This window comes from Homo sapiens, chromosome 3, assembly GCF_000001405.40.
Source record: "Homo sapiens chromosome 3, GRCh38.p14 Primary Assembly".
Classification (NCBI taxonomy): Eukaryota; Metazoa; Chordata; class Mammalia; order Primates; family Hominidae; genus Homo; species Homo sapiens.
In genome coordinates, this window is record NC_000003.12 from 193,837,641 (window position 1) to 193,909,337 (window position 71,697).

At 45.1% G+C, this 71,697-nt stretch overlaps 2 long non-coding RNA genes across 2 annotated transcripts, besides 4 other annotated features; one reads left to right on the top strand and one right to left on the bottom strand.

Moving 5' to 3' along the window:
• Positions 1-3,187: 3,187 nt before the first annotated feature.
• Positions 3,188-6,369, bottom strand: LINC02038 (long intergenic non-protein coding RNA 2038). The gene is made up of 3 exons (NR_146718.1): positions 6,012-6,369; positions 5,438-5,585; positions 3,188-5,115 (listed from the first exon to the last, which is right to left on the bottom strand). It is a non-coding gene; the product is annotated as a long intergenic non-protein coding RNA 2038 (long non-coding RNA).
• Positions 4,880-5,063: a silencer, noted in NCBI's record as "fragment chr3:193560309-193560492 (GRCh37/hg19 assembly coordinates)". NCBI's record gives its function as "represses an EF-1alpha promoter that drives an FKBP-Casp9 reporter gene in an ReSE screen in phorbol 12-myristate 13-acetate-treated (for megakaryocytic differentiation) K562 erythroleukemia cells {active_cell/tissue: K562(+PMA)}" and the evidence as "EXISTENCE:reporter gene assay evidence [ECO:0000049][PMID:32094911]".
• Positions 31,830-32,559: an enhancer, noted in NCBI's record as "H3K27ac-H3K4me1 hESC enhancer chr3:193587259-193587988 (GRCh37/hg19 assembly coordinates)". NCBI's record gives its function as "activates a minimal SCP1, AML or CMV promoter by ChIP-STARR-seq in naive H9 embryonic stem cells {active_cell/tissue: H9 hESC(naive)}" and the evidence as "EXISTENCE:reporter gene assay evidence [ECO:0000049][PMID:30033119]".
• Positions 32,000-32,294: a silencer, noted in NCBI's record as "tiled region #3366; K562 Repressive non-DNase unmatched - State 8:EnhW". NCBI's record gives its function as "represses a minimal TATA promoter and a strong SV40 promoter by Sharpr-MPRA in K562 cells {active_cell/tissue: K562}" and the evidence as "EXISTENCE:reporter gene assay evidence [ECO:0000049][PMID:27701403]".
• Positions 37,143-44,100, top strand: LOC105374286 (uncharacterized). Its single transcript, XR_001741076.2, has 5 exons — positions 37,143-37,230; positions 39,279-39,450; positions 41,469-41,612; positions 43,251-43,395; positions 43,888-44,100. It is a non-coding gene; the product is annotated as an uncharacterized LOC105374286 (long non-coding RNA).
• Positions 45,193-46,392: an enhancer, noted in NCBI's record as "CDK7 strongly-dependent group 2 enhancer chr3:193600622-193601821 (GRCh37/hg19 assembly coordinates)". NCBI's record gives its function as "activates an origin of replication core promoter dependent on BRD2, BRD4, P300/CBP, MED14 and CDK7 cofactors, with strong dependence on CDK7, by STARR-seq in HCT116 cells {active_cell/tissue: HCT116}" and the evidence as "EXISTENCE:reporter gene assay evidence [ECO:0000049][PMID:35650434]".

Below are 71,697 nucleotides of genomic sequence, written 5' to 3' on the forward strand. Positions count from 1 at the left end.
ATTTCTTCTGAAGCAGGGAAGTCTCCAGGAGTTGCCCGCTTATCTACAGATACCTAAAGGGCTATTGTATGGAAGGGAAACAGGATGCTTCTGTGTGGCTTCAGAAGGCAATACTGGACCCACAAGGAGAGCTTTAGGGAGAACTATTTCAACTCAACACAAGACAGAAGCTTCAGAGCTAGTCCTCAGGAACATGGTGCTGAGGGATGAAGTGAGCTTGCTCCTGTCACTGTGGGGGCGGGGTGGGGCGGTGGCAGTGGAGGCTGGACCTTTTTGTCAAGGATGCTGTGTAGAAAAGGTCTGTTTTGACACATAGACCAATAGAACAGAGTAGAGATCTCAGATATAAGACCACACATCTACAACCATCTCATCTTTGGCAAACCTGACAAAGACAAACAATGGGGAAAGGATTCTCTATTTCATAAATGGTGCTGGGAAAACTGGCCAGCCATATTCAGTAAACTGAAACTGGACCCCTTCCTTATACCTTATACAAAAATTAACTCAAGATGGATTAAAGACTTAAATGTAAAACCCAAAACCATAAAAACCCTAGAAGAAAATCCAGGCAGTACCATTCAGGACATAGGCATGGGCAAAGATTTTATGATGAAATTGCCAAAAGCAATTGCAAAAAAAGCAAAAATTGACAAATGGCATCTAATTAAACTAAAGCGCTTCTGTACAGCAAAAGAAACTATCATCAAGAGTGAACAGGAAACCTACAGAATGAAAGAAAATTTTTGCAATCTACCCATCTGACAAAGGTGTAATATCCAGAATCTACAAGGAACTTAAACAAATTTACAAGAAAAAACAACCCCATCAAAAGGTGGGCCAAGGACATGAACAGAGACTTCTCAAAATAAAACATTTATGTAGCCAACAAGCATATGAAAAAAAGCTCAACATCAGTGATCATTAGAGAAATGCAAATCAAAACCACAATGAGGTACCATCTCACGCCAGTCAGTATGGCAACTGTTAAAAAGTCAAGAAACAACAGATGCTGGCAAGGCTGTGGAGAAATAGGAACGCTTTTACACTGTTGGTGGGAATGTAAATCAGTTCAACCATTGTGGAAGACAGTGTGATGATTCCTCAAGGATCTAGAACCAGAAATATCATTTGACCCAGCAATTCCATTACTGGGTATATACCCAAAGTAATATAAATCATTCTATTATAAAGATACATGCGCACATATGTTTATTGCCATACTATTTGTAATAGCAAAGACATGGAATCAACCCAAATGCCCAACAATGATAGACTGGATAAAGAAAATGTGGTACATATACCATGAAATACTATGTAGCCATAAAAAGGAATGAGGCCATGTCCTTTGCAGGGACATGAAGCTGGAAGCGATCATTCGCAGCAAACTAACACAGGAACAGAAAACCAAACACTGCATGTTCTCACTCATAAGTGGGAGCTGAACAATGAGAACACATGGACAGAGGGAAGGGAACAACACACACCAGGGCCTGTGGGGAGTAGGGAGGGAAAACATCAGGATAAATAGTTACTGCATGCGGGGCTTCATGCCTAGGTGATGGGTTGGTAGGTGCGGCAAACCACCATGGCACACGTTTACCTGTGTAACAAACCTGCACGTTCTGCACATGTGTCCCAGAACTTAAAATAAAATAAAATTTTAAAAAAGAAAGAATGTTTCCTTGATGAAGATATCTCTGCTTTTAAGATGTATCTGCATTTTTAATTACACTTCAGTACAATTGACGTGCCATTTAAGTAATTAATCTTCCACTAGAGGAAAGGAAAGGGAAGAGAAGGGAAGGGAACCATCTAGTCTTTTACTTATTAATTTTTATATTAGTAATTTTTATGATTATGAGAAGAATCTATAAACCATGTGAAGTGGAGAAAATTTGGTTACTAGAGAAAAACATGAAGTGGAAAATAAATACCACCTATAACCCACCACACATTTTGGCAAATGTGTTTCCAGTCCAGTCTTTTTATATCAATTAGATATGTACTTTTTTTATTGAAATATAATTCACATACCACACAATTCACTGGTTTCAATTGTACCACTCAGTGGCTTTTACTATATTCACAGAGCTGTGCCACCAACCATTGCCACAGTACAATTTCAAACATCTTCCCCAGCCTCTCAGAGAAACCTCCATCCCTTTTAGCTGTCACCCTTTCAGCTGTCACCCCTTAACTTCCCTCATCTCCTCCATCTCCAGCCCTGGGAAACCAAGAATCTACTTTGTGCTTGTATGGATTTGCCTATTCTGGACATTTCATATAAATCGAATCATATAATATGTGGGGGTTTTTTTGGTAACCAGCTTCTTTCACTTAGTATAATATTTTCAAGGTTTATTTGTGTTGTAACGTGAGTGCGCACCTCCTTCGTATGGCTGAGTAATAGTCTGGTGTTTGGGTATAACACAATTTTTAATCCATTCATCACTTGATAGACATTTGGGACATTTGGGTTGTTTGCGCTTTTTGGCTATTATGAATAATGTTACTATGAACTTTTGGCACAAATTTTTGCATGGGTGTATGTTTTCATTTCTCTTGGTTATATACCTAGAAATGGAATAGAATGGGCTTATGTGGTAACTCTATGTTTAACCTTTTGAGGAATTGCCAGACTGTTTTCCAGAGTCTCTCCACTATTTTACATTTCCACCAGCAGCGTATGAGAATTCTGATTTCTCCACACCCTCACCAACAATTTTTATTATTTGTCTTTTTTATGACAGCCATCTAGTGTTATATAATTTCATTGTGGTTTTTATTTGCATTTCCCTGATAGCTAATGACTCATCTTTTTATGTGTTTATTGATCATTGTATATAGTCTTATGGAGAAATAGCTTTCAGATCTTTTGCCTTTATTTAAAAAAAAAAGAGAGAACAAGTGTCTCTCTGTTGCTCAGGCTGGAGAGCAATGGTACAATCATAGCTCACTGTAACCTCAAACACCTAGGCTCAAGCCATCCTCCTACCTTAGCCTTCAGGGTAACTGGAACTATAGGCATGCAACAACATTCCTGCCCAAAAAGAAATTGATGAGGACTCCTGGGCTTAAGCAGTTCTCCCGCCTCAGCCTCCCAAAGGGCTGGGATTACAGGTGTGAGCCACTGCACCTAGTCTTTTGACCGTTTTCAGATTGTGTTCATTGTCTTTTTAGTATTGAGTTTTAAGAGTTATTTATATATTCTAGATACAAACCCCTTATCAGATATATGGTTTGCAAAATTTTTCTCCCATTCTTTTGGCTGTCTTTTATACTTTCTTGGTGGTGTTCTTAGAAATACAAATATTTTTAGTATCAATGAAATCCAACTTAACTATTTTTTCTTTTGTTGCTCATGCTTTTGGAGTCATATCTAAGAAACCATTGCCTAATGCTAGGTCATTAAGATTTATCCCATCTTTTCTTTTAGGGGTTTTCATAATTTTAGCTTTACATTTGAGTCTTTGATCCATTTTAAGTTAATTTTTGTGAATGGTGTGAGGAATGGGAAAATTTATCCCATGCCTCTCTCCTAGCTTCTGGCAGTTCTTGGCTTTTCTTATAGATAAATCTTTCCAATCTCTGCCTCTGGCTTCACATGGCTCTCTCCTGTGTATGTCTCTGTGTCTTCTCTTTTTCTGTCTCTTTATCAGGATTTAAGGCCCACTCTAAATTCAGGATGATCTCATCTCAAGATCTTTAACTTAATGACATCTGCCAAGACCCAATTTCCAAATAAAGTCACATCCACAGGTGCTAGGGGTTGGTATTTGGAGTATCTTTGGGAGGCACCACTCACACCTGTCCCGTGGTCTTCCTCTGAGGATGGGTGAGGAGAAGATCAGTTACTTACTCACTCATCTGCTCACTCCTCCAACAGCTATGCCAAAGGTCATAGGAGGATCCAGGGATATGATAATAAATTGGAGAGGATCCTTGCCCTGGAGAATATCACTATTTGGAAGGGCTTTGGGATATGAATAACAGAAACACAAGGAAAGGGATGGTGAGAGCCATAAGATTCGGAAGCTGAAGGACTAATGGAAGCAGCCCAGAGAGGGAAGGGCTTTCAAAGCAGAGGCTGACATTGTCAGCAAAGGCAGAGGCTAGAGAGCAAAAATAGGTCAGGAATCCTTGCAACTGAGTTTGGCAGTAATGGCGGGTGTGGGCGAGAGAGAGAGACAAAGATAGAGAAGCAGTCACCCAGAAAACTCAGGCTCCAACTGCCATAGTTTCTTTTAGGATATGTGAGGGTGGGCTGGGGTTTGCAGGACCACTTATTCATACCTTCGGGACCCTCCAAAACTGGCCTGGTAGTCTAGAACTCCAGGTAGGGATCACCCTGAACTGAACCTGCAGCTAGAAGATGTGGGCTGACCATGAATTCCATATACCTTCACAGGTGAAGTTGTATGAGCCCAGAACCAGCTGAGTTCCCCAATCCAGGCTCATGCTAAAGCCAGTTCTGATCATCTCACTTCCTCATTTGGCAAGAAAACGCCTCTGTCGCAAACCAATTGCTGAGCTTCATGTCTTTCATGCAAATTTTGCTATAAAATCCTGTCACAACAAACAGAACTGAGCTGCTCCTCGGAGCTCCATGAACGTAGATGGCAGGACTGTCTTACTTTTTGAGGTAGCAGTCACGACAGTTGTCATGGGGTAATATTATTGCTCCAGAGCCCTGTGGCCAGGGTCCTGCTGAGGGCTCCACACAGAGGGGACAGGGTGGCATGTAGACAGAAGGCTCTCACTGACTGGACCTTGGGACCCTTGAGATTCTGAGCCCAAGAGGTGTCACCCCACCCCATTGGACCTTATCGACGGCCTCTCCCCTGAAGAGCAAAGGCTGAGGGCAAAAAGGAAAACAGATTAACAGCGCAAAAGCTCCCTGGGTCTTCAGCCAGGAGCGGCAAGTTCCTTACAAATTTACACACATGTGGCAGAAGCGTAACAATAAGCAGAGTCGTGCTGGGCTAGCTGCGCCGCTTCTGCCGTGGAAGAACAGGTTCGGCAGCCAATCTCCTGGGAGGAGCCCTCTTTGGTGGAAATTTGGACACACAGGAAGAGCACACACTGGTGGGGCCTTGTTCCCTGCAGCACCATCTGGGTGAAAAGGAGGCCAGCATACGCAGTTTGGAAGCAAGAAGTCACAGCATGAAATATGCAGGACTTCCCTCTCCTAAGGCACAGTTTTCCCAGGTTCAAAATAAGCAGCGTGATGTCCTCTGCCCACCCACCCCCTCCTTTTCTTGTAGTGTCCCTTATCTCACTTAACAAAGTGTGGGCTCTCACCAAACCAGAGAGCCTTCCTGAAACAGGCAGAGAGAGCACTGCTCCCCACCCCTCACATCCTCCCTACCCTTTCCCCCGACCCCCCTCGCCAAGCCACAGAGGGAGGGCAGTTCCCAGGGTAAGCCTCGTGTACCAAAAACGGTCTGTGCTCTGCGTGTGCGAGGATTGAGAGCCACAGTGGACTAAAGCCAGGAGACTTGGTGTCGAGTTCTAGCTCTGCCACCAACATGTTCAGCGGCTTGGAGCATGTCACTTGGTGTCACCACGCCTCCGTTTTCTCTCTGTAAAACAATCCAGGTAGTACGGTATTTCAGTGTTGCAAAGATCCTTAGAGATTTAGTCCAGGAGTTGGCAAAATACAGTCCACTGGCCAATCTTGTTCACCACTTGTCTTTGTAAATAAAGTTTTATTGGAATACAACCACGCCCCTCCATTTACAACCCATCTGTGGCTGCTTTCATGCTACAGTGGTGGCTTTGGATAGTTGAGAGAGATACTGACCATGTGGTCTACAAGCCTAAAATATTATATTTGTCTCTTTACATAAAAAGTTTGCCAGCCCCTGCTCTAGGCCAACATCATCATGTTAACAACACAGAAAGAGAGGCATGGGCAGATTAAGGAATTTGCCAAACTCATAGAGCAAGTCAGGGCAGAGGCTGGGACAGCCTGGCGCTCCTGATTTACATTGGCCCAGAGTTCTTACCTGGTCTAAAGCTCTCCGTCTGATTCTAGGTAGAAGCTGTGCTGGGGAGAAGCCTTGTGGGGATAGAGGAGCCGGTTCCATGAAAGAAGTCTATGCAGTTGGGGCAGAACCCTGAGACTTCTGCAGCAGGGACAGTTCTGTTGCATTCTGTATGGGTCAGCGTGAGGCTACCACACCTCAGGGCTGCTGAGCTTAAGAGAGGAGCCAAATGGCTCTCTTGATAGGAAATGGGGCTTCAGGTTGAAATCAGATGAGAGCTGGCCTCTGAGGACATTTTAACCACAGGTCACAGCTCTTGGTAAACTTTAGTTGGCTTTTGAACCACGGGGAGACATTTTTTCTTGCCTCTTTACTTACTGGCTATTTCCTCCTTCTAGCATTCATTAATCTGACTGGTTAACCATTGAACCCAACTCAGTCTCCTCTTGTTTCAAATCTTGTTCTCCCTGTTGGCTTCAGAAAAAGAGTTCACACTAAACAAACCTACTTTTTTTCTCTTTCTTTTCACAGCCAGAGCCAAGTGATAAAGGAGGTGGGGTCAGGGGTGCTATGTTTACTCTAAAAGACACACCCAAACCTGAGCTCTGGGAGTGGGGAGGGCCCTTCTAATGCAGGCCAGCCATTTTCAGAAAGAAATGTATCAGCTGCAACAGACACAAGGCAAAAGCAGCTTAATTAATTGGCCTATGGGCACAATTTAGAGAAGAGATTTATACAAGCCTTAATTTTTCTGATTTCTCCATCATTGTGTAAAGTATCATATTTCCTGCTTCTTAACACAATTGCTATTTGCTTTAAATCCACCAGTTAAATGGAGAGTGGCTTATAAAAGGAGAATTATAAGAATGGAGGAGGGAACAGAGCCGAGGCTGTGGGAAGGAAAAAGAGAAAGGGGCTGGGGCAATGTAAGGGAAGAGCCTTCTGAACAGAAGGGCCTCAGAGCCTGACATCAGCCCTGTCACCACTTTCCTGTGAATTGTTAGGGTCTGCTGGAATGTAAGCTCCATGAGGACAGGATTTTATTTGTTCACTGCTGTATCCCCAGCACCTAGAATAGTGTCTGACATGGAGTAGGTGCTCAGATGTGTATTTGCTGAATGAACGAACACAGTCTTTCAGCAGGGAATTGAGGCCCCACAGTGGTTCATGTGTTGTCTTTGTCCAAACGGATTCAGAAGCTCCTCTTGAATTGGCACAGAAGTCACCATAAAACTTCATGAAGGACAAGAAGGACTCTCTCTCTCCTGAACCATGAAGATAGCTGCAGAAAAATCTCACCCCCAAGGGTAGTATTTCCACTAAACACCCAGGGAGATCCAGGCAGTGCCCAACACAGCCCTGTCATTGTGAGTTTCTCCTTGTCATTCAAAGGGACCATATGTACACAATGTACACAATGGGAATTTATACCTTATTCTAATAATGCCTACTAGTTAGTGAACACTATTTTGTGTCAGGCATTTCACAAATATTTTCTCATTTAGTCTTCATGGTAACATTGCTAGGTAGCTATTATTACCCCCATTTTACAGATGAGAAAATGAAAGGTTACTGATATGGTTTGGCTGTGTCCCCACCCAAATCTCATCTTGAATTATGGTTCCCATAATCCCCACACGTGGTGGGAGGGACCCAGTAGGCGGTAATTTATTCATGGGCGTGGTTACCTCCATGCTGTTCTCGTGATACTGAATGAGTTCTCATGAGATCTGATGGTGTTATAAGGGGCTTTTCCCCTTTTGGTAGGCATTTCTCCTTCCTGCCACCATGTGAAGGATGTGTTTGCTTTCCCTTCTGCCATGATTGTAAGTTTCCTGAGGCTTCCCCAGCCATGCTGAGCTGTAAGTCAATTAAACCTCTTTCCTGTATAACATACTCAGTCTTGGGTATGTCTTTATTAGCAGTGTGAGAACAGACTAATACAGTTACTGAATTTGCTTATGGTCACACAGAGTTCTGATCTGTCTTAGGCTTGTCTGACCCTATAGACAGTGCTCCTTCCCCCAACCACACATTCTGCCTCTGTCTCTGTAACCTTGGGCAAGTCACTTCTCTTGGGCTTCAATGTTTGTGTTCTCAAATGTGGGAAGCTGAGCGATGTTATTTAGAAAGTTTTCCACCTGTGGGTCTGTGAACAGATGACTTCATTCCTTTGCAGGCTACAGCTTCATTTTGCTTTTGGAAGTTGAAATAGCAACACCCTTTACTGAGAGTAGCTGAAAATCTTTTCTGTTCCCTCAGTTTGGTGATACTTTGAGGCACTCTGCTAAGTCCTGGCTTTGCTTCCTTTTATATAGTAAAGAGTAGCCCAGTTTTTAATCTTAGCCCCAGCCTCAGCTGGGCTCCCACCACCATCCTTGCTGCCCTGGCTGTAGGTCTTTGCAATGGTCCCAAATTCTTTTCCATTTGTTCAGTGCAATAGTAAAAGTAAGCAGACCCCTTCCAGGAAGCTGTGCACAGGGCAGCATGCTGACGCGGCTTCCCTGTGCTCTGAGAGCAGGTTTCCTCAGACAGCCTCTCAGGCACCGGCGAACATGTTTCCTTCTAAAGCTGAGGTGGTGAGGGGAGAAGATGGAAGAGAGGTAGCTTTTGGAAGGTGAAAAGGAAGAACCCTGGGAAGACAGCAGTGTTCAAGGTGGGGCCAGGAGTCTTAACTCACTTGTTGCCCAACTGAGGAGCGAGGGGAAGTTCAGATTCTTAGCACTAGAAGGGACCCTGGTGATAATTAAACACATAGTTTCAGGTTTTCCTAGCTGCAGAATCCAGTGTGTAAAACAGAAAAGTTCCATTCTGGTTAAATTCAGAGGAGTGGGGTGGCAGTTGTCTTCTCCCTTCTCCTCCAACCTGTCCTGGCCACCTAACAGTGGTCTCCAGGACTTCCACAGAGCACAGTTGGAAATGATTCTAATCTAACCACAACTCCAATTTTCCACCCAGAGTCCTATAAAGGGAACCATTTACCAAGCCCAGTCACTGGTGGCAGCCTTGGAGCTCACATTCAGAACACAGCCACTGACTTGGTAAGCCAATAAGGTGGTTAGGAAAAGGGTCAAATGTGGTGCTGGCCCAGGAAGGATAATGAAAAAGCACATGCAGTTACGTCAACATCAGTCATTTTGCTTGGGTAGCCTTGAGAGCAGGCCATACTGAGAGCAAGGCAAGCTGTGATGCCACTGCTTTGCCAGCTTTTGAACCTCTGGATCCATTCAATTACCGTGACTTCCTACTCTCCCCATGCCTCACACATTCACCTTATTGTATCTGCCAAGAAGCCTCATCCAGTGCTTCTGTTTCTTGGTTTCCCCATTTTCTCTAAGTCTATAGTTCTCTCCTAGTTCACTTCTTTTCATATCACCCTAAACTCTGGGATCCATCTCCAACCAATCTCTAACCAATATCCCCCAACTCCATCACCTTCAGACAGTGACTGTCTATATGCTGATGACTCAAGCCCTGCCCTTTCTCCTAAGTTTCTTTTTTCTTTTTTTCTTTTCTTTTTTTTTTTTTTTTTGAGACAGGGTCTTGCTCTGTCACTCAGGCTGGAGAGCAGTGGCATGATCATAGCTCACTGCAGCCTCAACCTCCGGGACTCAAGCAATCCTCTTGCCTCAGCCTCCAGAGTAGCTGGGATCACAGGCACACACCATCATACCCAGCTAAATTTTGAATTGTTTTATAGGGACAGGGTCTCATCATGTTGCCCAAGCTGGTCTCAACCTCCTGAGCTTAGGCAGTCCTCCCACCTCAGTCTCCCAAAGTGCTGGGATTACAGGCGGGAGCCACCGCACCTGGCCCTTCTCTCCTACGTTTCTAATCTAATTCATAACCAAAGGCTGAGTGGGACTGGCCAATAGGTGAAAACAACAGGCCAGCATTCTCCAAGTCCAAAGAGAGAGGCCACTAATCAAGCACAGCATGTGTTTCTCAAGCCTGACTGCATATCAGAATCACCTGGAAAATTTTTACACCACTAAGAGGGCTGAGCTCCTTCCCAGAGCAATAAAACCAGAGTCCATAGGGGTGGAGACCAAGCACTGGTACTTTTAAAACAAACTTTCCATTTTAATTATAATATGCATCAGATAATTACATTAAAGCCTTGGCAAACTTTTACAACGTGAATATCCGTATGTAACTACCACCTAGATCGAGACAAAAAAAAAAAAAGCTCTACCAGCAGGCCAAAGCCCCCCTCAAGTTCCTTCAGGTCTTCTCCTTCCTCCCCAGGATAGTAACACTCTCCTGATTTCTAACACCACACATTTGTTTTGCCTCTTTTTGATATTTATAGAAATGCAGCCGTAGAGTATGTACTCTTTGTGTCTGACTTCCTTGATTCACTATTTTATTTTTAAGATTCATTCATGGGCCTGGCGCAGTGGCTCATGCCTGCAATCCCAGCACTTTGGGAGGCTGAGGCAGGCGGATCACCCGAGGTCAGGAGTTCAAGACCAGCCTGATCAACGTGGCAAAACCCCATCTCTACTAGAAATACAAAAATTGGCTGGGCATGGTGGCGTGTGCCTGTAATCCCAGCTACTCGGAAGGCGGAGGCAGGAGAATTGCTTGAACCCAAGAGGTGGAGGTTGGGCCAAGATTGTGTCACTGCATTCCAGCCTGGGCAATAGAGCAAGACTCTGTCAAAAAAAAAAAAAAAGTTCATTCATGTTGTTCTGGGTCGCTGTTGTTCATTTCTTTTCATTGCTGTATAGTATTACATTGTCTGCCCGCTATGGTATGAATGTTTGTGTCCCACCCAAATTTCATATATTGAAATCTAATCTCCAATAGTATTAAGTGGTGGGGGCTTTAGGAAGTGAATGGGTTACAAAGGCTCTCCCCCCATAAATGGAATTAGTACCCTCATAAAAGAGGCTTGAAAAAATCCTGTTTGTCCCTTTTGCCATGTGAGGACACAGCAAAAGGGTGCCATCTATGATGAACAGGGCCTTACCAGACATCAAATCTGTTGACGTTTGCATCTTAGACTACCTAGCCTCTAGAACCATGAGCCATAAATTCTGTTGTTTGTAAATTACCCAGTTGAGGTATTCAGCAGCCTGAACAGGTTAAGACACTAATTACGCATACACAGCATATAACTATTCTATTGATACACATGGATTGTTCCCTTTTTTTACATCTTACAAATAATGTGTGTATTTTTGTTTTGTTTTTGTTTTTGTTTTGGACATAGGATCTCTCTGTTGCCCATACTGGAGTGCTGTGACACAATCATAGCTCATTTCAGCCTTGAACTTCTGGGCTCAAGGGATCCTATCACCTCAGCCTCCCAAGTAGCTAGGACTACAGGTGCACGCCACCACACCCAGCTAATTAAAAAAAAAAACTGTGTGTGTGTCAAGATGGGAGTCTCACTATGATGCCCAGGCTGGTCTCAAACTCCTGGCCTCAAGCAATACTCCCGCCTTGGCCTCCCAAGATGCTGGGATTACAGGCATGAACTAGGGCACTTGGCCAAACAGTGTGGTCTTGAACATGCCTATACATGTTTTTTGACACAGGCACGTATGTGTTTCTGTTTACTCTATAAACCTAGGAGTGGAATTGCTAAGATAAGCAAATGTTTAGTTTTAATGGATAACACCAGTTTCTAAAGTAGTTGTACCATGCTGGAGTTTTGCAAAAGCTTCCCAGGTGATTTTAATGAGTGTCAAGAGTTGAGAATCCTGCCCAAGACTTACTAAGGGGTGGCAAAACCAGCCCATTTTTAACCCTCACTTTGAAACCCTTCCCACTATTATCAAAAGATTGGGGACGGGAACAAGGGAGGGCATCACTGGGAGAGGTTTGTTCTCTGCCTTGTTGGGAATAAGCGAACCGGGATTTCTGTCTCTCTGCACATTGATCTCCCTTCCTCGGAACACCCCTCTTCCACTGTGTCTATGGGTGAATTCTCAGGCATTTTTCAAGGTGGAACTCAGTGTCACCCTTTCAGAAAGTCCTTCCCTACCTTATAGGCAGAATCGCCTCACCCCTGGTAAAGCGACCAGTCCACTGTGAGGCTTGTTATCCCCGTGTATTCCATCTCATGGGGTCTTCACCTTATGTGTGCGTCCTCGTTTAGACCACAGCTACCTGAACATAAGCAGGGCCGTGTCCTATGTGTCTTTTATTCTTCAAGCCTAGCATAGTCCCTCTATAAAAAGTGCTCAATAAATGCTTATTGTGATAGAAAATTCATAATGTGACTAAAATATGAATTAATAAATGCTTAAGACTACCAGCTATGAAGAAAGGATTGAGTCTTGTTCTGATTAGGTAGTATACAACAGACCATTCCAAATGCAGTGGCTTTATACAACAATGGACTATCATCCTCCCCAGCCTGTGGGTTGACTGGGTTCAGTTCCTATGTGGTTCCTGCCTGGAGTCTGGTTACAGTCAGCTGGAGGCCCAGGAAGGGATCATCTAAAGACTCAACTGGGATGGGCGTGAAAAATGGCCTCTTCCCCCACATGCGTGGGCCACAGTCGCAATGGCTGGAAGAACTGAGGCCTGAATAGGTGGCCATCCACATGTGACTCATTTAGGAGTCCTCACACCATGACAGTCTCAGGGTAGCCATACTTCTTACATGACAGTGGTTTTCCTCAAACAAGCATTCCTGAAGACCCAGGCCACACTGCAAGGCTTCCTATGACCCACTCAGAAGTCACACGGCATCACTTCTGCAGCATGCTGGTGGTCAAAAGCAAGTCACAGAGCAGGGCAGGTTCAGGAGGAGGAGACTTCACAAGGACATGGACCCATGTCCAATCAGAAACCTACATCAGGAAAGAAAAGTGAAACTTCATTACCCTAAGCATCACTGAAAGCAACACAGGGCAAAAATAAAAACTTCATGTAAAATATATATGTTTAAATAAAATACCTTAAGATATTTTAATAGGGCTTAGGGCCTCAGCTGTATATCGTATTGCACATATTATCAGGATAAACCTATAACACTTTGGGGCAAACAAACATTTGTGAGTCTCTGCAGAAGACAAGAAACTCAGAGTTTTAGAGAATGGCCAAAATCACCCCAGGGAACCTATAGGAAGCATTGCTTGTTGGTGGGGCAGCACTTTCAGCATTTGATGTAGAGCCTTATGCAGGTTTTCCTTCAGATCCCGCTTCTTAACATGTGGGCAGCTACCTGGACTGAATGAAAGGTGCTGGGAGTTAAAGACAGGCCAGGAAAACAACAACTCACAGGTAAGAATGTTCAACACATTTGTTTGTAGCAAACAAGAAAGAACCTCGGTGTCCAACAGTAGAGGACTTGTTACAAGCTGTTATGTTCTTACACAGTGGAAAATTATGCATTTGATACTGCTTAATGAATTTTAATGGCAAAGTGTACAACAAACCATCAGGTGAAAAAGGAGTCAATATACAAAAGTTTGCATGAAATATTCCAATTATGTTCAAATATGTACATGCACAGAGAAAAGGCTAAAAGGTTATATATCTTAATTTCAACAGTAGATATGTCCACATAGCAGAATTATTAAAATGTTTTAACATGTTTTACTTTGTGCTTTTTGTATTATACAAGTTCCACACAGTGAGCACATATAATTTTCATAATCAGAAAATAAAATTAAGAGTGAGATGAAACTCCAGTGGGAAGTTGGGGCTGCGTCATGGCCCCAAGGCCCCCCCAAAAGCCTTTTATCCTGGAGCTGCTAGGGATCAATATATTATCTCTTGTAGATGTGAGGCCTTATCAGCTACTACCTTAGATCAATACTGTGTGCTCTCATGTAAGTTTCTTAACTTCTCCATTCTCTGGTTATCTACTCCATCAAACAGGGGAGTTGGACAGTAGGATTAAATCTTTAGAACTTCAGAATTTACAAGCACTTTCTCTTATCCTATTCCTCTTCACAATAGCCGGATGGCAGAATCAAGGCAAGCCTTATCACTGTTTGGCCTATGGGAAAACAGGCTCAGCAAAGTCAGGTCAGTAGCCCAGGGTCACACAGATGTTAGGCAGCGGTGAGCATTCAAAACCAGGTCTTTGGGCTTTACTCCAGCAGATCTGACTGGTAAATCAGGATTCCTTTCCTAGATCAACTGTAAACTCCCATCCTGTCATAAAACTCCGGCCAAAATTTCTGCCTTCTGAGATCACATATCCTAGGACTAATGTCTTTCTTGTTTCTGTATTCCAAGGATCTTAAAGGCAGCTCTAACATCTCCTTTGAGTTATCTCCAGTTCTGTCTGCTCCTGCTCAAATGACATTGTATGGGGTCCACACACCATTTTAGAATCCCAGAATCAGAATTGGAAAATATATTTAAAGGTCATCTGTCCTAAGAAGTCCCTGTCAGTCTTTTACAGAAAGCCTCTCATCTGAAAAAGTCCCTCGACAATGCTCCCAAGGGGGTCCTTGGGCCCAGGGCCAGGGCGATGAAGTGCCCTTTCCTCTACCGAGTGGGGAGACATACACAGGTGACCTTAATTCAAAGAGGGAATGTTTGGGGCTGCAAAGTTTGAGGCCGAGTGACTCAGGCCTTTTCACAGGGACATCGTGCACAATGGAAAGATCTGAAAGTTCCAAAGGGAAAGAAAACCAGAAAGGCCAAGACAACTCACACACACAGAAAGCCAGCTTAGAACAAATCCAGAGGGCCAAGAAGAAACCTGTGGAAAAAAATCTCTCTCCTAAGAGGGCTCTATTGTGTGTACTCTGGGTCAAAAGAGCCTCGCTCTGCAGAGCGGCTCTCCCACCTGCTGGGATTCTCCAGAGGAATCCTTTTTCTTCCGTCTGAGTTCAGCAAACTTCCTGCTTCCTCTACCCAGCGCAGCGAGCCCCTCTCTGTACTGATCAGCAAGGGTGACAGGGCTTGGCAGCCATGGTGGCAGCTTGCTGGGGCACTGGCACAAAGTGACTTCGTAAATACCGCAGCTTTGATAATTTCTTGCTTCACTGGTCTCTTGGGATTCTTTCCATCTGCGTTAAGAAAACAAAAAGTTGGACCTCCCTCTGCCCACAAAGTTAGATGCTTTTATTTTGTGTAGGACTTAAAGAAATAGATATCTATTTCTATACCACTTCATTGAGTAATATATACTTTTTAATGGGGGGGTTGGCAAACATTTTTAAGTGCCCCCTCTCCGAACCTCAATGAAAGCTTTGTTAATATAGACATTTACAAAGTAAAACTTTATTCAGTTTGAAATGGAAACACTTGGTTAGAATCCCAAATGACTTGTATGCATGAAAACTGTTATGCAGAAAAAATTCCTACAATGGTTTTTTTTCCTCCAAATGAAATTCTTTTGTGTTAATAAATATTTCTTCATTTATGTCCAATCTTAGGGTGCTCACAAAGAGATCTCCTTAGGTTACATCCCTTTGTTTCTGAGATTTAATGAAAGAATTTTATGTAAGTTAAAGAAAGGAATTCTTGTTAGATTTATATATCAAAGTAAACCACAGACCTCAGTTATTTCGCCCAACTTGGCCACCCCACCCCATCTGATGTCAGAGTCTTTCTCTAATACTGTCTTGAGTCAACTGTGTGCCAGGATAGTGCCTGCTGGAAACTGGATGGAATTCTCATTTAATTATCACAACAGCCCTATGAGAGATGTGAACTCTCTGTTTTCAAATCATGAAACTAAGTCAAGAGAGCTCAAGAAATTTGTCCGCTATCACAAAGCTAAATAGGACTGTGGGACAGAAAGACTCCTAAGCCCAAGGACTTTTTAAATATTAGAACTTCTCCTTCCTATGGTCATCTAGTCACTGCTCAAACCCTCCCTACACACTGCTTTCCAGTTGGAGGCAGTTTTTGTTGTTTTATAGTGTTCTTCCCTGTCCTGAGCCTTCTTGTAAAGTCCACCTGTAAGTTCAACCACAAGCATGATTTTATACCTCAGGCAGGAACCAGATCTAGAGGGCATTCTAGGAGGAGTAGGCTAATAACCACATACTAGGAATGTGTTGTTTGCAAGCTGCAGGTCAGAAGAAGTTGAGGCTGGCATACAAGGAAGTATCATTCTAGGGCTGTGTCAGGCCAAGCCCACAGCTTCTGTGCTGTGGATAAGGATAAGGGACGCTGAGTTTTAGGAAGTATAAGGGCTGGCTGATACACGAGGGGAAAGCAGACAGTGAACCTCAACCCCCACACCACAGGCCCAGTTCACAGGAAGACAGCTCAGGAAGGAGACACAGGTTCTGATAAGATATAAGCTCCAGATCCCACCCTGCATTTGTCTGCAAGCCATTTCCTGGTTCATGGATGGCAGTGACCTGGAAATATGGACCACAGAGGTCATGATTCTAGAAATGCTGCCCTGCCTCACTAAATTCCCCAGCCAGCTACACCCTCTGCCTTCACAGCCCTTCGTATAGACTCCTTTACCACATAGTCTCATCATGAGTTGTTTTAATTAGTAGTCTCTCCTTTAGCCTATGCCCTTGTAGTTCAGGGGTTGGTAAACTATTACCCATGGGCAAAATCTATCCCACTGCCTGTTTTTGTAAATAAAGTTTTATTGGAACACAGCCATGCACATTCATTTTTATATTGGCTATGACTGCATTCTCTACAGCTTCAGAGTTGGGTAGTTGTAATAGGAACCACAAAGCCTAAACTACTTGTCACTTGTCCTTTTATAGAAAAAGTTTACCAACCCCTGTTCTTGAGAGCAAGGACAAAGTTCTATTTATCTTATATTCCCATTAGGGTCTTGTATCTCCAACATTATAGCCATACTTTTAAAATCTGTAAAATGACAGTGATATCTCTGTCACAGAGATATAGTGAAATATAAAGGAGATATTAATATATTTGGAGACAGGATATGCAAAATGCCTAGCACAGTTCCTGGCATAGGACAAATACTCAATAAGTATTTAGTGAATGAAGCAGAAGGTCAATCCACTCCAAATGAAATGATGCATGTGAGAGCACTTTGCAAACCACAAAGCTCTGTGATGCCATGGTGGGTTACTATCATCACTGTCAAATACAGAAATGTTCTGGAGCAAAGCCGGCTCTCCCCTCTGGCTTTCTTGATCCTGATCTTTTGGGTACAATCTCACATACAGTCTTAATTTAAGCGAATTCATAACCCAATTTTTACATGGATCCTATCCATCCCTCTCTCTTACCCTCTCCCTCTAGGTACTGGTTCTTAGGTTAAATCTTGAGTTCCTTACGTAAGAGTACCAAACAGTGACGGCTCTGGTGGTTCCGTACTGAGTCAGCCTACCTAAGCCCAAAGGACATTTCCCAGATTTTTCCTTCTTTCTATGGCCCTCGTTATGGTTGGCCATAAGAGAAATTGGCATGAGATTTGGAAAGCAGACCAACCATCACAACACTTGAAGGTTGGTGCAGGGCTACAGGTGCCATCACAGCTCATGAACACAAACAGACACCAGCATTTACCTACTTGCTTACCTCCTTAGCATGGAGCAGCGGCCAGTTCTGCAGCTCCCCTCAGCTCCTGCTGAGTTTTGGCTCAGGTGTGTGTGCACCCCTATGGTAAAGGGCACATACCTCTTCTATAGGGTTAGTTGTGGTGAAAGACAGGGAAAGGTTCCAGGTTGCCCTTGATCTCTCCTGTATCAGGTCCAGCTTATCTTCCTGCATCCTTCTCCCACTATTGTGAGAAGTCTAATTGCTATGGGAAATTATTTCATATCACTAAGAGTGACTCTGCCTCCCTGATGAAACCATGAGCAAGAAAACCTAAAGGATGAGTTCTCTGAATTGGTTCTGGAGTTGGCTCTCTGATCTGATTATATTTAAAAGCGTTAATGACTCTGATGCCAGTAGTAAAGGGGACCTGGTGGTAACAAAAGAGTTAATTACATTATCACCTATAAATACCTGTAATTAAGTGCCTATAGAAGGCAGGGCTTTGGATAACCAAGTAGTTGCTTCTGTACAATATTTCAGCAAAAATAAGGAAGATACAGATGTTGATAGGTAGCTTCTAGGTTACTGAAGAACTTGGAGAAAAAAAAAATTATGACTAAGTTCCCAATACAAAGACTAACTAAGGGAAATCTTTAGTTCCTGTGGCTATAGGGCAAATATTTCTGAAAATCAAACCCAAGGTCTAATTTTGGGAAGAATTATGCAAACTGAAATCACAACCTCACAGAGTATCTTATGGTAAAATTAGCACATTGATTAGGAAGAAGTGTGGTTCTGAGCATTGGGGTAGACATATGGGCAGATTCAGATGAAGCTGGGAGCTAGAACTTGAATTTTGCTGAGCCTTTTTTGCCAGTAGTAGAAGCACTCCCTTCCTAGCTAATGAGCTCACCTTGCCTAAAGAAACTGCAATGGCCTTTCACCGAGCCTGGACCAGAACAAATGACCAGAGGTGCCTTGCAAGAAACTACTGATTCTCCTTAAGACCTACCTACTCTCAATTCTTCTCATTGCTTCTAGACCTATAACTAGACTCAAGTTTCAGCAGGCTCCAGGGGTTAAAGTTTAAAGTGTGATCCATGTGAAACTGTCATATACATCAAAAGAATTATAAGCTTTTTCCATTCATAGTCACAGAAACCTGAGAAACATGTTTAGAAATGGATCTTAATGATGTTGAATCAGGGAAAGAGGAAGATAATGCTGGACCAGGCCAAAGATTTCAATACAGGTACACTGGAAAGAGATTCTGGATTCAGTGTATTACATTGAGTAACTTAGAGTGATTCTAACAGTTTGGTTCATTGACTAAAACCTAGACAAAATGGTGGCTTATACCTAGGGCAATTGAAATACTAGAACTTTCTTGATATGGAGAAAGGTACCCAAATGCTTAGGGGGACCAAAATGCTGGGGTAGATTTATTATGTGAGGCCTGCTTGCCTATCACTTTCTAATTATGTCCCCAGGAGGGGCCAGAAGACACTCCCTTCATGAAGGTATTGAGATATGGTACACAGACCAAAAGAGAAGCCCCAGTATCTGTAAAGAGCCTATGGTACGTAGTAACTATAACCAGGAATGACACGGAAACTGCTGCCACTTAAGTGCACTCCACAAATTCACGGGGATGATGGGATGCCCAGGTATCAGAAGCCAACTGGAAGACACTCAATCACCAGACATGAGGTAGTTACTGTAATGAACAGCAGAGCCAAAACATTAACTGGAATGGTTTGATCTGCAGAAGGTTGATCATGGTGTCCCTGAAACTGAAATAGATGTGTGGCCTACTCAAGTCTTACTTGATTTACGTAAGTTGAAAAGGTCTGGGTCTGGTGAAAGAGGTGATGATCACAATAGAGAATCATGACATCCCTAATTAATTCTGAGACTTCAGCCAGTTCTTATTCAAATGAAAGGGGAGTGGATCCCTTCAGGAAGGAATCTACTACTTGGCCCAAAACTTATACAGTAAATCTTTTTTCCAGCATTTCCCAAAGGAAGTTGAGGACATCTATCAGTATGGATATGTATTTGGAAAGAGAAAATTACTATGCCTTTTAGCAATTACTAGGTGTTGGCTCTAAGCTGACACTAATTTCAAGAGACTGAAAATGCCAGAATGGCCCACAGTTAGAATAGGGGTTTATGGAGATCAGGTGATCAGTGTAGGTTTTGACTTGGGTCCATCTCACAGCGGACTTGGTGTGTCCCTGAGTGTCTTGTAGTTATTTTCCAAGTTCCAGAATTGGTCATCTTAGGAACAGATATACCAAACGACTAGCAGAAGTGCCATACAGGTTTCCTTCTCCATGGGGTATGGTGAGAAAAACCAAGTGAAAGCCAGTAGAATCTCCTCTACCTACAAAAGCATAAACTAAAGAAATATCATCTTCCTGGGGGTATTGCAGAAATTGGTGCCACCATCAAGGCTTGAAAGATATAAGGATGGTATATCAAGGCTTGAAAGATAAGGATGGTGAATCCCATTCAAATTGCTTATTTGGCCCATGCCAAGACACGTAGATCTTGGAGAATAACAGTGGCTTATCATAAACTTGATTGAATGGTGACTGTAATTGCAGCTGCTTTCCCAGGTGTTATTATTTTTTTTCTGAAGAAACTAGTACAACCTCTAATAGCTCTTAATCTGACCAGTGCTTTGTTGCCACCCCCTATACCTTGATAAAGACCCACCAGAAATAGTTTGCTTTCAGGGACAGCATTACACCTTCACTGTTCTACGTCAGGTCTGTATTAACTCCCAGTCTACTGTCAAAATCTAATCCCAGGGATCCTGATAGCCTCTCCATCCCACAGAGTATCACATAGGCCTATGCCACTGATGATAGTATGATAATTGGTCCTGGTGGGCAGGAAATAGCAAATAATCTGGATACTTTGGTAAGAATAATGCAAGCAGACAGGGGAAAATGAATCCCACAAAAATTCGAGGGCCGGCCATTTTGGTGAAATGTCTATGAGTCCAGTGGTCAGAGGATGTTGATATATTCTGTCCAACATGAAGGAGAAGTTGCAGCATCTGGCCTTTCTTACCACTAAGTAAATGGCAGAATGCCTAGTGAACCTCTGGAAGCAACTTCATTTGCTCATGCTACTTCAACTCATTTATTGAGTAACCTGAAAGGCTGCCAGTTTTGAGTGCAGTCCAGAAAATGAGAAGACTTTGCAACAGATTCAGCCTACTAGGCAAGCTCCACTGCCACCTAAATGATTCAGCACATCTAATTTTGCTAAAAGGATCTGTGGCAGATAAGGAAGCTGTATAGAACTGTGCACAGGTCCCTCGAGGGGTAAGTCTCAACACAGACCTTTAGGGTTTGGACAAAACTATGCCATGCTTTGCAGATAATTATTATCCCTTTAAGAAAAGCTCCTGACTTGCTACTGGGTCTGATAAGAGATTGAATGCCTTGGTCAGGCACGGTGGCTCACACCTGTAATCCCAGCACTTTGGGAGGCTGAGGCAGATGGATCGCCTGAGATCAGGAGTTCAAGACCAGCCTGGCCAACATGGTGAAAACCCATCTCTACTAAAAATACAAAAAAAATTAGCCAGACGTGATGACAGGCGCCTGTAATCCCAGCTACTCAGGAGGCTGAGGCAGGAGAATCACTTGAACCCGGGAGGCAGAGGTTGCAGTGAGCCAAAGTCATGCCATTGCACTCCAGCCTGGGCAACAAGAGTGAAACTCTGTCTTTAAATAATAAAAAAAAAATAAAAAGATTGAATGCTTCACCATGCCACCAAGTTACCATGTGACCTGAGCTGATCATCATGAATTGAGTCTTGTCCCTGTGAGTTCCGGCCTGTCCAGTGCTCTTTTGTTTCCACTTTTCTTTCTGCTGCCTTTCCTGCAGACCTACAGGAACTTCAGGCCACTATCAAATGCAAAGCCTTACGCAGACTTCTTTACCTGCCTCCCTTTGTGGGGCCTGGTGGGTGACTTTTCTCTGAGTCTTCAACTGTTCCCATCCAGGTCTTCACTCCCCCGGCTTCCATCACAACTGTGATGGCCACGTGCCTATCACGAATCCTTTATTCTACATCACTCATAGTGGTTCTGCTTTCCTCATCAAACCCAAATTGGTACAACTGCATATTATGTACATGATTACATTAAATTTTTATAACAACTCTGCCTGGTAGATTTAATCCCCTAGTTTTATAGATACAGAAGCTGAGAACTGAGGCAGTTTGCCCAGGGTCTTGTATTTAATCTGTGGGAACAGGAATCAGATCCCACCCATGTCCATCTGACTGCAGAACAGCCCCGCATTGTTTGTGGGGAGCATAAGGTGCTCGCCAACCTGCATCCGGCCCCACCCCTAGGCTGAGTCATCAGTGCATAGGTTGTTTCCATGCACTTCTTGGTCAACCCAGCCAGTGAGACACTGGGACCTGCCCACTCAAGTGCTCTCCTTTCTTTGTGTCCTATTTGGTTTATTAAATTTTAAAACACATTTAAGTTATGAAATATTTCAAATATACAGAAAAGTCCAGAAAGTAATATAGCAGACATTCTTTTCTTTTTCTTTTTTTTTTTTTTTTTTTGAGATGGAGTCTCACTCTGTCGCCCAGGCTGGAGGGCAGTGGCGCGATCTCGGCTCACTGCAAGCTCTGCCTCCCGGGTTCGCGCCATTCTCCTGCCTCAGCCTCCTGAGTAGCTGGGACTACAGGCACCCACCACTGCGCCCAGCTAATTTTTTGTATTTTTATTAGAGACAGGGTTTCGCCTTGATCTCGATCTCCTGAGCTCGTGATCCACCCGCCTCAGCCTCCCAAAGTGCTGGGATTACAGGCGTTAGCCACCTCGCCTGGCCTATAGCAGACATTCTTATAGTCAACATTCAAAATTCCTATATTTGCTTCCACTTAATTTTGTTTTCGAAAAAGAAAAAAATATGAAAACAAAGATACGTTTGTTTGAGCATTGTTTGCCAATAGCCACCAATATAAATGAATAAATAAATGTGATGTTCAAATGCAAATAAATACCATATAATAATTAATAAAGTAGATCCATATTTTGAGAGGAAAGGGCAAATTGCAAGTGAATAAGAACAATAGAAATCATAGTATTCATGTACATTTAAAAAACCAACAGACCCATACTAGTACATGGCTGCAAAATCTTAAACTCTTTTTCAGAGCTGTTCCCTTAGGGTTTCTACCCTCATTCAAAGCATCCTTCATTCTCTCCATCTCTGCCTCCCTTTCCATCTTAAGGACTTTCCTGAAATGCCATTTTATCTCCTTCCACTTCCACCTCTTGGCACCAGCAGCCCAACCAGTATGCGTCTGCTTCTGTAACACCATTCAGGAATTTATGATGATGTTTTGCATGGTAAAGCTTCATTATGGGCCTTCCTCTGAAAAAGCAATTCATTGTACTTATTTACAAATATTATAGCACTTCAGATCTGAAATGGATCCAATAGCACACCAACATCTGATTATATGTCTAGGATGCCCCTCAAGCCTCCTTTAGTGATAAACCATAACAAAAAGTTCAGTGATACCAGGTTTTGGTGAGTATAGAGAAAGGTAGGAATTTTAGGGCCCTACTGGTGGGAGTAGGGACTGGCATAACCATCGTGGAAGACTGCTTAATGGTTTCTGCTAAGGATGGAGATATGCCAACCTCTTATAACCTAGTTATTCCACTTCCGGGAAAATCCTAACAGAAATGTGTGCAGCATGGATAGGAATGTTCCCAGCAGCACCATTCAAAATAGTCCCAAACTAGGAACAACACAGATGCCCTTTGAAAGTCAAATGGATAAGTAAATGGTGGTGTGTTCTTACGTTGTGGTGGTGAAAATATGCCAACGGCAGTCTCACACAAGCAGGGATGGTGTGGCCCCTAATTTTGAGAGAGGGAAGCCAGACCCAAAAGAGTACATGCATACGATTCCATCTCCATCTCCGCCTCCCTTTCCATCTTAAGGACTTTTCTGAAATGCCATTTTATCTCCTTCCACTTCCACCTCTTGGCACCAGCAGCCCAACCAGTATGCGTCTGCTTCTGTAACACCATTCAGGAATTTATGATGATGTTTTGCATGGTAAAACATCATATGGAGATCAAAGACAATCAGAATCACACTGTGTTGTTTAGAGACCAGCAGTGCATACTTAGCTGGTGGGAGGAGAGAACAGTAGAGAGGTGGTTGCCATAAAAGTCAAGATAAAAGTTATTTTTGGTGGGAAGGGCTATGACAGGAAGGGGAGTGAAATGCTGCCAATGCCTTGTTACTTGTCCTGGGTGGTGGCTGTGCAGGTGTTTGTTTTATAACAGTTTGTTTTGCTGTAATTTATGTTTTATAAACATTTCTGTATGTATTCTGTATTTGAAAATAATAATAATTTTTGAAACCACCACAGATCACAGCACTTATAAGTTCACAGTGAGAGTGCAAAGGATACTTTGCAAAGTTCTTTCAAGAAATCTTAAATTCTCAAGTGCCACGCGGGCAGTGATTTCCCCCGTGAAATTTCTATATGCTGTCCAAGAAACATCTTTTTAGACATCTTCACTTTCAAAAGAGGCATTTTTTTTTCAAAGAAGATTTTATCACTTATCAGAATATGTTGCCTGATAGAGAGTCTAAATGGGCAGCATGAACCCTGTTCTCCCGAGTAAAGTGATGCACCAGGGGCCCCCTCTTCACAGTGTACCCTGTTTCAATTCCAAGTCCCAGACCCTTGAGAACCTCTGGAATAACTGATACCAAAAAATGCTAGTCCTCTGAATACAGTGATAGCTAACAGTTTCACCCTGCAATTTGTTCATTCCCCTTTATGGAGGAGAAAATGGAGGCACAGGGTAGTTAAGGAACTACTGTCACCATCTAGGAAACAAACAGAGGCCCTCTGGCTCTGGAGCCTGCATGAGTAACCACCCAACCATCCTACCTCCCCCACTATTGTCTAAATTAGATATCAGCACATGTTGGGGAAAATGTTTAAATTCTCCTTCTCCCCATGGTCAAAAATATCATTTTTTTCTCTTCCAAGATGTCTCTCGATTCTGTCCTTTATTTTCATTTCCCCGGCTTAACATTGGCCAACTCCATCCCTCACCTGGTTTATTGCACGTTCTCTCTATATCCAACTCCTCTCTCCCCAGCCATAAATCCTTTGATGGTTCCCTACTGTCTGCCTGGTCTAGTCCTGACCCTCACCACGACCAAAGCGCTTCATGGCCTGGCCTTTGCCTTTTCTTCAAGTTTCATCTCCTACTCACCTCTTTGCATATCTACCTGCTAACAATCCCAGACTATGTACCATACCCTCATGTACCAAGGACGTTCTAACTACAGTTAGAAGTTCCTCTGCTGGCCGTTCCTCCTGTCCTCTCCTTCCTCTCTCTAATTCTATTTATCCTTCAAGACCAGTGCAAATACCACCTTTTCTGGGGAGCATTCTCTGAAGCCATCCAGCCTAAACCTCTCTCCTCAATCTTGCTGTATCTCTTGTCGCTTTTATACGAGTCTGCTCAGGCTGATATTTGCCCAACTGCCCTCCCACTAGTCTAAACTCTTGAGGGTAAGGGCTGTGTCTTAGCTACATTTTGATCCCAAAGTCTGTCATAAAACAGCATGAGCTATTCAGTTCATATTAAATGAATCTGTATCACCCAGTTAAGTTTCTGTCCAAGGGTGAGGATTTACATGTCACTATGATATTCTTTTGTCCTAACATTCTGGCCTGGTTCCTCCTGGAGAAAGATGGCTAAAGCAGAAGTCAGGGGGACAGAGTTGTTTCCTGGCCAACGGGAGACAGCTGATACTGGGAACAGCATAGAGGACCACTCACTTTGGGTATAAGTCTGGCTGGAAAATCCACCTGAAACAGATTTTCCCTGCCTCAGTCTGGGACTCCAAAGACTGGTTCGCCAAGGTGAATCAGGACAAGAAGTGGAAAATTCCTCCTTCACATTTCACTGGGAAACTTGAACCAGAAATCAATGTGTCAGGCCCAGCCTGTCTCGTTTTTCCAGACAAGACTCCCTGATTCTCCAGTCTGCCCTGAGAGGTGCTGCAGCAGAAACAGCGCAAAGCTGCTGAAGACTTTCATGTGGCTTCTCCTGTTAGAAAATCACAGCCCCCCCACCTCTAGAAGCCTGTGGAACACAGCATCATGGAGAATCTGGCTTTTCTTCCAGGCAGGGCATGGGAACTATTTTTCAAGGGAAAGGACGTGCATAATTGCTGGGGAAATATACACATTTAATTTCTCTGGAGCCCTTGAAGCTTTCTTCCTTAAATAAATCATTCTGCAGGATCCTGTGACCTGAGACCTGGAAGTGGTTTTGTTTTGACCTGGAGCCACGGCCTCCAGAGAGAGGAAGTCTGTCCCATTTGGATGCCTATGTGAACGCACACGACGTGGCTTTACTCTCCCCCAAAATGGGCAGACGAGGTGGAGTTGCTAGAGTCTATCATGTAGGTCCTTTTCAAGAGCTGAGCAGGTACATGACCACCTGTCTGCCTTATACATTAAAAAGAATAGGAAACCATTATCTTGAGACAGGTGATGAGGGCTGCAAGCTTGGGTAAGGGGATTTTTGGAAGCTTTTGAGAAGCTGTATGTTGGAGCTGACAGAGAAAGCAGAAACCGTCTTTGACAAACCCCTTTATTTACAGAGCAGGACACCAAGGTCCAGAGAGGGAAATCCTGTCACCAGTGTCCCCAAGGACTGCCTGTATGAAGTCGCCTTGGAACTGGTCACAAAAACCACTTCTGGGCCTCATCGCAGATGCAGGATCTCTGAGGATTTCCCTAGGAACCAGAGTTTGACGCACTTCCCAAGTAGTTCTGATGTACTCTGAAGCTTTGGAAGCTGTGCTAAGTTCTCTGGACTTTCTGCTTGGACGCAGGTTGGGTCCAGCCTTCACACAGGCCTCGGCTGTTTCTTCATCTGCCTCTCTCTGCCTGCCCCTCCAATTACCATCAGTCCCTCCTGAGCTTCCTCACTTCCAGGTCACCTCTCCCTGCTGGCCTCCCTTCCAGGCCACCCATCTAAGGCTCCTGCATTCTAAGCTGCCAACATCAGGAGAGGGAACAGCACGCTCTGTTCAGGAATGTCGAGCTGGACAGGGCCCAGGAGAGGATCCAGTGCTGCCCCTCCTCCCTGCTCCCCATCCATATAGGTTTCTTTCTCTGTTCCCCCTTGTGTATTAAATGCTGACATTGCTCATGGAAGCAATAGCATCTGCTGTTTCCGGAAGCTGGAAGCACTGTGTGGTCTCAAGAGGGTCCTGGAAGATGCTAAGGGCTTTGGAATTTAGGGACTCGCTCAAGGCTTATTATAAACTGAGTCCTTGGATGATTGAAAAAGAGTAACCATTTTGCCAAATGTCTGTGCTATGGTTTAGAGCTTTGCTAAGTTCATACAATGTTATAATCGGTTCCTCCCATACGACCACCTACAGCCATCAGCCATTAATTTATGTGCATGTCTTTTTGAAATTCCTTTGTGAGTGATACTTACTTGAAGCCAGGGTGGTTAGTCTTAAAGCAAGCAGAGAAGAGGGATGGAAGCCCGTGGCTGTGGAATCTGGTCAACACGAGGCCACATTCCTGCCTCACCTGGTATAGTTGCTGGGCCTGGGGACCTGTCCGACTCCTCCCTACAGCTCCTGTTTTCTCACCTGAAAAGTGATTGTAATTTCTACTTCACAGATGTTCTACCATCTAGAAGCACTGTGCCTGAGGCCAGCACATAGATAGAGAGTGTTTCTTTTCTGTTCCTTACCTTTTTAAGCTGCTATTTGAGACAATTTGCTGCAGACTCTCTAGGCCCAGTTCCCTGTGCTCTAACACTCTTCCTCGTAGTAAGAGGACTCTTCTGGAAAGAACTCTTAAGTTGTTAAAGATAGAAAAGTAATCTCATGAGGATGCAAAGGCATAAGATACAATGTACTTTGGGGACGTGAGGGGAGCGGGGAAGGAGGACGAGGGATAAAAGACTACTCATTGGGTACAGTGTACACTGCTTGGGTGATGGGTGCACCAAAATCTCGGTAATCACCACTAAAGAACTTATCCATGTAATCAAATAACCACGTGCTCCCCAAAAACTATTGAAATAAATGAAAATAAAAAATAAAAATATCTGCAGTGGCTCACGCCTGTAATCCTAGCACTTTGGGAGGCCAAGGTGAGTGGATCTCTTGAGCCCAGGAGTTCCAGACCAGCCTAGGCAACATGGCAAGACCTCATCTCTACAAAAATAATAAAGTAAATAAAATAAAAAGAAGGAAATGGAACTATATGTACTGGTAGAGAAAGATGTCCAAGATGTCCAAAAAAAGCAAGTTGGAGAGCAACAAATAATATAATCCTATTTTCTAAAATAAATATTTTGCTGGGGTAAAAAAAAAGAAAAGTAAATTCTGAGTCACTACCATTGAAATGACTGTATCTCAGATGAGTACTTGAGATTCAGTCTGTCATGGTGGCCACCTTAAGAGGAACTGGAACCAAATTACCTAAGTTAGACTAGACAACAGCTAAGGCTCTTCTCCTTCTTATGATTCTATGATAACAAATTTGGCTTGACCTTTAAGGCCCTTCATAATCCCAGTCAAGCCCGTCTTACAGACTCATCTAACATTATTCCTCTAAACTCCATATTCCTTCCACGCTGTGCAGTTTACAGTGTCCCACCCATATCATGCCCCATCCTGCAACCAGACTTCTGATTCTTATACTTTCCACTCTTCCTCCCCTTTCCAATATTAGATTCCACCCATTCTTGAAGGCCCTCTTCCCTCAAGCCCCTCCTGCTTCCACAGTGGCAGTACACACTCCAGCCTTCCATCTGCGTTTCTCTTGCAGTGCTCCTAGCAAACTACCTTGTATTCTGGGTATATGGAAACATGTCTTATCAGACCACATCTTACTGGACTCTCTGAGGACAGCTCCTGGGTCTCAGTTTTTCTCAGAATGCCTCTAGCACCTGGCACACAAAAATTGTGCATGAAATGTTTATTGAATTGAGCCAAGGAATTCCAAGAATTAATTCACATAGACTCAGTAGACTCAGTGTTTGGTTTGAGCATTTTTCTTATTCAGGGCATGCTGGCAACAAGGATCAGGTACCCTCTGGAACAATTTCAAATGAAAAGAGGGATTATTAAAAGGATACAGGGGTCTGTTGTTGACCTCCAAGGACAGGAAGTGAGAAAGGATGAATCACAAAAGAACAAAAAAGATCTCCTCTCTGTGTCCTTCAAGGGGCTACGGGGGTTCTTGTCACCCCTAACTCTTTCTGCGTGTCAACTCTCTTCTCCTCTTGGCAGACTGGACCTCTCTGGAAGGCCCTTCGTTTTCTCTCTCCCACAGTTCAGGCTTGCCTGTGGCTCCTGCTGTGTTCTGCATGGTACTAGCTCCTGTCCTGCTGTCTCAGGACCTTTCAGTTCAAGCATCCTCCTAACCTGAGTCTCTGTGTCTCTTACCTCAAATTCTCTCTCTCAAAAAAAAAAAAAGGTGGGGGGGATTGGCTGGGCCAGAATTTGGCCCAAAGCCACCACTGGTCTGTGGTGACCAGGAGCAATACCATATGATTTCCCAGGCCCCACCCTTTCAGCAAGAGGCTGGAATTTGGGGGGAGGGTCGTGATGTTTCCTACTAACTGGCCATTAGCTGGATCATCATTTCCAAAGGAATCTAATACAATAATGTCCACAAAAAGCAGTGAAGGATACAGAGACCACAAAATAGATCCACAACGTGGGACAGAGTGTCATTGGCCTCCCAACAGTTTCACAGGAGCCCCTTGGATGCTGCAGAGCATGGGTCTCTGGGGACTGGAGGAGCTGAGGGCCACTCCCAGGTTGGCTCAATCTCCCTGAGAACCTTTTCTTTGCATTTTTGTTTTCTTCCCAGGAGCAGGCAAGTCTGACTAGATGGATATTTCTGGTCTTCTCTCAGTAGCCAACAAAGGCAATGCCAGGGTTGACAGGAAGAGAGCTGGGGAGAAGGAAGAAGTGGAGAGGGACGGTGTGAATGCAAGCAGCCAGGTGTGCACCCACCAGGTCATGCGGGGAACACTGGAAGAGGGCACTAAAGTCAGTTCCAGCAGGGTTGGGTGAGACCTCAGGGTGATGCATGGGCACTGTTTTTGCTCTCCCTACTGGACCATTCAGCCTGAGACATGCTGTAGTCTCTCCATTAAAAGAGTCCTCCACTGGCTCCTTACATCCTCTCTGTCCTAGTCGGTTTGGCTACTATAACAAACTATCATAGATTGGATGGTTTATACACAACAGAAACTTGTTTCTCACAGTTTGGGAGGCCAGAAGTCTGAGAACAGGATGCTAGTCTGGTCAGGTTCATTGAGGGCCTCCTTCCAGGTGCAGGCTGCAGACCTCTCATTGCAGCCATACATGGTAGAAAGACCGCCAGAGAGCTCTCTGGGGTCTCATGTGTGAGGGCACTCATCCCATTCATGAGGGATTTACCCTCAGGACCTAATGACCTCCCAAGGCCCCCTCACCTAATACCACCACAGTGGGATTTGGAGTTCAGTGTACAGATTTGGGAGGCACACAACATTCAGTTCATAGCACTCTCTAACTACTACCCCAGTTTCCTTTTTCAGCCAATAATGATGCCCAAAGTCACATGCCCTCTGGGAGCATTACCCACAGGAACATGTGGGATTGGTTCATTGCCACAGAGATTTGGTGGGGCCCAAAGGAACTTCTAGAAACTTCAAGTTTACACATCACTACATCTGCTTTTGTTGTCTCTGTGGACTCCCAGTCGCTTCACAGGAGGCCGCTGGATGCTGCTGAACATGCATCTCGGGGGCCTGGGGGAGCTGAGTGCCACTCCCAGGTTGGCTCAGACTCGGCCCTAAGCACCGCGTAGTGATGTGCTTCCCCTGCCACCCCCCACCTCACCGCACTCTCCTCGCTATGTTCTCTCCATCTCCAGGAGACACTTCCCCTTCAAGGCCCCATTTAAAATTCTCCTTTTCTGTGAAGACTTTGCTGATCTCACAGCCAGACAAGCCTCTCCTTCCACTGGACTCAACATCCTTTTGCCCGTATCAAGAAGGTAGCAATTGTCATGCTCCACATGGGTCTCCCTGACAAGCCCGGGCACTGCCTGGTGGCAAGAACCGCACCTCATTCATCTTTATGGTGCCCAACACCCGCTAGACTCTCAGGATTGTTGGATAAAGGAAGACTTCTTTGCCAGACATTGAGCAAGACTCAGTTTTTGTAAGGTGTATATGCTCATCTCTAAAATAGGGGCAGACAGGCCTACTCAAATCCAGTGAGTCCAGCAATGGGGGGAATGCCTTGCAAATCCTAGAGAACTGCAAGGATGTGTGAGGATTCTTCTCCATGCCATCACATACTTCTCAGGGCCAGCCTGGTGACCTGGCCCAAGAGAAGCAGGTATAAGATCATTCCGGCCATGCATGTTTTCATTTCCATGAGATGAAGAACTGTGTGTCAGTTTTGACTCTTACATACTGATGCCAGATGCACTCTTGCGTGTGTGGATCTCTCCCCAGTCCAGGGCAGTAACCTCACAATGGTACCTACAGATGCACAGGAGTTGCCTAAACATTGCAAAAGGAAGGACAGAATTAGAGCAGTTAGTTTTCTTAGGCTTCCTGTAGAGCTTGTCTCAATACCCACCCAGAGGGCACTGGAGGGTGAAGAAATTTCCTTTCTCAAGCCCTTCATTCACTCACTCATTCCCTCTCAGCTTCAGCGCACTCCCTGGTGGAAACAAACAGGTAACGGGGTGGTAAGCCCTATGACAGACCTTTGCAAATGTCCTCAGAGGCGTGCAGAGGAGGAACACTTACGCCAGACTCCGGGGAGAAGCTGCCTGCGGGAGCTCTCACCTGAGGAGGACACAGGAAGGGTTTTCCTTGCAGCAGGAACAGCTTACGCAAAACCTGGATGTGAGCAAGAACATGATGTGCTCCCAGAAGAATAAACTGTTCAGAGCGGCTGGCGTGTAAAGGGTAAAGGCTGAGTGAGCAGAAATGCCACCAGAGCAGGGGGTGAGAGCCAGACCAGGGGCCCTTAGGAGCCAGGCCGAGGGTCCTCTCTGAAGGATGCCTGAAATGCCTCCGCTGCAGCTTGCTAGAGGCCTTCTAATTAACCTGCGAAGAACCGTCTGCAGGCCCCCAGTCCGGTGTTCACTCGTTCATTCATTCGCTCTTCACTGGGTGCCCTGGCACTCCAAGCCTCCAGCGCACACCCAGCCCTAACCTTGACCAGGGTGCTGAGCACGAGGAGCCCCACCCTGAGCCAGGCCTGGAGAGGCGCCTTTAAGCGCAGGTCCTGCGGCTGCTGACAGGTCATCAGAGCTGGGACCAAAGACCCGCCGGGAGGCTGGCAGCCTAGGTCGCTTCCCAAGCTCTCCGGGCCCTTCCCTTCGGCGGCTAATTTCCACTTTTCATAAGGATGTGTTCATTCAGGGGACTAGGAGCAGAGGCGCGCCCGATGGGGGACACGTGCCCCCTCGACGGCACGCGCTTTGATGCTCGCGGGGGCCAGAGGCGAGGCGGCCAGCATCTCGCGTTCCTGCGCCGGACGCTGTCTTTGGGAAGCTCCAGGCGTAGGTTCGCATTGCGTGCGGGAAGCCCCCTGCCCACATGAAAGGCTCGCTGTCGGGCTGTGGGTCCCGGCTCCCGCCCCCAGCCCTGCAGACACACTCCGCTCCCAGCGAGGAGCCCCGGAGCCGCACAAAGGAAATGGCAAGAGACTGAGTCACCACCATCCAGAGAGGCTCGCCCGCGGCCCGGGCCGCGGCCACAACAGGACCTTTGTGCTGCGCTCCAGGAAGACGAGGAGGGCCGGCTGGAGGGAGGCAGACAGTTCAGGGCGCTGAGTAATGCCGGGGTGAGGGGAGGAATCTCCCCCGGAAGAGAGACCGGCCCCTCGGCCCCCGCCACTCCTCAAAGCCACGGTGCAGCGCGGGGACTCGCAGGCTGCTTAGAGACGGCCTCCCTGCCTCCACCGTGTCGCAGCGCTGGCCCCCTGAGGGGTGCCTCCTCCTTTGCGGGCATCTGTTTCCTCTCCGTGGTGTGAGGGGCTGGAGGCCTGGGACGTGTCTGTTTCAACTCTTTTCCTGCCATAGTCCCTGACAGCATGCAGCAGGTGCTAAATGTTTGTGCATGGATGTTGGCGGGATGGATGGACAGATGGAAGGATTCATCCCACAAACGCTGCATGTGAAGAGCTGACCAGTGCTCTCGTTTCACAGATGGGGAAATGGAGGCCGAGACGTGGGAATGCTTTATGCCAGGTCCCGCATGAACAGTGGTAGATCTAGAACTCAGGTGCTACGCTGTCGGCCTGCTGTTGGTCTGCGGAGCTACTATATAGCTGTTGCGTGACTCAGGGAACACCTGGGGCGTGACTGACAGGTGGAGAAGGGTCAAGGTGGTTGGAGCCCAAGCGTGGATAAGACAGCCCCGGAGGGAGAGGCCAGCCTGGGACAGGGCTTACTGGAGAGTGAGGGAGAGAGGCCAGCGCAACAGCAGCCTGGGCCCCGGGCCTCAGGATGATGACAATCTCTTGGTCAAGATAGGTCATACAGATTACAGAAACTGGGAAAGAACCAGCATTTGTTGAGCACTGAGTGAGTGTATGCAAGGCACAGATATTTAATACTTTACCCAACCCTGAGGGAGGTGTTGTTCCAGATAGAGAAGGTGATTGGGAGACAGGTGCCTTCTGGAATAATCTGTTGCTGGCTCTGGCAGGGCCTTAGAGTGGTGGTAACTCTGTGGGGCCGCCTTGTGACAAACACGGGTTCTCAGCCTGCAGCCCAGAAACTCCCTGTTGTTGATGTACTCAGAGGACGTCAGCATCTCAGGGCTACTCAAGTCAACTCACACTCAGAAAGTCTGAGGTCAGCTACCGGGATACTGGGGTGAAGGATGATCTGTGCTCTTCCACATGTGAGAAGCTGAAGCCCATGAGCCAGCCAGGTTGCCTGGGGCCACGGCAGCAGAGCCAGAGCTTTAGAGCCGCACCTGGGAGCTCTGACCATCTGTGAACCTCACCGGCGGGAGTCAGGGGGACAGGCTGCCACACACTACACAGCTGAGCTCCTGAGGATGGGCACACCCAGGACAGTGTGCACAGACGGCCCCTCCTCTCCTAACGCCTATGCTGACCATAGTCACCATGCACCTTTGTTAGAACAATCTTTCAGCTCAAACCAAAGCAACACACTAGCTGTTCAGACAAGCCAATACAGCCACTCTCTGACACTACACCCAGGACGTTCTGATGAGAGGCAAATGGCTCAGAAGTCCTCAGCCTCCTCTTGACCAGAGCATGGTTTAGGGCAAATGCTGTCTATATGTGACAGGGACCATTCCCTACCTCTGGTGTTTTCTAATTCCTTAACAGAAGCTAATCTTAATTTTAAGAATGCCATCCCAGAAATCTTTAATAGATGAGCTATTAAATCTCATCTTTAACTTTGGAGAATTTAGAAAGATTCTGGGATGAAGTTTAATAGTTCATCTCAAAGGTCACATGGCTAAAAAGTGGTGGCCTAGGACTCCAGCCCATTACATCCCACTACGCCTCCCCTTAAGACTATTCACAACAGGCGGGGTGCAGTGGCTCACTCCTGTAATCCCAGCACTTTGGGAGGCCGAGGCGGGTGGATCACCTGAGGTCAGGAGTTTGAGACCAGCCTGGCCAACATGGTGAAACCCCATCTCTACTAAAAATACAAAATTAGCCGGGCGTGGTGTGCATGCCTGTAATCCTAGCTACTCGGGAGGCTGAGGCAGGAGAATCACTTGAACCCAGGAGGCGGAGGTTGCAGTGAGCCGAGATTGCGACATTGCACTCCAGCCTGGGCGACAAGAGTGAAACTCCACTCAAAAAAAAAAAAAAAGTATATATATATATACCAGTCACAACAACAGCAATGATAAAGGCTAATGATTGCTGAGGGTTTGCTATGTGCAAGCGCGTTTTTTCACGTAATCCTCACAGTAGCACCATGAGACTGTTCTCAGCCTCATTTTAAAGATGAGAGTTGAAGCACAGAGCGGTAAAGAAACTTGCCCAAGCTAAGGTCACACAGCTACGAAGTGCAAAGGCTGGATTTCAAACCAGTCTGTCTGCCTCTACCCAAGCTCTTAGCCACCCCACTCTACAGCAAAGCAAAGCAAGATGTCTGCAATAACTAACCCCCATAGCACCCTTGAGTCCTGCTGTCCTGGAGAAAAGCTATCTGCAGCTCTGAGTGGGAGAGTAGGGAGCCACCCCATCATGGGGTTACCAAAGTCCAGAGTCCTGCCCCTGGCATTGTCAGTTTAGAGATTAGGTTTCTATCAGCCTCCCAGAGAGGAACAGGTTCAGGCAGTCTGACTTATGGTGACTCAGCCCACAAGGGAATGCGCCAAACCCAGTGAATTGATTCACCTGTGAGATACACTGGCCAGAAAAAAGATTGTGGTTTAGCGCCCTGGCTTCAGGGTCAAACACAGCTGGGTTTGAAACTCCATCCACCACTTCCTAGCCCCATGACTTTACACATGTTACTCACTCTTTGGACATGAAACTCAATCTCAGTTTCAGCCTCTGGAAATGGGGAAAAATGCCAATCTTGTGCAGTGGCTGTGGCTTAAACCAGATGTGTGTAAAATAGTACAATAGGAGCTCAATAAATGTCAGTACTTAAAATTTTCATTATTTGTATTGTTCCAAAAACCAGGCTTATTGGGAGGCCTACATGGGCAGATCATGAGGTCAGGAGATCGAGACCATCCTGGCCAACATGGTGAAACCCCGTCTCTACTAAAAATACAAAAATTAGCTGGGCATGGTGGTGTACGCCTGTAGTCCCAGCTACGTGGGAGGCTAAGGCAGGAGAATTGCTTGAACCCAGGAGGCAGAGGTTACAGTGAGCCGAGATCACACCACTGTACTCTAGCTTGGGCAACAGAGCAAGACTCCATCTCAAAACAAACAAACAAAAAACAAGCTTGGCCACCTGATAAGATCCTCCCTGCACAGTGGGTAGGTCCCACCATAAACAAAACAAAACAAAACAAATTCCAGCTCAAAAGGCTGCTAAGAAAGCCCAGATTGGAGGAAGGGGACTTATCCCTCAGCTTCTGATAGCTGAGTGAGCTGTCCACCACCCTTCCCTCACCTCCAACCCCAGGGTATTCCTATTTGAACCTAGGGTGCTGTTTTGGACCAGGAACCCTGGCTTCTCCTGGACGGAGCTGCTCATAATAACAGTCTCCTTTACCAGTACCTCCTTCTCACTGGAAGTCCTGACCTGCCACCTCAGCTTTGCAGCGCCTGGTGGGTAAACTCTTGTCCCCTCTCCGTGGCTCTGGTCAAAGGTACCTTCATTTGTGAGGTCTTCTCAGAACCCTCAGGCACAGTTAAATTGATCACACACTGACCACATGGAGTACACTCCCAGCACTGAGACACGACAGTGAAAAACACAGAGGCGGTTCCTCTCTGTCTCGAGCCTGAAGCCTAGTGGGACAAGGAACAAGCAAAGAAAGAAACAAAATTTTTAGAGCTTCTGGTAATTGCAAAGAAGGAACTAGCCAGTGTGATGTGATAGAGAATAACTCTGGGGCAGGGCAGTGCAGTGGTCAGGCAAGGGGAGGTGGCATTTATTCTGAGACCTAAAGAGCAAGCAGCAGCCAGTCTTGCCCTAAGCTGGGAACACAGATTTCTGGAATAAGGAATAGCTTTTCCCTGCTGGGGAAAGAAAGAACTTGGCATGTTCCTCATGATCAGAAGACCAGGCCGGAGCAGAGGGAGTGGGCAGGATAGGGGAGGAAGAGGCATGGCAGTCAGAGGGAGGCACAGGCCTTGATCCTCTGTGAACCCAGCTGCTTGTGTGGTAGTGAGAATATGACTCGTTACCATTTACTGAACACCTACTATGTGCCAGGCACTTTCTATAAACTCTGTCATGTAATCCTCATTCTCCCAGCCACCCCTACCCATACACAGTGTCTCTCTTCATGCTCTTGTCTTGCCTATTGTCGCTCTCTGCAGGTTTGTTTCCCTGCCCACCCCACCCCATTAGACTGTAAGCTCCTCTGTAAGACATTCAGTCCCCCCGCATGTAGCACCAAAACACAGGGCTGTCATGCCTGCGGAGTTTTAGTCCTCACTTGGTCTTGAGCAATTACAATTTGGGGGATCAGTGACAGAAATTGATGCTTTCAGATAAAGTTCCTAGAAACATACTAGGCACCTGGATGTGATGGTTTAAGAAATAACTCAGTTGCACTGGTAGCACACTCAGAAGTATTATTTAGGCCAGCTCGTTCTTTGGAACTATGCACAGGGGCTAATCTCACCCCTTTGTGTGTTAGTGTCTACTGCAGGGGGTGACAGGCCCAAACTTGCCCCCAGATAGAAAGATGTGCTCTAGACAGGCCATAGGGACCATGCTGCAGGAAGCAGGAATGAGCCCATTCCATTCAATACACTGTCACTGGACACCTACTATGTGCGTGACTGTGTGGCAGATGTTCTACTGGACATAAAAACGAATTCAGTGTCCCATGCTCTTTAGTTGGAATATTGCAGGGTTGAGCAGGTGCAATGTTGTAATAGAGGTAGCAGGCCTGAGCGTGTGCAATGTTGTAATAGAGGTAGCAGGGCTGAGCGTGTGCAATGTTGTAATAGAGGTACAAGCAACACAGGGATAGGGAGAAGGTGATCCACATTGCAGGGGCCTAATTACAGGGGGCCCTGAATGCCAAGCCAAGACTTGGAAAATTAGAAGGTAAGTAATGGAAGAAGCGAGAATCACAAACGTGGCTTTCGTTTTTGTTTTTTTAAGTACTCTTTTCTTAAAGAAGGAAATTGTAAATGTTCTGTTTTGAAAGGACTATTCAGGGATAAAGTACAGAAAACAACTGACAAGGGGTTCAGAATAATAAGAAAGGAGCATGGCCAGGGGAAAGCATTTGGGGCCAGGAGTGGGAGACGATGTGGTGATAGGGGCTTGGGGTGGCTCACCCCATCTGTAGTGTGAACAAACCTGAGGCTAAGAAAGGGAGGGGTCACAGAAACCTACTGAGGTGCTGAGGTATAGGTGGGAGGCGGGGCAGGGCTGGGACTCTTACTGTGGACGTGTCAATCAAAGCTGACCAGCCCAAGACTCTAGAAGCCAGAAACAATGGAGCTACCACTATGAAAGGAAAAATACTAGCCTTAAGTTGGAATTGGGTTCCAGTCCAATTCCTTGCCATTGATTTACTATGTAACTTGGATCAAGTCACTTCACTCTGTGAACCTATTTCCTCCACTGAACAATGGTGATTGCAGCCTCCAGATCTCATGTTGTGATAGATAACAAAGGCATGTGAAGGCCCCTTTCATTGAATCTGAGAATCCGAGGCCTTTCTCCAGGTGTTCAGTTGGAATCAGTCTCTACTTCCTTCTCACATGTACCCATCCCTGTGTCCCTGCATGAGCTTAGGCAAAGGACAGGCTTTCAACTCCGTGATTCCTAAAAGTCCCCCTTGCTCTAAACTTGTAGGTTTCTATGACAAAGTTGGATTTTGTTGGATCAAGTTAACTCAGGTCTACAGAGCACCCAAATGAATCCGTTTCATAAGGAAAATCATAGATCTATAAATAATAGGGCAGTGTTGCATATTTACACATACCATATTGGGTCTGGGTAGATGGTGCAATCTATTTTGGTCCGATTTTCAAGTTACAATGTTACTTATTGCTTAATGGCAGACAGTAATGTAAAGGGAATTATGTTACTATAGCCATTAAAAGTGGGCTATTTATAGCTTCCCTTCTGCAGGTCTTCTCACCATTCTCAACTTGAAATTTCCTTCACTGAATTTATCACAGCCAACTGAGATGGTTTATTTTGAAAGTGGAACACAGAGAAAAGAGAGAGCACCACCCAGAAAAAGGGGCAGGATCAAAGAGGCCACCAGACAATTTTCCAGGCTTGTTTGAAAGCCAACAGCAGCCCCTTGAAGGAACTCTCGCCTCAGGATGACAAAATAAATAGTGACCTTGCATCAGGGCTCGCTGGGTTGGCCTGGCACTTTCTGTGCAGGGAACCTTGGTTTCCAAATGAGTGAACTATGTTTGCCTTCCACCGCAGGGACTGGAATGAGTTAGATTCAGAGGTTCTCCTGCTTTTTAAATCATCAAATCAGAGTTCAGGGATCTAAAATTGATACAAGATGATCTCAATGTCAAGGGTACAGTTAATTTTTACAACAAATGCTTCTACCTGGAGAATCTATAACATGCTTCTGTTGGACTGGAAGGCAATTTTAGAATAGAATGCCTAGGTTTATAAAGGTGCCTTAGTCCATTCAGGCTGCTTTAACAAAATACTACAAGCGAGGTGGCTTATGAACAACAGGAATTTATTTCTCACAGTGCTGGAGGCTGGGAAGTTCAAGATCAAGGAGCCAGCAAACTTGGTGTCTGGTGAGGACCCACTCTCTGGTACAGAGGTGGTACCTTCTAGCTGTGTCTTCACATGGTGGAAGAGACCAGGCAGCTCTCTGGTGTCTCCTTAATAAGGGCATTGATCCTATCCCAAAGGTGGTGATCTAATCACCTCCCAAGGGCCCCACCTCCTAATATCATATTGCTGATTGAATTTCAATACAGAATTTGAGGTGGGGGGGCACAAAGCAAAATGCCATCCTCACATTAATAGAGAGGAAGAAAGGCAGGCCTAAGGACCTAGAGGGGAAAGGTTACATCTCAGGAAGAGAAAGCGAGAGAGAGGAACTCCCAGGGAAAATTGTTGGATCTCTTTGAATGAAGTGTGGTCTTAATCCACAGGTCTACAAGGACTCCAGAACTCTCCAGGAGTGATGAAAGATGGTGTCTTAGCCTGGGTTTCTGCAACAAGCAGAGCCTAGCACAACATGGTGGTTTACTTTGAAAAGTGATCCCAAGAAACAGGAGTGAGAGGCTCGGAAGAGTCAAACGGAAAGAGGACAAGCCAACCAAGGTAAATTATTGAGCTGGTCAGGCCAGTGAGAAACTGGAGCTCGATACCGCTGGGGACCCCTAGCAAGCTGTGAGGGATGACCCCATGGATCACAGGTCATCCCGGGGGTTGTTAACCCTCTCCCACAGCCAGGTTTCCAAACATATCACAATGACAAAATGAGTGTCCTCAGCATCTCACATCATGGTGGCAGAGGAGCCCCTGAGCAGAAAGTGGGAGGAGTGAGAAGCTGGGATCTGTTGCAGCTGATGCCAGGACATGGCTGGGGAGAAGGTGGGCAGGAGGATGAAAGGCAGGCTGCAAGGTACCCCATTAGTAAGTGAGAGACATTAGCACTCAGCCTCACGCAAGGGTAAACTCACCCAGTCCAGCCTGGACTCCCAGCTCAGAGACGAAGAGCTAGTCTAATCTTATTACTTAATATTGTTAGAAGATTCTGGAAAGACAGTTTTCTTAGAAAGGAGGAGAGCATGGGCAGAAAGAAAGAAAAAAAAGAAAAGATGGAAAAAGGAAGGAAGGAAGGAAAATTGCTAGAACCTCGGGCAGATGCTTTTTTCTAGCTAGCTTTTTTCTTCTTTAAAAAAAAAAAAACACGGAGTTTTCTTTTTGTAGTATTGAAAAATGAATTTATGGCCGGGAATGGTGGCTCACACCTGTAATCCCAGCACTTTGGGAGGCCGAGGCAGGCGGATCACAAAGTCAGGAGATCAAGACCAACTTGGCTAACATGGTGAAACCCTGTCTCTACTAAAAATATAAAAAATTAGCTGGGCGTGGTGGCAGGCGCCTGTAGTCCCAACTACTCTGAAGGCTGAGGCAGGAGAATGGCGTGAACCCAGGAGGCGGAGCTTGCAGTGAGCCGAGATGGCACCACTGCACTCCAGCCTGGGCGACAGAGCGAGACTCCGTCTCAAAAAAAAAAAAAAAAAGGGTGAATTTATGCCTGTAATAAATTATTTAAACACTTAAGACAGAATATAGAATGAATAAATTTCTCTCCTATCCCAGATCCCAGTCTCTCTCCCCAGAGGTAATTACTGCTACGAGTTTCTTGTGTATTCTTCCAGAAATATTTTTATGCATATTAACACATGTGCATATTTCCTTTTAAAATTACAACAAAAATAAACAAATTGTAGACCTTTTTCATTTCCTGCCCCCTCCCCCTGCTTTGAGGATTGCTTCATATAACCTTATGTAAATCTACCTCATTGAAAAAATTCCTTTATAATACTCTGTTAGAAGGACTTGCCTAATTTATTTAACGAGTTTCCTTTTGATGGATAGGTAGGGTATTTTTTTCCCTTTTATTTTCATTGCTAACAATGATGTGTTGAATATTCTTGTTTGCTCTTTTCTGTACAAATCTCTAAGAGTATTTGTAGAATACATTTCTAGGAGTGAAACTGTGAAAAAAAACTATGTACAGGTAAGCTTTTAGGAAAGATTGCCAAGTTACTCTTCAAGGGTTCTCGCAGATTTATGCTTCTACCCCAGGGAGGAGAGCGCCTGCTGGTGTCCTCCGCTTCTTCACATTGTGTGACCTTTATGAATCTAGTAGGTAAAAAATGAACCTTAGGCCGGGCATGGTGACTCACACCTGTAATCCCAGCACTCTGGGAGGTCAAGGAGGGAGGATTGCTTGAGGCTGGGAATTTGAGACCAGCCTGGGCAACACAGTAAAACCCATCTCTACAAAAAAAAAAAAAAAATTAGTCGGGTTTGGTGGCATGTGCCTATAGTCCTAGCCACTCAGGAGGCTGAGGCAGGAGGATACCTTGAGCCCAGAAGCTTGAGGCTGCCGTGAGCCATGATCATGCCACTGCACCCCAGCCTGGCAACGGAGCAAAACTCTGTCTCAACGAAAAAAGTGAACGTTATTATTTTAATGTATGTCTACTTAATTATGAGTGATTGTCAACATTTTATCATGTATTTATAAACCAGCTATTTTTCACTTTCTGAGACTGCCTGTCTCAGAGCCAAGATAACAGATAAACACAACGTTCTGTGTATAGGCTGTGCCTGGGTGCATCACGATTCACCTAAAAATCACCACTGAAATCCGCAGCAGGCAATTGTGCCAGACAACAGGTGATGACGGGGGCAAACACGACTCAGCTTCTGCCTGCAGCATCTACAGTCATGGAAGGAGACCTCCGGTAACCCAGTGATTGAAATAACGCATTTAAGTGCCACAAGGGGAACTAAGAGTGCCACCCAGCAGGGGCGAGTCACCTGACCCGGGGTGTCCAGGAGACAGCATGGAGGAAGCCATCTGCCCACTGAGACTAGGAGGGGGATCTCAAAGTTACAAAGCAAAGGGGCTGGGGCAGAGACCATTCACAGTAGCAGGAGGAAGACTGCTGAGGGGACAGACAGAGGGTGAGTGTGGGGTAGGGGTGAGGCAGAGGAATGAGGAGAAGAGGGGAGTGGTGAGCCATCCAGTTTGCCAAGGACTAAGGAGAATTCAGGACTTCAGTGCTAAAATCAGGGAAGTCCCTTGCTAACCTGGAAAAGCGAGTCCCACATAGAGCTGCTTATCAACCCTGCTGAGGATTTCAGACTTTATCTTAAAGGGCATAGTGACCTATCAGAGTTTTCAGTAGGGAAGTGATGCATACAGAGTTACATTTTCCAAAGGTCAGCGTGGTAGAGTCTGACATGGACGGGGCAAGGGGGCAGCGTGGCAAGGCTGGAGGTGGAGAGACCAGCTGGGTGGCAGTTTGCAGTAATACCAGCGAGAGAGGATGGTGCCTGGAACAGTGATATTGGCAATGGAGACAAAGATCAGCTGGATTTAGGGGCTGACTGCTGTGAGTGCTGCTGTTCTCTGAGGGGAGTGGGAGGACCCTTTCAGGGGAGGAGTGGTGTCAGAGGAGGGAGTTGATAAGTTGAGAACCCACCCTGTGGACAGGGAGGACCTGAGAGATAGCCAAGTCATTATGTGCAAGAGGCCGTTTGATATCTGGATCTGCAGTTCAGAAGAGAAGATCTGGTGGAGATAAAATCTGGGGCAATGTCACCTTTAAAATGCTAACTGAGGCCCCATTGATGCAGATAAGAACACCCAAAAGTGTCCAGGAAAGTCTGATTCAGGGCTGCAAAGATAATGTCATTAATTAAAAATAAAAACTGCATTTACAAAAGTTCAAAATAGTTTGGTTTAGAATAACAACTTAAAAATTATTTAGTAGGTGGTCTTTTATGAACGTGTATTTTAACAGACACGTAACTGCTGTAGTGTGTGTGGGGGAAGGGGTCAAAGATTGATCAGAGGGTCTCCGAGGCACCTTCAGACCACACGCTCTGGGCAGGAAGTTTGTCCTTTCTGTCTGCTCAGGCCCACAGTGTCAGGAGGGAAATTCTGAGGCCTGAGGCCTCAGAACACAGCTCACACACTGTCCTCAGCTGCCCAGGCCAGGAGGCTATTTGCCCAAGGTCACTCGACTGGTCCAACAGGAGAACTCGGATTGTAGAACCATAGTCACTTGAGGTCAGAAGTTCAAGACCAGCCTGGCCAACATCTCCACTAAAATACAACATGTCTCTACTAAAAATACAAAAAAAGTAGCCAGACATGGTGGCAGGCGCCTGTAATCCCAGCAACTCGGGAGGCTGAGGCAAGAGAATTGCTTGAACCCAGGAGGCGTAGGTTGCAGTGAGCTGAGATTGCGCCACTGCACTCCAGCCTGGGCAACAGAGCAAGACTCTGTCTCAAAAAACAACAAACAAACACATGAAAGAACTGGGAGGGATCCTGGTGCTCTGTGAACAAGACTAATAGCCTCATTTTTCAGTGAAAGTGTGGTGTTTGCTGTGAGAGGGAGCAGACGCTCACTGCCATAGATCTCAGAGACCACCAAGGCTGAATAAGCTGAACAACGCATGCGGAAAGTCCACAGGCCTGCACACCAATGGCCACAGCCTGTTCTCTCCCTGCAGGTGAGTTTCTCCGCATCCACTGTAGCCACACATCACTCAGCAGCTCCATACACTTCTCACCTCACAAAGGACGCACCTGAGGCTGGGCAGCATGGTACCCGCTAAGGGAAGGCTAGGCTGATTTTACTCCACCCAAAGGGAAAGAGGGCTCTGCCATTCTTTGATATGAGGAACGCTTGCACAGCAAAGAATGGCAGAGCCTTCTTTCCTGTTAGGTGGAGTAAAATCAGCTCCTTTAGCTTTTCTGAGTAGTTTCATACACAGTATCCCACTGATGGAGATGAAGATCATATCCAAAGTTCCATAGCTAATATATGGTCAAGATGAGAGTTGAATCCAGATTTTTCTCATTTATTTCATCATCCATTTAACAATTACCATTACCTGGGCAGCTACTAAATGCCTTGTGCTCTGTGAGGCTCAGGACACAAAGCAGAGTGGGATTCTCAGCCACCCTGCCGGTCACTGAAACACCTTCCTCTCTCTGCTCAGGTAGGACACTCATGCGGTACCACCCTTCCTGAGGACACCTTCCTTCCATTGCCTGGACAGCAGCATCCTGCCCTGGGCCACCCTCCATGTGGATGCCCTTCCCACTTCCCCAGGGCACTGACTCCAAGCGCAAGGTGCCCTTGCAATAGACACTCTCCTCACCCCTCTAGTTCTGCCATCCTGCCCTGGGCCACCTTCTGTGTAGACCCCTCCTCACCCCACTGAGGGTCTGAGTCTCCGTGCCAGGACATCCTCCCTGGACAGGACCCCCTTCGGACCCTGCTTTGGTCTCCGACACATGCTGGGCTGCCCCCTCCTATGTTGGCACCCTCCTCGCTCCACATGGGCAACCTCACACTGGACCACCGCCCTTGTGTGAGCCTCTATCTCACCCCGGTGGACTCCACCCTCCTGCTCTGGGCACGCTACTTCCTCCCCACTCAGCTACAGAGGCCTGCCTTGCTCTACCTTACCTAATGGCTTCTGAACAGAATTTTCTAGAAGGGAGAGGAAGAAGCATCGAGCTGGTTCTCTTGGCCTGTTCCTGGATCCCATCCTTCTCCTTTGTTCCCGGCTCCTCCATTCTCTAGGAATCTCAATCTCTTCCGGCATTGCTGAGTTCTCAAGGTAGGTGAGGTTTTTGCTGGCTTCCTGCAGGGCTTCCTCTGTCTCCTACCCCATTCCTGCACCATCTCTGATGGCCTGGAGCTCTCCAAGGGCCAAAGCCATGTGGGTTCTGCGGGAAACTCTGGAAGAATGCCTCTGCTCAACATCTTACTTCGTCACAGTTGGCCAGAGAATTCCCCAATCAGTGTGCTGCCTGGGCTCCATGTTTCACGGAGTTTGGAGTCAAACAGCTTTTACAGGATGCCTGTAGCAGCTCTGCTCTCACCCTCCTCCTTCCCTCCACAATCTGGATTGGGAGACAAACCTGACTGGCAGACAGCGCCATGCATGTGGGATTTCCTCCCATATCCCAGCTTAGGCCTTGCACTGACCAATTCAAGCTTATAGTGCCCTCATTCCTGTCCTCTTAAAATAATTAATCTCCCTGGCTCTCATACAAACAAACTTCTGGTTGCCCACCACCACCCATTCTAGACCTTTTAAAAGCCCAATTGTGGGCACAGCTTGGGCTTACGAGGGACGTCCTTCAACTATCTGGCTGAGCATGCTTCTCTTACACTGTTCTCCCTCCCCTCAGTGTGCCCTGTGTGCCAAAGCAGCGTCCATGTTTTGTTACCCACCCGTTGACTAAGACCTCTGTGATACCGAGGCCTGAGGAGCTGCGAGCCCCCATGGCAGAGGCAGGCAAAGGCCCATCTGCTAAAACTCAGGTCCACGTGCAACCTCAAAAGCACCCTGGAACACCTTTTCCTTCCATCTCTCTTAGGTTTTAGCCAGCCAGGAGGAAATTAGAATTTTTTTTCCCATTTTATGATGAGTTATGGAAGAATTAGGTAAAGGAACATTTAAGCTCCCTACTGCTGGGAAACTTGTCTATGGTGAGAGATTTATCAGACCTGGGTGTGTCACCAGGGGAGGCTAGGAAACCTCATTACTGAATATAGAGCCCCAGACCAGGTCTTGGAGACTCTATCATTGATCCAGATAACCCAACTCTGCTTTTTCACTTGCCATCCTTTTAAATTCCCAAATCCTAACTCAAATGCATAGGCTGTCTTTCAAAGAGCAATGACAAGAGAAAGGCATGCACGCTGCGTATGAGAGGGGAGGGGAGGTTCCTGCGGCAGAAGAAGCAAGGTGAGGCACAAGTAACACTGACCGAAATAGAAAGAGCATGACTCAGCTGGGCGTGGTGGCTCGCACCTGGAATCCCAGCACCATGGGAGGCCAAGGCGGGCAGATCACCTGAGGTCAGGAGTTCAAGACCAGCCTGGCCAATATGGCAAAACCCCATCTCTACTAAAAATACAAAAATTAGCTAGGCGTGGTGGCGGGCACCTGTAATCCCAGCTACTCGGGAGGCTGAGGGGGAGGATTGCTTGAAACCAGGAGGCAGAGGTTTCAGTGAGCTGAGATTGTGCCACTGCACTCCAGCCCAGGCAACAGAGCAACACTCCATCTCCAAAAAAGAAAAAAAAGAACAAAAGAAAAAGTATGACTCGACAGCCTTGGCATTGGGCAGGCATTCAGCCCCATGTTAAGGACCCTTGGACCTTTTGGAGTCCAGAGAGTGACTCACCCCTGACCAGGGGCAATCCTACTCTCAGCTCCAACAGTGTTCTTCTGACTCACGGGTACCCCAACCACACTTGGCACTAAAGTTCTGGCTCATGAGAACAGGAAAAAGGAGAAGCAGAGGCATCATATGCTCCCAGGCATCATTCTGTGGGGTATGCCAGTCTTTGCAAATTCTTGGACAGAACAGCATGCAGGGAGAGGGGCACAAACACGTTACATCGGGTTTCCTGTGTACCATCTTGCTCTTGCGGCATCATTGTCCAAGTCCCTCCAGTAGTGCTAGCCGACTGAACTTTCTGCAATGATAGACATGTCCTAGAGTTGAACTGTCCAGCAGGGTGGCCGTGAGCCATCTGTGACCACTGAGCACCTGAAATGAAACTAGTGTGGTTTTCTTTAGTTCTAAGTAATTTATATTTACATACATACAGCCACATGTAGCCAATGACTACTGGATTGGGCAGCACAGCCCTTGATGATGCCCGGCTCTGTCGGGCACCATCATCTCATTCAGGCATTGTGAGTAATGGCCTAAATTCCTTGGGATGACAAAAGCGAGGTTTGTCTGGGAGTATGAAAAGACGCTTCTCTGCCTCGTTTCATGCTTTCTTACAGGGTCGCAGAGAGGGCAGCTTCTGCCATTACTTTTTTTTTTTTTTAACTACCTCTGTGTTTACAGCTCTCTACTTTCCACTGAGCCTGTGAGTCCAGCAGGGACTGGGGTTGGGATGCAGTTTTCAGAGACCTGTGACTACACCTTTGTTACTGGATAGACTCCTCAGCCCTGGATCAGCCACAGCCCTCTCCCAGGAAGCCCCTCAACTCTCTGCTATTACCCTTCTCCAAGGCCTGAAAACAGGACTCTCTCTTCGAGAAGATCACAGACCCTTGAGAAGATACAGAAATTCTCTGCTCGGCCCAAGTCAAAATAAAATGACTGAATAGGCCAGGGCAGCACAGACGAGAGAGGAGTTTTCTCTGGGGCAGTGGTTCTCCAAGTGTAGTCACTGAGCAAGCAGCAGCAGAGTCAGCTGGGAACTTGTGGGACATACAGATCCTGGAGCCCCACCCAGACTACTGAAGCAGAACCTCCTGGGGTGGCGCTGGCAATCTGTGTTTTAATAAGCCCTCCTCATTCTGATGTCCTCTAAAGTGTGAGAACCACAGCTCCAGAATACTGCAGGGCAGTGACGGGTGGAGGAGAAGGAGTAGGGCTGACTTCTCAGAAGAGTCCCGAAGACCTTGTCCTTGAGTCTGCAGAGAAGTTCACCAGGCAGACAAAGAAAGAAAGAGCAAGCCCAGGCATACCCACAAGTACCATCTGAGCTCTGCATACCTTCTGATATATGTTTAATAATCTTGGAATAACAATTGTATTGATATTATGTTGTTTAGAGTAAGTGGCAATGTATTCTTTGAAGAGTTAAAACTGTTTTCTGTGTTTAGAAAAGTTCTCACTTGAACTTAATTTTGTGTTCTAAATTTAACTAAGGATTATTTTTATACAAACTTTTGAAAGCTTACTAAATTTATCTGATTAACTTGTTAACAGTAGGTAGTTAGGCAGACATAAGCAGGGCAGACCCCCACCCCCACCCCAGGAACGTCAGACAACCATCAGGTGATGGTCAGGAAGTTGTTCCACTGCTCCCTAAAATAATAACTGATCGCACCCAGCACCAGGGAAAGGCAGTCTCCCAATAGATAGAAAACACCTGGCCGGGCACGGTGGCTCACGCCTGTAATCCCAGCACTTTGGGAGGCCCAGGCGGGCAGATCACGAGGTCAGGAGATCAAGACCATCCTGGCCAACATGGTGAAACCCCGTCTCTACTAAAAATACAAAAAAATTAGCCAGGCGTGGTGGTGGGCACCTGTAGTCCCAGCTACTCAGGAGGCTGAGGTAAGAGAATGGCGCAAACTCGGGAGGTGGAGCTTGCAGTGAGCCAAGATCACGCCACTGCACTCCAGCCTGGGCAATAGAGTGAGACTCCATCTCAAAAAAAAAAAACAAAGAAAAGAAAAGAAAAGAAAACACCCGAACCTGGTAGGCAGCAGCTTCCCGATAAGATCTCAGGAGTTGGGCGAGTGGGCTCAAGCATGTGCATTGAGAGGTAAAACGATGGACTTCATTTAACTGGTATGTGACCTTCATCTAGGAACCCTAGACTGGTAAGGGAAAAATGCCTCCAAGGAGCATGCACTCGACCTCAGTAAACACCGCACACGCGGCCCCTCCCAAGTGCTGGCAGGCCCACTGCACATGCAGACAGTCCGCCCCAAGAGAAAAATCAGGGGAGAACAGACACACCCCACTGGAAGCAGGCCAAACTATACAACCCTAAGTCAAAAGTCAAACAGCACATTTGAATCTCTCAAGTCACCCACTTGGCCCTCTTCCAACTGTACTTTACTTCCTTCTATCCCTGCTCTAAAACTTTTTAGTAAACTTCCACTCCTGCTATAAAACTTGCCTTGGTCTCACTTTGCCTTATGTCCCCCGGTCAAATTCTTTCTTCTGAGGAATCAAGAATTGAGGTTGCTACAGACCTGTATAGATTCATTGCTGCTAACAAACTCATCCAACCTCTTTCTTTGATTCCTTTAAAGAAAGCATATAGCTTTTAACCAAAACTTCCACTCAAAGAAGTCAAAGATGGATAGCTAGGATACTGCTTGTTTAATAATCCTCATCTCTTGGACATTTATTTTCTCTATTAAACTTATTTCTCCAGCAATTCACCCACCTTCCCTCTTGCTCCCACCCCACATACACTTCCTGGCTTTGAAAAGGAAAGCAGATAGGCAAACTGGTTAAAACTGCACTAAGTAAAGGATGAAACTCTAAGCAAGAGACTTTCTTCCCTAAGCATGCTTTCTTGCATGAATGCTACTCTGAAATTTCATTATTTAGTGAAGAATGCACAGGTGTATGGTCAGACAAATAAAGGCTGCCTTTTGCTAGCTAGTCATTAAACTCTCTGTCCACATTTCCTAGTGGCTGTAACATGAGGCTAAGGATATGTGGTAGGGGTTCAACGACACCATAATGTATAAAATAGCTGGCACTTAATAAACACTTACTAAGTGTTTGTTTCTACCTTTTCTTCCTTCTTCCAAGGTAATAGTGGTACATGACGAGCCCAGGCTCTGACCTAAAATAACTTGACAGCTGGATTTGAATCCAGTCTGCCACTTACTGGCCATGTGACCTTGGGTAAATTATCGAAATTATTCTCTACATCTCAGGTTCCTCATCCTTAGACTAGAGATGGCAAAAATAGTACCTGTCACATGCTGTTGTTGTGAGGATTAAGGATCTTGATACATGCAAAGTGCACAAGAGCGCCTGCAACATAGCAAGCCCTCAATATAAGTTGGCTAGTGTTATTGATATTGTTATGATTTTCAGTTTCCAACTCCCGTGAGCAGGTAAGATTGACAGAGACGTGACTTACAGGTAAGTAAGATGGATAATCCCATGCACTGTGACTTTCAGAGCCTTGATCAACTTCTGAGCATCACATAATTGTTTCCATGAAATAAAGACTTTTGTTCCCTCCAGAGCACCTTTCTCATTCTTGATTTTTAAAAATTATGCTCTGATAGGTTTTCATGATTTGCTTGCACATGACAGTCATTTCACTACCACCACTTCTATGACAAGATTTGGAGAAGATGCTGTTTAGGAAAAGGAACCAGTTGGAGCAATGGATTGATTCTCCAACTTTGTTGCATAAAACATTTAGAATGACAGAGCCAAGGAGTCTAAATTTACACGAGTCCAGTATTTTCCCTTTAGATTTTCATCCCCAATCCCTCAACAAGCTGACTCGGTCAAGTCACCAAATTAAATAAACCTAACTTCATTCAAGTGGTTTTGTGGGGATAGATACGGTTCTGAATGAAATCCTACCTTGAGACTGGGGCATAGGATATTTTGACAGAGAATTGCAGCAGGTTAAGTAGATTCTTATTTAGAGAATCTTGTATTATGATTTTTCTTACCACTGACTTACCTGATTTCACTTAGAAGTGAAATCTAAGAAGTTCTCTGCAGAAGCAAATATTTCCCATGTGTTAGATTTGCTCCCAGGAATAGAAAGACTCCAAGCGCTTCACCTGGGAATTGCAGGCCTTCTTGTCTCACGTTTTATTACTTAATCCTAACCCTGTTTCTCCTCCCTCCCAACAAACACGCTCCTTAACTATGGCTTGCTCATTTCTTACCTCTTAATGGGGGTACAGATATTCCCACTTCCAGGCCCACCCACTCCTGCAGAACCCTTCCCGGGATAAACCCGCCTCCCCAGAACAGCTCACCCCATGGATCTGTTCAGCACCGTCTGCTGCGGTTTTGATTTACTTACCTATAATATCCATGAAAGGTCTTGCTGATGTTTTCAGAACAGAATTCAGTGGTTCTCAACTCTGCCTGCACATTAGAATAACCCGGGAGGCTCTGAGTCAATGTGGAGACCGGATTCCACCACCACACCAATTGATTCAGATTCTCCAAGGGTGGGGCCCAGGTATCTGTACTATTCAAAAGCTCTCAAAGTGTAGCTGGGGCCAAGACCCACTTTGCAAAATGGGTGAAGCCTAAGAGCAGCTTAGGGACTCACAGGGGGTCCCCGGGTGTGTGAGGAGCCTGAGGAGGGAGTTGCAGAGACACCGTGCCAATGGGAGCTCCAGCCGTGGCTCCTTAGCACAGTGTGCTGAAAAGAAAGCCTCTTATATTACATCATCGGATCTGAAAATTCCAGACGTGTCCTGCCTTTTTATACAAAAAAAAATAATGGATAAAATGTACCACTTTAGAGTTGAACAATGAGAACACATGGACACAGGGAGGGGAACAATACACACTGGGGCCTGTCGGGGGATGGGGGCAAGGGGAGGGAGAGCATTAGAACAAATACGTAATGCAGGAGGGCTTAAAGCCTAGATGATGGGTTGATAGGTGTGGCAAACCATCATGGCACACGTATACCTGTGTGACAAAACTGCACGTTCTGCACATGTATCCCAGAACTTAAAATTATATATATAATATATAATTATATTATATAATATACAATATATATTTTATATTATATAATATATAATATATATTGTATATTATATATATTATTATATATAATATGTATTATATATTATATATAATACATATTATATAATATATTATATTTTATATTATACAATATAGTGTATATTATATAATATATAATATATTGTATAATATATAATATATTATATATATTATATAATATATATAATATATAATATAATATATAATATATATTATATAATATATTATATATATTATATAATATATTATACATTATATATATTATATATAATGTATAATATATTATATAATATATAATGTATAATATATATTATATAATATATAATATATAATGTATAATATATAATGTATATATAATATATATATAATTTTAAGTTCTGGGATACATATATAATATATATGTATTATATATATGTATATAAATATATATAAATATATACCGATTTAGCCATTTGAAGTATAGAGTTCAGTGGCATGAAGTACATTCACATTGTTGTACAACCATCACCACCATCCGTCTCCAGAATTCTTTCATCTTCCCAGACTGAAACTCTGCGCCCAGGAAACTCATGCCTCCTCCCTTTGGTCTCCATGAATTTGACTTTCTGTCTCTGTGACTTGGACGATTCTAGGTCTCTCGTGGATACCTAGTGGAAGCACACAATAGTTTCCCTTTTGTGTCTCGCTTATGTCACTTAACATAATGTTGTCAAGGTTCCTCCCTGGTAGAACATGTGGCGGAATTTAATTCCTTTTTATGTCTGAATCCTATTCCATTGTACTGTACCACATTTGTTTATCCATTTATCTGTCAATAGTCATTGGGGTTGTTTCTACCTTTTGGTGGTTGTGAATAATGCCACTTTGAACACTGGTATCCAAATATCTGATGGAGTCCTTGCTTTCGACTCTTTTTGGTAGGTACTAGCCTCTTTTAACTCGGCAAGATTGCCCAGAATGTCTCCTCCACAAACTGAAGAAATAAGAATTCAAGTCTACCAAGAGTTAAGACACTCTATAGATCGAATGGTAGATGGAAAGCAGGCAGGTTGCAAATGGGCATTGATGGACATTTTTTCTTAGTGAAGTATAGGTAAAAAGAATTAGGGAAGCAACTTTGGCTAAAAGTAGAGAAGAGATTCTTGGTCGGGTAAGAGCATCCCCACGCATCACAGAGTGCAGAGGCCACAAACAAGTGGGGCTCAGGCTGGGTCTCGTCTGCACATGTGTGGCCTTGGCCTGCACAGTGTTTTAACTTTTTGAAGTTAATTATCTACATTTGATAACGGGAAGATTTCATTTGAGGAATCCGGAGCTGTGGTTTCTCTTAAAGACTCTGAAGCGTGAGCATCACCGCCCACATTCCATTAAGCAGCAAATGGCCAAAGCTGATTGGCAGCTGCCCCCCTGGGCAGAGGCAACACTCTCCAGGTAGCCACAGTCTCTACCTGTCTCTACCCCTCTCCGCGGTGAACCTGGCTTATGTCATTCATTTGTATTTCCTTCCTGGCCCCTGAGAGCATTTGCTCTTACCACTCAACGATCTAACCCAAACCTCCCAGGGCACAGGTGAAAAACCCGAGCCTCTTAGGGTTGGGTCACTTGGCCAAGGTGACATGGTAACTTGGGCCCAGAATAAAAGCAGAACTTAAGTCACCAGACTCTTTGCCCAGAGCACTTTTTGTTTCCAGCCTTATTGAGGTATAACTGACATATAATAAACTGTACGCAATTAAAGTATACAGTTTGATGAGTTGTGATATATGTACACATGTGTGAAACAGTCACCACAATAAAGATTATGACTATATCCATCACACCCAAAAGTTTTCGCATGTCCTTTGGTAATCCCTGCTGTCCTCTCCTCCCTGCCCACGCCCCCTGTGCCTTGACCCTGAAGTCTCTAGGCAAACATTGATCTGCTTTCTGTCACTATAGATTAGTTTGCCTGCTCTAGAATTTTATAGAAATGGGATCATATAATATGTACTCTTTCTGTCTGGCTTCTTTCACAATTAATTATTGTGAGATTAATTATTCAATTAATCTCAAATAATTATTTGAGATTCAATAATAATTGAATCTCAAATAATTATTTTGAGATTCATCTGTGTTGTGTGTTTCAGTAGTTTATTTCTTTTTACTTGTATGTAGTATTTTGTTGTATAGATATACCACAAGTTTTTATCCAATCACTCTGTTGATGGACGTTTGGGTTGTTTCCAGTTTTTTAGCGATTACAAATGGAGCTTCTATGAACTCCATGAAATACTTCTAGGATGCATTTTTCTTCTTGTATCTTTTCCTTCCCACCATGATACTAGTAATTTACAAGGGATCTGTGTAGTTTGAATGTATTCGAATAACTTTAGCTCTACTGTTTGATTTGGCTCAAAGAAGCCAAGAGGATGTAAGTATTCCCATGTGTTTTAGAAGCCCAAAGTCAGTAAGATGAAACCCAACATCAAGAAATTGAAGCAGGCCGGGCGCGGTGGCTCACGTCTATAATCCCAGCACTTTGGGAAGCCCACGTGGGTGGATCATGAGGTCAGGAGATCGAGACCATCCTGGCTAACATGGCGAAACCCCGTCTCTACTAAAAATGCAAAAAATTAGCTGGGCGTGGTGGTGGGTGCCTGTAGTCCCAGCTACTCAGGAGACTGAGGCAGGAGAATGGTGTGAACCCGGGAGGAGGAGCTTGCAGTGACCGGAGATCACGCCACTGCACTCCAACCTGGGCAACAGAGCGAGACTTCATCTCAAAAAAAAAAAAAAGAAACTGAAGCAAAGTTATTTGTAGATAAAGAAAGCAATGGGTAGTTTGCCTAAAGCATATTAATTAGATTTTCTGGCTTTCAAAAATTTGGATCGCAATACGAGCAAACTTTATGCTATTTTTACAATTTTCAGTACAAAAAAGGTGTATATATAGAAACAATAAAGTTGACACATTTGAGTACCTTTAAAGAAAAAAAAAGACTTACAGGCCAAGTGCGGTGGCTCACGCCTGTAATCTCAGCACTTTGGGAGGCCGAGGCGGGCGGATCACGAGGTCAGGAGATCGAGACCATCCTAGCTAACACAGTGAAACTTCGTCTCTACTAAAAACACAAAAAATTAGCCGGGTGTGGTGGTGGGCGCCTGTAGTCTCAGCTACTCGGGAGGCTGATGCAGGAGAATGGTGTGAAGCTGGGAGGCGGAGCTTGCAGTGAGCCAAGATAGTGCCACTGCACTCCAGCCTGGGCAACAGAGCAAGACTCCGTCTCAAAAAAAAAAAAGACTTACACAAGTCTTTGGACATATGCTTTAATTTCTCAGGCATATATGTAGGAGGGGAATGACTGGATCATATGATAGGCAGCTGTTTAATTTTTAAAATAAACTGCCAAACTGTTGTCCACAGTAGTTGTGCCATTTTGCATTTCCACCAGCAATATCTGGGAGTTCTAATTGCTCCACATCCTCACCAGCACGTGGTTTGGCCAGACTTTTGCATTTTAGCCGCTCTAGTGGGAGACTGAGAGCATATATCTCATTCTGTTTCTTTTCATTCACACAAAATCATTTTATTAAGATCTATTCATGTTGGTGTTACATTTCTAGTTCCATGTTTCTGATTACCACAAACGATTCCATGGTAGGTACCCACCTCATTTGATTAATGCATCCCCTCCCCCAGAGATGGTCCCTGAGGTCATCATCAGCTCTGTGCTCGGAAACCAAACAACTCTGACTTCTGTGAAAGTTTCCATGGTATTCGCCCCTGCAGTGAGAGCTGGTCAGAGGTCACACAGGTCTGTCAGTTAAGTGCATATAATACATTAAGGCTGCTCTCAGGAATGGCCGCACCTGCAGTGTTTGTGGGTTCCTATTTCCTCACATCATCAACAGTATTTATTATTGAATATTCTATTTTTTGGCAAATTTAGTAAGTATAAATACAATCTTGTCATTTTACTTTGCATTACTTTGATTATTAGTGAGGTTGGCATCTCTTCGCTTACTTGTTGATTTTAAAAATTTCCTTGTGCCTTTGTGACTTGCCTGCTCATAATCTTTGACCATTTTTCTACTGGGTTCCCTCTCTTTTTTTTTTTTCTTTTTTGTCTACAGGGGTTTCTTGTCTATTCCATTTACTCCCATTAGTTTAAGGCACTGCAAGCATCTTCTCTTTATCTGTTGCCGTTTACTTAAAGTATCCTTTGTGGAACCTTTATCTTTTGTGTCCTGCATAGGACATAAAAATTTAATATTGCTATAGTCAAGTTCATCCATATTTCCCCATAAGATTTGTGCTTTGGATTCTTCTTTAAGAGATCTTCCGTATCCCAAGGTCATAAATTATTCTCTTGCCTTTTCTTCCTTGGCTTCTTTTATAGTGTTATAATTTTATCTTTCCCATAATGGTTTTTTTTTTTTTTTTTTGAGACGGAGTCTCGCTCTGTTGCCCAGGCCAGAGTGCAGTGGCATGATCTTGGCTCACTGCAAGCTCCACCTCCCGGGTTCACGCCATTCTCCTGCCTCAGCCTCCCGAGTAGCTGGGACTACAGGTGCCCGCCACCACGCCCAGCTAATTTTTTTGTATTTTTAGTAGAGACGGGGTTTCACCATGTTAGCCAGGATGGTCTTGATCTCCTGACCTCGTGATCCGCCCGCCTGGGCCTCTCGAAGTGCTGGGATTACAGGCCTGACCCACGGCGCCCGGCCATATTGGTTTTTTAATCCATCCAAAATTCACCTTGTGGTCGGGCATAGCAGCTTATGCCTGTAATCCCAGCACTTCAGGACACTGAGGGAAGAGGATCATTTGAGACTGGGAGTTCGAGACTAGCCTGGGAAACATAGCAAGACCCTGTCTCTAAAAATATATACAAAAATTAGCCAGGCATTGTAGCTTGTGCCTGTAGTCCCAGCTACTCCAGAGGCTGAGCTTCTCTTGAGCCCAGGAGGTTGAGGCAGCAGTGAACCGAGATCACACCACTGCACTCCACCAGCCTGGGTGGCAGAGCGAGATTCTGTCTCAAAAAAATAAAAGTCACCTTTTGCATAGCATAAGGCAGAGATTCTAACCTTCTATTGTTTTCAAAGAGTGACCCATATTCTCATCACCATCTGATCACTTTCCATTTTATTAATATATGTAGAAAAGTCAGGCCCTCCTCATTGTGATAGAATTAAACCTCTGTGATAAACAACCTGAATTCATGATCTAAATAGTATAAGTGAGGTTTGACTAAATGGGATTATACAAGATGAAACAGGGAGACTACCGTGTGTTTCAAGTCCCCTCACTGGCTGGTTTCCTGCACTTCATGCAACTCCCTTTGTCTCTTATGACACAGGCCAAGGCTCTTGACTCTTGCCAAGTCTACCTCTGGCCTCCCCAAAGGGCCCCTCCCTCCAGATGCTGCCCCATGCAGAGTGCTCAGGCTGGGCCACTTCCTCCTTCCCTGGGCCACACTCATCTCTCTGAAGCCTGCTCGTGGGAACCTCTCCAGGCCCAACCCTTTCAATGCTTCATTAGCACTGAAATCTGTGCTGGGCCCTAAGCGTCCAGGGCTCATTACGCTTAGCCTGCTGGGACGTATGTGTGTGTGTTGGGTGGAGGCTCCTAAATATTTCCTGCTTTTGACAGTTACAAAACCTTTTCACATTCTCACTCATGAAACTTATGCAGCAGGCAGAGCAGTAAATATTTCTCCCATTGGCAAATGAGAAAACTGAGACTCTGAAGACTTTAAATCTCTTGAAATGTAGGCAATTTGCCCAAGGTCACGCGGCCAGAGAAGGAATGGCTGGGACTGAACGGCGGCTCTTCAGGTTCTAGGTCCAGTGGTCACTCAGGAAGCCACAGTCTCTCAATACAGGCCCTGGATCCGCCTTCATAATTACACGGATTGTTCCTCAAGGGCAAGGCAGGGCTTGAGCCTCCAGAAAGCACTTGCATCACCCTGGTCCAAATGAATGGCAGGCATGGTGGCCATTGCACTTGGAGCCTAGCCTCAAACTCCTCCCTTTTTGCTTGAGGCACTTACACTCTGTCTAGCCACAGAGCATGAGCCCTCTGGTAAGATGGAATATATTATTTTTTACAGCATTAATCACAGCTATATTAGACCACCCTTTGTGTGACTAGCATTTAATACCTGCCTCCTTCACAAGTTCCGTCAGGGCAAGGGCACTATCTGTCTTGTTTATAACTATATCCTATGTGCCCAGTTCTGTACTCAATACATATTTGTGGAATGCATGAATGAACGTATGAATGAATGAGTGAGAGAGAGAATGTTTTCTGTACATTCTCAGCCACTGTCTGGGCCCCTGGCTGAATGAACCAAGCACCTGTGTTAGCAATGCTGCCACATACCCGACACCTCTACCACCCAAAACTCTTAACTACAGTGCACCCCTTCCAGGGGGCACCTGCATCTGCCACACACCTTTAGGTTCAGCATGAAGGATAGTTTGCGGTCTGGCCCAGACACCAGTACTATCATAAGGATGTTTCCTCCAGCCCAAGTTTGGCCTGATCCCTGCCTGCCCTCTCCTGCTGGCCCTCCTCCTGCAACTCTGCATCCCAGGACACCCCGTGTCCAAGACCTCCCAATTAGGGCCCTCCTCTGTGCCGCCTTCTACGATCCAGCCCCATGGTCTGCAGAAAACAGACTCTCAATAGCTGATGACAAATAATGAGTTCTTTATTCCTCCTGGGAAGCCAATTTCTCATCTGTCCCATAGATCTGAATGGAAAACACAGATGATTGGTAAGTAGGAAAAAATGCTTCTCACTTCCAGCAATGTGCCCAACCCTGCCTGTGTTCAGAAATGTCAGCCATCAGAGAACAACACATCTGTGGTAAACAACATTTCTGGAATGATTGCTCTAGGAAGAAGCATGGCCCTAAGTACTCCATCGGATGTGAGCCTGGTCAGGAGAACCACTAGAATACTCTCCTAGAGCACCCAGGTCCTGCCTGAGTGAGCTTTTTGTTACATGGATAAGCCAAATATTAAAACACATATAGGAATACATAAACACACACACACACACACACACACACCCTGAATTGATTTAGTATGCAGTATGGTATGGGGCAAGGGTTTTAGAGTCAGAGAAATGTTTAAATTCTGTCTCTAGTTTATCCTAAGTAGCTTATCTGGGCAAGCTACTTCTCTGAATTTGTTTTCTCATCTATAAACTGGGGTAATAATACCTCATAAGGTCGTTGCAAGAATTGAGATAGATAAATAAAACTCCATCGATGTAGTAAAGGGCAGAGAAGCAGTGGCTGTGATTCATATCAGTCATATTTCAAAAGCTGAGTATGTAGATGTTAGGCAAATGTAGAATAAAGACGGCGGGGGAGAAATCTTGGGAGAGGTAAGGTCAAAGCAAGGTTTTGGAGAAAAGGAAGAAAATGGTTTGAAAGAGAGAAGGGAAGAGGGTGTTTGAGTCAGAAAAGAAGGCCGGGGAAGACACAGGGAGGAGGGAGGTCAGCTCTAGTCCTGGATCTAGTTGTGGTCACCGCCAAATAGTCCCAGGAGGCAGTCTTGCATTTCCTCAAGATCTTATACGGTCACTGGTTTTTTTCTTGAACTTTCCACTGAAGTAGACTTAGACCTTCTGCCCAGCAACCTGAGACTCTGGGGAGATGCCAGCATGACTTGTGGGGAGACCCCTGCCCTCGAACATACTCTCCAACCCAGCCATCATCTTACCCTGCTCAGGGACTCTATGGGATGAACGTCGTTAGTGAGGCCGGTGAGGGACACACACATTCCTAAAGCTCACTTTGGAAGGCAAGTCTCATCTTGTCTCTTGTCTTTTCATTTTAACAAGCTAGAGGGAATCTTGCTGTGCTCCGAAGTCTCTCTTGTCTGGGGGAGAAAATAATACTAAAGTGCTCACTATTCAAAATGAAATCCTTAAACACAACATGAGTGTCACCTGGAGCTCGTTTGCAATTCTGATTTCAGGGCCCCACTCGAGACCAACTGGATCAGCATCTCTGGGGGTAGGACCCAAGAATCAATGTTTTAACAGGCTCTCCAGGTGATTCTTATGCACATTGAAGTTTGAGAAGCACGGATTTAAGGAACAGTGTAGATAAGTCAGCCTCTCTTGAGTTCACTTGCTTCAGTCTAGAAAGTTTAGGTGACTTTCTAGACCTGGGAACAGGAAGTTCATTCTAACACTCAATTGTGAAAGCCATCATTTCAAAATATAGAAGATTTCTGGAGACTCCCACATGGACCAACCAGGAATAATCATAACATAAATTGAGCTTAAAAATATAGCTATTTGGACTGACCTACTTTATCAGCTTATTTGATTGCAGGCAAAAGAAATAGAATCTTGCTATCTTAAGCACAGAAGGAATTTAGGAGAAGATACAGGACTGCTTACAGAATCTGAATCAGAATCAGAAGAATCAGTCTCAGAAAAGCCAGGAACCAAGGCAGGACCTAGGTAAAGAAACTACTGGAAACTACTGGAAAATCTGGATAAGGAGCTGTTGCGGTGCTTAATTGACTATCACAGCTTTCTGGAGCGGCCTCTGCCTATCTGAGATGCAGATTCCCGAGGGAGAATCCGATTGGCCATGGCACGGTCACGTGCTAAGCCCTGGTCAGTGCAAAGCCGGAAACCTTGAGGGATGGTGCTAGCGCCCGTCCAAGGCTGTACACAGTAGGTGCTGGATGGTTCCTCCGAGCAAAATCAGGCACAGCTCCCAGGCATGAGGGGATGGAGCCAACAGGCAAAACAGTGGATGCTCCCTGCCTCCCCTGGCTAGCTGAGTATAACTGGACATCAGCAGGAGAAATACAGATGTGGAAGCCTTCAGAGAGATGAAAGGAAATGTGAAAGTTTTCTTAGAGTGGCTGGGGGAGTTCAAAGGCTAGGAAAAACAGAATGGAGACAACAGTATGATTGGGTGTAGTTGTGAAGGCCAAAGAGGATGGCCTGAGGTAATGACTTCAAGAAGCCCAGCTCCTGGAAGCTGACAGGGTCAGATGCTCTGTGTGCCCCTGTGGGAGGGAGGGAGGTGCAGATTCAAAGAGATGTCTGTGAGAGAAAGTCAAGGAGAGGCAGAGAGTGCAGGCGTCCGGCCTCCCTAACACACGCCTGTAATCTGAGCACACAGAAAGAGAGGACAAGCTCTTCCTCAGAAGCACGGTGCGGAGGTGCTGGGGTGGGCGGCTGGAGAGCCGGGAAGGCGGGCTATCATCGGCATTCGGGTTAAGAGTGCATGCAATGTGACAGCAAGGACCTAAAAGAGACACCAGTGCCAGGAGAGAGGAAGGAAGGAAGGAAGGAAGGAAGGAAGGAAGGAAGGAAGGAAGGAAGGAAGGAAGGAAGGAAGGAAGGAAGGAGATTTCATAGCACTACATGTATCTATATTGTACAACTAAATATAGAAAAAGAAACACATTTCTTTGTGGTATTTGCTCATTTTTATATAGTAGGTACTTTTAATGTACATAGCAGGAATTTATCTATCATTGTTTAATGACAGCATTCAAAGAGATATGTATGGTTAGAGATATAAAACATATATAGTTATTTTACATTTTAATTTATTTGTAGCTAGCCAAAATAAATTAGCCTATCAAAATAAATAGCCTATCAAAAGTTATATATCTAAAATACTTTGGCTAATAGTGGCACGAAACACCATGAAAATCTGACACTTCCCTAAGAAAAATCATGAACAGTTTCAATACCAGATAACACAGGGCCAATACCTTAGTGTTTATTCCACACTGACCCCAATGCAGTAAAGTGAGAATGGGGTCTGTGAGAGCCACCGACCCAACAGCTACACTAGGCTGATTTAAATCAGAAGGCCAAGGTCCTGCATTTCACCTACTCTGATGCTTTTATCCCCTGAGGCCAGTACAGCATGAAGTTCTGATATCATTCTTTTGAGTAGGGCGGGGGTGGGCAACAGAGAGCAACAACAGGCCCAAGGCTTTGGCAAGTCCTTTGGGGGTGGAATGAGGACACCGTCTTTGAAGGCCCTATTCCCTCCAGTGGGCCTTCCATCTGGCAGGGAATTGAGATGGTCTCTCTTGAACCCTCAAGAAGATTGTGACCCACAAACTAAAGGCTGACAGTCTAAGTAAGTTCTAGGCAAGAGTTGCCCTTGGGAGCTTAACTCTCTATTGGCTTTGGCCCCAGCAGGATACCCCAACAACTGTCATGCCCCATAGACAGCATTTTAAAAACATCTCCTTCCACACCAGAACCCTGACATTCCAATTTGATATGTAGAAGCTGGCAAGTTCCTGCCTCAGCCTATGCCCAAGGAATCTCTCTTCTGTGTAGCATCCCTGCCACTCCACCCACCCTCATACATCTGCTCCCTAGCAGGACTTGGTGTGCCTTTTACCAGCCCAAGCTACTTAGAAAGCACAGTTGGTGCATGATTTATCTCCCTGTTCATGCCCATGCTTAGCATTGTGCTTTGTATTTGGCTAGTGCTGAAGAAATACCTCGGAAAATGCTAAATAATACAAATTCTGAAAACAGTTTTATAGGGAATTGTGAGTACTTAATTTAGGAACTCTTACTGGCTTATGTCTTTTGGAGTACAGATAAACATATGCTTTTTAATGCTTGGTGCAGATTATAAGTGTGTAAGTAAAGTGCCTGGCACATTGTAAATTTAACAAATATTGATTGATTAAATGGATAAATTAACCGAAGAATGCATACAAAGAAAGAAAGGTTATAAAAAGCATTTCAGAAATCCTCAAATCAAAGTGAAAAATCAATGGCAAGATTGTGATGGATGTCTCCATTTCACAGTGAAATTCATGGAAAATCCACAATTCTACAAGATGCATGAACAACTATAACCTGTCCATTGATCACTCCTTTGTCATTATATTATATTATATCATATTATATTATATTATATTATATTAATTATATTATCAGAATATCAGGGGAATTTGCCTTTGTACATTTCTCAAATTAACTTTTAAAATTATCTGATTATTTTTAGAAAGAGATCCCACTCAGGTGAAACTTTGAAATAGAATTTAACTATAAACAAATGCTGTTTAATTCTCTCCTAAATTGCAAAGGTCAGATTACTTTCTAAGGTCTGGGTTTTCTTTAGTGAGGAAGATGTGCAAATTAGGAATTAAACGATAAAGTCAGACCGGCTCATCTAGAAGCATGGCCTCTCTGCTTTTTAATAGGGCTCTTTTCCATTCGGTTTGAGATAAAGTGGCCCCAATTATTTTAGAATCCTTTAAAGGAAAAGATATCCATAAATTAACCTATAGTCTTCTCCTTATTTCACAGAGAAATTAAATTCTTACTTTAAATGACTTAAGTCGTGTTGCACAAAATCAGACAAAACTCCCTTCTGTAGTGCCGCAAGAGACAGACACAGCAGCACAGAATTATGGAGGTAAAAAGATAAATAGAAATAGATATAAACACACACCCCACTAGCAAAATTCAATAGTAAGATCAAAGCTAAACTCTCTCCTTCACAGAGTTCCTGTTAAGATTTTTTCCCCCTCTTCTGCACCATAATCTGAGTCTTGGATACTTTGCTTCCTATTCAGCCTCAAGATCAAACAGCTCACACACATCTGCTGGGGTAAGGTTTGGGTTTTGTTTCGTTTTTTTTTTAAAGGCATTCAATAATTGGTGACGGTAAGATGAGAAGAAGAGTTTGAACATCAACATAAAGGCAACAGCAAAATACATCATCACAGTCATTGTGCCATGGAGATGAGGGGTTGGGGGGAGACGTGCCTGCATGAGGGTGCAAATGTTTGTAAAAGCTAACTCCAACATATTCCAAGGAGAACATTCTCTGATTATTTGCCCTAGCATTTAGAATTAACCTTTTAAAAAAAATAGGAATTGTTTTATTTCATCTCTTTCCAAATGGAATTCTGCTTCTGGCCTGTTTTGAGAGCAAAGAGGTCAGAGGCCTGGCCTCAGGAAGCATGTGGTCTCATGTAGGAGTTAGGTATGCCCATATGTAATTGGAGCATGAGGCAAAATGTGGTCCCCAGGGAACAGGAATCTTCTGTGAAAGTGCAGGGCAAGAAATGCTGTCTTATGACAGCAGATGGAGAAGGCTTCCTGGAGGAGGTGGCATTCAAAGAGAGCCTTGAAGGATACATTTCATAGGGTTTTGTTAGGGAAGTAGATGGAGAATGACCCAGGCAGGGGGACTGGTAGGAACAAAGTGGTGCTGGAAAAATACACACATATTTAGGGTTCAGTGTAACTGGGGTACAAGAGCTGGCATTCTCCCCTCCAAAAGCTATGAGCCCTGCTATTTGAGGGGCTCACACCCTCTTACAGTCATCCTAGAGCCAGCCCATTCTGATAGTTAGGTTAAGTAATGGTAAGCTGCTATAACAAATAACCCCCAAGTCTCGGTGGCTTGATATAATAAAAGTTAATCTCTTGCTTAGACAAAGTCCAGTGCAGATCAGCAGCTCTCCTGGTGACTCTCTGCATGCAGCCCTAGGGACCCAGCCTGCTTCCATGTGCCACTAACCTGCAGTGTGACCTTGGGCAAGTCACTTCTGTGGACATTACATTCTTCATTTACAAGACGAAGCTGATAGTTCTTGACCACCTACCTTATGGGATTATTGTGACTGTCAAATTCTTAGTAAACAACAATAATTATTATAATTATAAAAGCCTCAGCACTTATTAAATTCTTACTATTCCATAGTCACTGTGCTATGTGTCTTGAGAACATTAATTCATTTACTCCTCATAACAGTATTGTCACAAAAGTTTTGCCACTATTATTGTGATCATTAGGTGGGTTTTTTTTGGCATTCATAAGTGAAACATAATTGTAAAGGAATATTTCTTGAACATATCGAGCAGGCTTCCTGCTTGGGGCCTCACACTTGCTAAGCCGTCTTTTAGGGATTCTCTGGCCAGGTATCAACAGGGCTAATGCGCAGCCTTCATTTGGGTCTCTAGCCTCGTATCATTTCTTCAGAGAGGATGTTCCTGTCTGATCTATGTTCTCAGAGTATCCCTTATACCCCACCATTTTCTCTATCCTCTAGCCCTGTTTTATTGTTTTTTTTACAGCATTGTAACCCCCTGGCATATTGTGCTTTTGTACATTTATTTACCGTCAGAGTCCCCAAGCTAGATTCTAAGCTCTATGATGGCAGTATTCACTGCTGTATCTCCAGTGCCTAAAACAGGGTTTAGTGTGCAGTGGGTGCTCAGGAAATATTTGTAATAATCCAATCTCTATGCTGCAAATTGATGTGGGAAAATAAGCCTTTGTTACTTTTCTTTTTCAGCAGAGAAGCTGTATCCAAAGCACAGCTGCATTATTTAGAGGGCTGTGAGTCTAAAATGTGGACACCGTACAGCCCAGGGTGAGGAAACCTACCCACTGTGACCTGTCAGCTCTCTCCCGGTGAAAGGTTAGAAGGAGGCATGCTCCCTCTCAGCCCCTTCTCGGGCATCTGGGTCGCCTGTGCAGGCTTTAATCAAGTTATCATATCTAGCCAGGGTCTCCTGGATGCCGTCACTTCTGAATGAGAAAAAATTTGCAGACAAATTTCTAGCAGCAGGAAGTTGGTGCTCTCCTGCAAGGCTGCCTGAAAAGCACCTGCAACATCAGCAGCCTCCCTCCTGCTCCTGCTGGGAGCCGGCTCCAAGCCTCTGGCTTTGGGACTGGAGGGCTTTCTGCTCATTCATGTCTAGCCTACCTGCCCCTCTGAAATATTGCTCTGGTACCAGTGCTGCCAGCTGGGCATGGAGGAGACCTAAGCCCACGTCCAGGCTGGCGACATCTCCTTAATAAGCTTTCCTGAGTTGCTCTAGTCAAAGGAGAGGAAATCACGAAGCCATCAGTGCCAGCCAAGCCTGCCGGCTGCATTGTCCCCATGAGCGTGGGGCATGTGAGGCGGTGCCAGGAAAGCTCACTTTAACTTACAAGAGCCCTGTTCAAAGGAAGGGCTGTGCTGGCCTCTATATGTGCCCAGCCATTTTCACTTGTAAAGTGGAAACTGTGAGAGAAACACAAAAAGCACTTTTCCCCTTTCATTAGAAAGGAAACTTTTTTTCCCCCTAGGAAAGAGAGTTTTGCTGGAGAGAAAGAGTTGAGAGGATAAAGATATTGGCAGAGCTTAATGCCATAAATCTGATTAATTTACCTTGTGACACTCTCAACAAAAAAGTGAAGGGTCAGAGCCTTGCCTGCAAACTGACCTTTCACCTGCAGCCACGGTGGTAACAATGAGAGCCTGAGCCGCCTTTCACAGCTACCTGCTGCTTCCTACAATGAGATTGGACACAGTTTTCAACATGATGGAGAGCGCCTCCAGAGCCAGCGCCCTTTGTTCTTTCTGTCTGTGGGGTGGAAAGCGCCCAGGCCAACGTCTTCACCTTCTAATGTTCACATAGGACCAGACAAGATCTTCTGTCTCTGGGACAGAGCAGAAAGGAAGGAAAACAGAGTGCTTTCTCTATGATTCATTGAGCGAACATATATTTAATAGGTTACAGAATATACGAAGATGAATAATCCTTGGTCCTTGCCCTAAAGGCACACAGGAGACCATGTCACTATCTGAAACAGGATGCAATCAGCCCCTAATGTATGGGAGGTTCTCAATGCATGATCACAGGGTCAATGATTGATGGATCTGTGAGGGCATTTTATGCAAAGGAAGATACGACAGGAGACAGAGTCTGGAATTGCCGGACTGGGAAACTCAGAGAATGACATTCACCTTCATCTCTTAAATCACAGCATTGCACCTAAGGGATGGGGAGTGAGCTGACCCTCCCTCTGCAGTTCACATTTCTGTTAAACAGTATCTCTGACTACGCAGGATCTCATGGGACACAGCTTGCTTATACTGGGATGCCCGTCATGGCAACTATTCCTGGGAATGCGCAGCCCCGTGTAGAATACTTTCCGAGATTTCTCTGTTCCTGCAAGTTGCCACATCGTGTTGCAGCCCTTGCAGCTTTCTCGTTTTGTGTTTCACCCCAGTCTTGGAAGAACGTATTAATCGAGGGCAACGTGCGGCAGAATAGGGCACTGAAATGGGAACCAGCTACTCAGTCAAGCACCGCCAGAACCTGTTATCTGTGGAATTCACATTGGATTCAGCCTTGTTTTGTGGTAGAGTTGTGCTGTGTTTTTAAATTCACATTTCTCTCTGTCTCTTCTAAAGACACCCAGTTTTTACGGATTCAGCACTTTCCAAGCCTGGCTGGGCCCATTTTGAACAGCTGGCAGCCACAGAGACTTGAAAACACCCCCTTGAGCGGTGGAGCTCAGCTCCCTGGAGATTTACGATGGCAGCAGATGGGCCCAGGTGGGCTCATGTGAGAATCCCAGACAGGTCTAGCTCCATCTGCAGACTGAAATTGTGTCTAAACAGGAGGCTAGGCACACTCACCTTCTAAATTCACTTTGAAACTGCTCAAAGTGTAAAAGGAATTTATTGACGCTGAAAGGTCTGGAGCATGCAGGCAAGACACCAGGAATTTCTCAGGAAGAAAGAAGGGAAAGAGAGGAAGGAAAGAGAAGGGGAGGGAGTGAGGCATAGAGAGAGATGAGCTCTTAACAGAAAGTGCACGTGACAAATTAGCACAGAGCACGATTCTGCCATGCCACTGGTCTGGTCTCCCCAGCTGGTGACTGGAGCCCCTTCTGTGGGGCACTGATGGTCAGGAACGTTGTCCACCATGGCTCGGCTCTAAGAAGGAGCAATCAATCCTCCCTTATCAGCTTAGAGGGGCCTTTAGGGGTCAACTAATACTAGACATGATACTAGACACCACCAGGCAGGTGATGGTGGCGGTTGTGGTTCTTTGTTGTTTTGGCCATGTTTACGAATCTGAAGCCCAAGATTCAAGGCAGATCATAGGGCAATGCCTCTGCTGGAAGTAGAAGTAGGAGGTAGCCTGGAGTCCCAGCCCCGGAGACATTTCTTCCACCTTATCCTACCAGTTCTCCAGCTTCCCCAGTTGACCCACAAAAGGCATTGAGGGTGAAACCAACTAGTTCGTTCCAAGGCCCAAGTTGGCAGAAGGCCCCAAGAGAAGGGAACTGACCTGAGTCACTCTGAGTGAGTGATGGCAAAATAGGACCAGAAACAAGTCTCCTGTCCTCAGCCAGGTTCTTTCCCTCACACTCCAGGCAAGCTATGTACCTGGGCATCACTTCTTCCTGACTCTTCAGAAAAGGGATGGAGGTTGCTACAATAGCAAGAGAAGCAGGAGGAAGCCATCTGGGGCTGTGGGTCCTCCCCATCCCAGGCACACATTTTGAAGCTGCAGCCAGGGAACATGTACTGCATGGGGCTAAAATATCCTGAAACCACCGCTAGCCCCAGATTCAGACAGCCAGATTTTGTCTGGGTGCCATATGTCTGGCATCTTAGAGATTTCATTTCCATTAAAAACATAAGCATCGGCCAAGCACAGTGGCTCATGCCTGTAATTCCAGCACTTTGGGAGGCTGAGGCAGGCAGATCACGAGGTCAGGAATTCGAGACCAGCCTGACCAATATGGTGAAACCCCGTCTCTACTAAAAATACAAAAATTAGCCAGGGATGGTGGCACGCACCTACGATCCCAGCTACTCAGGAGACTGAGGCAGGAGAATCGCTTGCACTCGGGAGGTGGAGGTTGCAGTGAGCGGAGATCACACCACTGCACTCCAGCCTGGGTGACAGGGGAAGACTCCGTCTCAAAAAACTAACAAACAAACAAAAAAAGCATAATCATCACAATAAGGGGAAAGCTGAATTTATTTGTTCATTCAATGCTTATTAAAGGATTTACTTGTGATTTATTGATTTTTAAAAATAGAAAAGTAAAAGAGAACAACAAAACAATAGATCACATATTCTCCAGGCAACTTATGGCCTGATGCCAGCATGAGGCCTGGCTTCAATAGGATAGTCGTGATACGTTGAAAGGTACATTTCAGTTCAGAAATCAATGAGAGAATCTGATACAATTTGAACAGATGAATAATGTGAGCAAAAGACATTCCCCGGCACTTAAAAAACATTGTTTTGGAAGATCATCCAGACTTGCAATTTAATACCAGATGTTGGCGTCTGGAGAGAGCCTGGTTTGACAGTTTGGCAGGAAATATGAAGAAAACACAAATGGCAATTCAAAAAACAAAAAATAAAAGTTATAGCAAGGATTGCTGCAATGACCCAGTTAAGCAGTCCTGGAATGTCAGAAAGCCAGAGTTTATCACCCGTAAAGCTCAGGTCATGGAAAGGGCAGCTTGGGCCCTGGAAGGTTCCGGAAGGGTATCTGAGGGTGAGGAAAGGGAAAGTTCTTTGGTGAGCTCCCTGAGGCCGTCAGTGGTGGAGGGAAGCAGGCCAGAGGGTACGGCTGGTTTCTGTGATGTGGCTGCAGGGGCGAGAGGGAATGTCTCTCCCAACCTACTATTACGGCAGCTGCGGTTGGGCCCATCCTGACAGCTGGGCACTGGCAGAGAACACAGGAAGCTGGTTGACCCCAGCCATCAGCACAAGCGGGAAGAGACAGCGGTTCTCCCAAACCCTGAGTCCAGGACACACCACTGCAAACTCCCAGGAGCCTAACTGTCCGGGTTTATATTGTACCTTCCTGCTCGTGGCTAGAAATTCACGTTACATTTTTTTTCAAGATATAATTTACATGCAGTGAAATACTTAGATCTTAAGTGTTTGTTCAGATTTGGCAAGTGAATACACTCATCTGCCCCGTACCTTGATCAAGACACAGAACATTGCTCTCACTCCAGCAATTTCCCTCACGCCTCTTCCCAGTCAACTCCGCTTTGTATACACACAACGTAAAGCAACCACTGATCTGAATTCTGTCACCACAGGTTACATTTGCTATTGCAGAACTCTATAGAAGTGGAATCATACAGTGTGTCCTCTTAGGAGTCTGGCCTCCTTAATTCAGCATGTTGTTAAGATTCATGCATGTTGTTGCATGTATCAGTAGTAGTTCATTCCTCTTTTTTTTCTTCCTGAGTAGCATTTCATTGTATATCACAATTTGTTGTTTATTCATTCACCTATTGTTGGACATCTGAGATGTATCCAGCAGTTAGCTATCATGAACAATCTTGCTATAAACCTTCCTGTATACGTCATTGTGTGGACATATGATTTCATCCCTGTAGGGTAAATACCTAGGGGTGGAATTGCTGGGACATAAGGTAGTCACATGTCAAATTTGTAAAGAAACTGATGAACAGGTTTCCAAGGTAGTTGTTCCAAGTTCATATTTAAAGTATGACTATCCAGGTGGTCTCTGTGCTTCAGGCATGTGAATAACTGCACTGCTATGAAGTGCAGGTGGAGATGGTATAGCACAGTAATGAGTACATGTGCCTGGGGTTTGCGACATCTCAGTCACATTTCTGCTCAAGGGTCTTGGTTTCCTTATCTGCCAAGTGACTCAGTTGAACAGACAATGTCTAAGGGTATTTCTCTTTCTACTATGAGATGAGTCTTTCATTCCTTCACTTACTAGGAAAGCAAAACAAAAATATGTTAGTGATTATTTTCTTTAAAAGTTAATGCCTGCTTTGTAACCTGTTGTTAGATTTGTCATCTAACAATTTCAAGCCCTGTGTCAGATATAATACTTGCAGCTGCGCATAGCAGAAAACCCAAACTGGTTTAACCAATAAAGGGGAACTATTAGCTCATGTAACTGAAACAAGTCCAGAGGTAAGGCCAGGGCATAGACATAAAGTGACCAGGATTCCTGCTCCATGTCTCCATGGTTCTCTTGGCTTTGCTTTCCTCTTTTTGATGGCTTTGTCCTTAGTTTGGAAACAAGATGGCAGCAGTTCCAGCCCTCACTTCTGTGCACAACAGAAGAAGAGAAACTATACTTTCCAGTGGTTCTTTCTTACAAATGAAGAAACTTCTTTCTCGAAAGGTTTTAAAAAACATCCCCTCATGTCTCATTGGCTGGCATTGGATTGCACGTCCTTTCCCAACCAATCTCTGTATGCAGAATAGTGCCATGATCAAATTAGCATAAGCCTGGATTCCCGGGCCAGTCAGTGATCCATTATATTCCCTGACCCTACTACTGTAGTTGGGATGAGGCCAGTTTCTCCTAAAGCATATGACTATGTAGAGACAGAATAAGTGCCTCCTCTTCAAAAAAAGTGTGTGTGTATGGTAGATATTTGGCAAGCAACTAGTGTCCACATAGAGCCCTTCTTCACAGGTATAGACATTTACCACATGGCCCTTACCAGAGGGCTAACAAGGGATCATCCAGAAGAAGACTCAGAATCAAAGGCAATTTGGTAAGTGTGGCAGGTTAAATATGATCACAAATACTTTTCAGCTCTTCCCATCAAATGGTGGAGTCTATTGTCTTATCCTTAGAATCTAAACTGACTTTGTTTTGACCAACAGAATGTGTCAGAAGCAGTAGTGTGTGTATTCCACAGCCTAGGATTTAGGAAGGTCTAAAGGTCTTCCCCTGCTCTCTTACAATATTCCCGCCACCATATGAGGAAACCTGGGCTAGATGACCTAAAGATATAGGATCACATAGAGAGGGAAGTTCAGCTGACAGCCAGCTCAGCTCTAAGGCACCAGGTATGTAGTTGAGCCCTCTTAGATCCTTCAATCCAAGTCAAGCTGTCAAATGACTGCAGCCACATGAGAGACCCAAGGCAAGACCAGCAGAAGAACCACCAAGCTGAGCTCAGCCAACCAATGGAATTATGAGAAATAATAAATCATTGTTATTTAAGCCACTAAGTTTGGGGTAGTTTATTACATAGTAATAGGTGAGTAAGTCAGGAAGGGCATTTAAAACTCTTCTAGTCTCTCCAGTGGGTGTGGTCTACTGAGCCTATCAGATACACTCACTACTTACTGAGATACAAGGCAGCTCATTCCATTTTTAGAGCACTCTACCAGAATGCCTTCCTACTATAAAAGCAGATTCAGCCTCTCTTGTGCTTCTTTCAGCCCCTCTTGTGCTTCTTTCAGCCCTGGGGTCTTTCAGCCCACTCACTGGGGTCATAGAGAACAAGTCCAACCCCTCAACCACATAGAAGCACATCAGCTAACTGCAGTCACTCATCTCACCATGAGAGATCATCCTTTCCCAAAGGGTTCTCGACCCTTTTCTATTGCTGATGGAATGGAGAATGGTGAACCTAGAGGGCCAGACCAGTTAGGGGGCCATCACAATTACCAGATGATGCCATGAGGGTATCCTGAAACCCTGGGTCCATGGCTGTAACTTGCCCCTGGCAGGGCCTACGCTGACTTGTGGGAGCACCAGTTAACCTGCCAATATAAAGTCGGCTTTGATTAAAGGGGAATGAGGCAAGCAAGAGGGCAGGGCAGGCACCCACTGGCTGCTGCAGGGAGGTCCATGTGGAGGAGAAGGACGGGCCCAGCAGACAGGCACTGCCTGAGATTTCTGTACCCTGCAGGAGCTGGGGCAGGAGGCAGGGTAAGAGAGGCTACTTGT